Genomic DNA, 72,089 nt, shown 5'->3' with positions numbered 1-72,089 from the left:
CTGGACTTCATTAAAATGGAAAACTTTTGCTTTGTGAAAGATAATGTCAAGAGAAGGAGAAGACAAGTCATGGATGGTGAGAAAATATTTGCAAAAGAAATATCTGATAAAGGACTGTTATCCAAAATATATGAAGAATTCTTAAAACTCAACAATAAGAAAACAAACAATGTTATTAAAAAATGGACCAAAGACCTTTACAGACACCTTACCAAAAAAGAGATACAGATGTCAAATAAATATATGAAAGGATGACCCACATCAAATGTTATGAGTAAAATGCAAATTAAAATATCAATGAGATACCATTACACACCTTATAGAATTGCCAAAATTCATAACATCGTCAATTCCACACACTGGCAAGGCTGTGGAGTAACAGAAGCTCACATCTATTGCATATAGGAATTCAAAATGGTACAGTCATCTTGGAGAATAGTTTGGCAATTTCTTACAAAATGAAACATACTCTTGCCATATAATCCAGCACTCATGCTCCTTGGTATTCACCCAAAGGAGGTGAAAATTTATGTCCACACAGAAACTTTCACACAAATATTTATAGAGACTTTACTCATAATTGCCAAGACTTGGAAGCAAGCAAGATGCCTTTTAGTAGATGAATGAACAAACACTGTAAACAGTGTATCCTGACAATGGACTATTATTTAGTGCCAAAAAGAAATGAACTATCAGCCATGACAAGACCTGCAGGAAACTTGAATGCATATTACTAGGTGAAAGAAGTCAACTTTAAAAGACTGCATACTGTGATTACAACTATACTGACCTTCTGGAAATGGCAAACATATAGACACAATAAAATGATCAGTGGTAGCTCAAGAGGGTGGAGAATGGGAGATAAATAGACAAAGCACAGAGGATTTTTAGGGCAGTGAAAATACTCAGTACAATACCATAATAGTGGACATATGTCATTATACATTTATCCCAATCCATGGAGTTTACAACACCAAGAGTGAGTGCTTAAGTAAATGATGGACTGTGATTATGATGTGTCCGCATAGGTTTGTCCTTGGTAACAAATGTACCATTTATGGATAGGGGCAGAGTGTGTATGGGAAATTTCTGTATCTTCCTCTCAATTATGATTTAAAATCTTGTTTATAACAAAATGATAAAACTAAGAGAGACATGCAACACTTTTAATAATGGTGTGCAACAGTTTAATTATTTTGCAGTCTTCCATTTTAGAACACTTGAGAAGAGAGTATGTTAGTAATTTTGGGTTCAAGTTATCTATTATGCAGTAGCACACTAATCCAAAATTTAATGGCTTAAAATAATTTATCGCTCACAATCTGTGAATTGACTGGGCTCATCAGCAGGGTGGTTCTTTTTGGGGTCTTTTATGGGATTGCAATTGGATAATGGCTGGGCTAGTCTGGAATCATCTGAAGGCTAGGCTGAGCAGGACTCCAAGTTGACCTCTCCCACTCATGTTTGATTCTACCTACAATTTCTCTAGTCTCTGTCTCCAGTAGGGTAGCTGGCACTTCCTTAAAAGAAATGGGCAAAAGACTGAAACAGACATTTCACAAAATGTATCATTAGCCATCAGAGACCTGCAAATTAAAATCACAATGAGTATCATTTCACAATATCTAGAACGGCTAAAATTTAAAAGACTGACACCAAATGCTGGCAAGGATTGGCAAACAACAGCTGGCATGCTCACCACCTGTTTTTGTATATAAAATTATATTGGAATACAACCACACTCTTAAGTTTATAAATTGTCTGTGGCTTTCACATTACAGTAGCAGAGCTGGGTATTTGCAACAAAGACCACATAGCTCACAAAGCCTAAAATCTTTATTCTCTGGCCATTAACAGAAAAAGTTTGCCAATCCACAATGTAAATCAACTATCATGCACTTATTGAAGAATTGTAAAATGGTACATCCATTTTAGGAAACAGTTTGGCAATATCTTATAAAGTTAAAAATATATACCTATCTTTGACCTAGCAATTCCATTCCTAGGTATTTACCCAAAAGAAATAAAAACATAAGGATTTAGACAGAATTTTCCTAGTGGCTTTATTTATAATAGCCAAAAACTGGACACAGTCCAGGTGTTCATCAGTAGGAAAACAGATAAACTGTCACATATTCATAAAATGGAATACTATTCAGTATTATGATATAAAGGAATGAACTATTGTTACACCCAACAATATGGCCGAGTCTTAAAAATATAATGCAGAGTGGAAAAAGCCTGACACAAAGAGCATATATCATATAAATTCATTTACACAAAATTCTAGAACAGGGAAGACTGATACAGTGCAAAAAATTCAGAACTCTGGTTGACTTTGGTGGGGGCGGGGCTAGAAGAGTTTGATTGGGAACAGCATAAAACAACTCCCTGGGCCTGATGGTGCTGTCCAATATCCTGAAAGAGGGTTGGGTTACACAGGTGCATAAACTGTCCAAGTCAGCAAATCTGTACTTTAGATTTACCAAGATTAATTTTCGCTTCGTATATTTTACATCAAGAGAAAATACTGCAAACAAATGCTGAACTCTACTTAATATTATGCAAGCTGAAATATACAGAGAAGCCTACTGATGTCTGCAATTTACTCTGCATGCAATAAAGAAAAAATGAATTGATAGATGGAGAGAGGGATAAGTAGATGAATAGACACATGATATAGTTAAACGTTAAAAGAAGGCTCTAGGTGGAGGGTGTACAGGTGTTCTCTGTTGAAGTCTCTCAGCTATGTTGTAGCTTGAAATTTTTCCTAGTAAAATGCTGGAAATTTTTAAAAAGAAGCCAAAAAAGTTATTCAGAAAAAAAGCAGGGGGCATGTGGGCATGCCATGAGTAGTTAGGGAGTTGCTCCTTCTTTGCTGTGATTCTTGCTTTACAGATAGAAGAAAAGTTTTTATAAAAACTGACTACACAGAGATCCCAGTAGAATAGAATTTTACAGGATATCTATATTAAGTGGTTTTCAAATCCTTCCAGAATAGGTCGGAAACGTCCAGGTTCCTGAAGTTGTAGGACATTTCCTTGCCTGAATTTTCCATGGCCTATTCAAAGTTGGTGGCTGGTTTGGGATTGAGTTAGAGAGTCTCAAATTCAGCAAGCATTTGCTTCAAAAACACTCAGTCTGAGAAATCTACTAGGAAGATAAGATCTATAAATGGATGTCTTGTTATTCTAATACAGCCCCCCAAATGTTTCCTAATGGTCCTAAAAAAGACACAAGGGGAAGTTTTTCTCTGTTTTATAAACCTTTAGAAATGGGAATGTATCTTTCTTGCTCACCATTTTATTTCCAGTGCTTAGTACAGTGTTCAGTGCAAAGTAAAGCCCTGTGAAATACCTGGAGAACAAATAAATGAATGATTAGGATCCTTCCTGTTGGAAATCTTGGGGTAACTTTCAAAATAAATGATTTGCACATTTCAACTGCCCTCTGTACTTAGCACCAGTGGAAACAACTTCCCAGCAAGATCTTGATTAAATATATAATTTTATATCTTTGTCTAAATGGTTAATATGTTTTCCGAGTAAGAGAACAACCAAAACAACAATTACTACTGCTACTACCACTTATTGAGGAAGTATTATAAAGCTAGGGGTAACGTTAAGCACCTTACCTTATTGACAACCTTTGCAATAACCCTGAATGGTAGAATGAGATGAGAAAACCAGTGTTTAGCTAAAATAATTTAGCAAGAATATACTGCTAAGAAGACCCAAAGCATTTAAATACAAGCTGCCTGACTCCAAATCTTATTAACTGCAATACCTAGCGTAGTAGAACATAAAAGTGTTCTGTGCAATACAACACAAAAATAAATTTAGAAAGGCTAGGATCTAGTGAATTGTTTTTCCTCGTGTGCATATATGGAGAATTTACTCTTGGCAAACACCTGCTATAGACCACGGTTCTATGTGTGTGGAGCAACTGCTGAAATAATTAAAAGGAGGAAGGAAGCACATCCTCTCTGGCCTTTGGCCTCTCTCTTCCTTACCCTCCAGAAAATCCAGGCCTATCTAAACCAGAAAACTCCACCTACCTCTAGTAGAAATAGTTGCCTCAACACAGTTGGATGTTGTTGGGTTTTTTTGGTTTTTTAAATATCTGTCCTCAGGAGAAGACTGCTCCTGGAGCTTGGAGTTTCTCCATGTCCTTTATGAACACTCCAGAGTCCTGTTTCTCTTCCCACTGAACGTCTGTTTGAACACTGGACATGTATAAATGTTCCTGCCCTATCACGACCATCTGTAAACAAGCACAAGAGTAGTACCCATGCGAAGACACAGGAACCGTAGACCCAACAAAGAAGCCCATCCTTCTGAGAATCAGTAATACCTAAAATTTGTCTTTCAGGTGATCCACCATTTGCCATCAGCGTCCCTCTTCGTGCTGAAAACCTTCCTATCCAGCTGGCCTCTTGTTCAGAAATGATACCTGCTAAAACATGCACCTGAGTTAGGACAACTAATTTCTGGGCCAAGTCAAAACATCAAGCTCTTACAAGTAGACTCTCATGGTATAAAGTTTCAATAATATAAATTATAGTTCTATTCCTGAAACACATATCACTAGATATGAAAACTGATCAAAAACTGAAAATAAAATTTCTATATATTTACTTTTTAACATGAGGTATATCATATCTAGAATATATATACAGTTAAAATAATAATTACAAAGTTAAGACTCATATTAATACCCAAATGCTACAAGAGATCCACTTTTGAGAACAATTACCTAATTCAAGAAATTGAATATAGCGAGCCTCTTAGAAGTCCCCACATGACATTCCCCAATCACATACATTTCTCTGCTTCTTTATCAGAGGTAATCACTATTTCAATCTTTAGTGATAAAACATTTCAGGATATATATATATATATATATATATATATATATATATATATATATATCAAAACAACATAAATTGAGTTTGCCTATTTTTGAACTTCATATAAATGGGCTTCAACTATAAGAATTCTAACTATAGGCATCTTTGTGTCACTTGCATCTATCTCTCAACATGATGTCTATAGTTGCAGCTCAAGTTAATGCTTTAAGACATTTATTTTGAGTTATTTTATAAATGTTCATCTTTATGAATATTTCCTCATATATTGTAATAGATCGACTGAAGACCTCATCTTCCTCCTGGGTAAATCTCCAAATAGCATGAATATTCACCATGACTACATGCTGTCTTGAAATTTTTGTGACACTTTTGACTTACAGTAATATATTTTAAAAGAAAATGTTAGGGATGATAACTTCATTTTCTCTCCCTTCTCCTTTTTTCCCTCTTTTTTACCCTTCATCTCCTTCTCCTTCCTTCCTCCTTAAAGATCACTAGAGACCCTTTGTGAGGCTGCCTGACACAACTCATTTCACCCTTGCACAAACCCATGATATATGAGAACTATTTAGTCTACAAGTCACAGATGAGGAAACTAAAGCACAGCAATGTTAATTACCTTGATGCAATACAGAAAGTCAAAAGATGAGAGATGTGAAAGAAAAATCAAGGAAACCTGGAAAAGAGAATGAAATCTCCAGCCCTTCTAGTTAGAAATTCCAGAGAGAATAGAGAGAGAAGAGATTATAGCTGAATACTTTCTGGAAATGAAGAAATAAATGATACCTCATGGTGAAAGGGCACACTAGGTCCTGAACAGTATAAATAAAAATAAATTCATACTTAGGCTCATTGTAATAAAACTATAAACATGAAATTCAAAAAGAAAAATATTAAAGCTGCAAAGGAACAAAAAACCAATTCTCTCTAACAAAGTAGCAATTAGATAGCAAACTTCTCATCAACAACAAGTACAAAACAATAATAGTTGTAAAAACACTGTTAGGAAAGAATTGCATAATTGCATAACTGACTAAACTATCACTCATGAATGAAGATGAAATAAAGGCATCTTTAGTCTGTCAAAGGTTAAGGACATTTTTAATGCATAAATCCTCATAGAAAGGAATGTATACAAGAAGAAGTTGAAAACAGAAGAAATAAAAGCATAAACTACAGTGAATCAAAAAATGGTAAGTATGTTATTAAACTAAATAGAAATTCATTTTTTGCACAGTACTACTTATTTTAGAGAATTTTAATTTTAGTTAACATGGAAGATAGAGACAGGAACAGTTTAAAGCAAATGCTTTTTAAATTCTTGTGTTGCAAGTGTTGGCGAGGTTGTGGAGAAAGGGGAACACTTTTGCACTGTTGTTGGGAATGCAGACTCATGCAGCCACTGTGGAAAACAGTGTGGAGGTTCTTCAAAAAATTAAAAATGGAATTATATTATGACCCAGTGATTCTGCTTATGGGTATATATCTGAAGAAATCCAAAACACTAATTCGAAAGAGTATATGCACCCCTATGTTCATTGAAGTGTTATTTGCAATAGCCAAGATATGGAAGCAGCCTATCACTAGCTGAGTGGTTAGAAAAACTATGGTACATATTTATAATGGAATATTATTTGGCTATTATAAAGAATGAAATCTTACCATTTGCAACAACGTAGATAGACTTAGAGGGTATTATGCTAAGTAAAATAAGTCAGAGAAAGATAAATACCATATGATTTCACTTATATGTGGAACCTAAAGGACAGTATAAACAAACAAAACAGAAATAGATTCATAGATAAAGAGAATAGACTGATGGTTGCCAGAGGGGAGGGGATGGGGGAACTGTATGAAAAAGATGGAGAGTTTGAGGAGTACAGGCTGGAAGTTACAAAATAGTCACAGGGACGTAAAGTACAGCATAGGAAATATAGTCGTTAATATTGTAATAACTTTGCATGGTGCCATTGTATACTGAAAATATAGGAGGAACACTTTGTAAAGTATATAATTGTTTAACCACTATGCTATACAGTTGACATTAATACAAATTAATATTGAATGTAAACTGTAATTTAAATTTTTTTAATAAAAATTTTTTAAATTTCTATATGGCTTGAGAGGAAGCTAGCAATAGTGATTAATGGTTTACTTTGTTCAGAACAGGTAGATTTTCTTGTAGAGCATTGTTTTTTAAGTATTTTTTATATAAAATATTTTTATTTTCTAATTTTGAAAATAATAGTATCATGTAGGCATTGTGTAACAAAGCTCAGATAAGATATATAAGTTTTCAATGCTTTAATATCTGATAAGATTTAACATATATAATATTCATATATTTTTAATTTCATACTTCTGCCAGGAGATCTAAACTTTATTTTGAAAACTCTCTTTATTACCCTTAAAAGAGATTAAGACATCAAGAGTTGAATATTCATGATGCCCATGGTTATAACACTTTGAGAGGAATCAGTTAAACTTTTAGAAGTAGCCTGCTAGTCTGGGATGAGAGTCAGAACAATTAAATTTGCTGTGTGATCCTGGGGAAGTCACTTTAACTCTGGATGTTAGTTTTCTACATCTGAAAAGTAAGTTAGATGATCTCCAAGAACCTTTCCAGTAAGGTGTTTCTAAAGTATTTAAATTGTTCCCCAAACTTTACTGTTTACAAAGGATACTACCCCACACTGGTCAGAATGGCCATCATCAACAAATCAACAAACAACAAGCGCTGGCGAGGATGTAGAGAAAAGGGAACCCTAGTGCACTGTTGGTGGGAATGCAGACCGGTACAGACACTATGGAAAACAGTATGGACTTTCCTCAAAAAACTAAAAATGAATCTGCCTTTTGATCCAGCAATTCCATTGCTAGGATTATACCCAAAGAATCCTGAAACCCCAAATCAAAAGAACTTATGCACCCCTATGTTCACAGCAGCGTTATTTACAATAGCCAAGTGCTGGAAACAGCCTAAGTGCCCCTCAGTAGATGAGTGGATCAAAAAACTGGTACATTTACACAATGGAATACTATGCAGCAGAAAGAAAGAAGAAACTTCTACCTTTTGCAACAACGTGGATGGAACTAGAGAGAATTATGCTTGGTGAAGTAAGCCAGGCAGTGAAAGACAAATAGCATATGATCTCACCTAATACAGGAAACTGATGAACAACACAAACAAATGAGCAAAATAGAACCAGAAACATGTAAACCAGGAACAGACTGACAGTGACCAGGGGGAAGGGAGAGGGTAAAAAAGGGGTAAAGAAGAGAAAGGATCTAGTCAAGCAACTGGTATGAATGACCTATGGACATGGACAGCAGGGTAGGGACTGAATGTGGGAGTGGGGGTAGTGGGGAGCAATGGGGACAAAAAGGGACTGTAATAGAAAAACAATTTTTTTTGAAAAACGGATGTTGCAGTGCCATCTTTGTATAGAGAGCCATCTTCTACACTTGTTTAATTTAGATTAATTCCTCAGTATAAATTCCCAGAAACAGGATTAGCAGGTATAAATATTTTTAAGGCTTTCAATAAAACTGGCCAAATATGTTCCCTAAATTGCTTTCCTAAGGCATTGCATCACTCATATCGATTGATAAATTTACAATAGTTATTAAAATCTTTAAAAATGTTCTTAACCTTAAGTCTTCCACTCCACCTCTATGAACAGGTCTCCTAACGAAAGAAAAGAATGACACAGTAATGTTTACTAGATTACTACTAAAAAAAACATAAAAAAGAAACTCACGTAAACAACAGAGACGGGCTGTTATGGTACAGAATACTATGTGAACAACAAAAGTGAGAATTTAGGTACTTCTGGCCAAGATGGAGGTGTAGACAGACACGCTGCATCTCCCTCCACAACTAACAAGGAATACAACTACCTCAAAACTATAAACAACCAGAAGTTCCAGAATATCAAACTGCGTGGAAGTTCAGCAAACAAAGATATAAAGAAGAAATACTCATCCAGACAGGTAGGAGGGGCGGAGCCAGGGCAGAGAGGATGTGGTGTGGTGACAGCAGCAGCGGCAGCAGCGGCAGACCGGCAGAAAGCACAGTCACACATTTTAAAGTCAGGAGGGACACCTGGGGAGCATTCCCAGCTCCTCACCATACCTCCAGCTCAAGGTCCCAGTACCAGAGAAAATCAAGCCTCATTGCTTCTGACTGTGCAGAGCAGTGGGGTTTGGGGTGGAGGCAGAAACTTCCACTCTCTCAGCAGAGTCTGCTAGTTTAAAGGGCTCTCGTGGGTCCTAGAACATCCACAGACCCACCCACTCTGGGAACAATGGCCAGGGCAGCAGCTAGAGGGGTGCCAGTCCAATGCAGAAGTAAGAGAGGTGCCTGGAAAAGGGGCGAGTGCTGGCCAGGCGGCATTGTTTCCTCTTGGACCCCTCTCCCACATACAGCACCACAACTTGGTGAAACAGGTCACTCTGTACTGTCAAATCCATAAGGCTCCACCCCTTACAATGTAACAGGAGTGACAGCTCTTCCTGGGATGTGGAGGCAAACAAACACAGGAGCCTGTCAAAATGAGGAGACAGAGAAGTATGACCCAAAAGGGGGAATGAATCAAGGTTCCAGTGGGAGAACTAAGCAAAGAGGAGGTAGCCAACCTCACAGATGAGGATATAGACAACCTAACAGATGCAGAATTCAAAACACTGGTGATAAAGACACTCACAGGCTTGACAGATATGCTTGAGTATGGCAGATGCATAAGAGAAGAAGTGAAGGCTATGCTAAGTGAAATGAAGGATAATCCACACAAAACCAGTAATGATGGGAAGAAAATCAGGGTTCAAATCAATGATTTGGAAGATAGGGAAGGAAAAACCAATCAACCATTGCGGAAGGAGGAAGCAAGAATTGAAAAAAATGAGGAAAACTTCCCAAATTTTGTGAAGGAGATGGACATACAGGTCTGGGAAGCACGGAGGGTCCAGGGCGAGCTGGACCCAGAGGGGACCACACCAGGATGCATCATGATTGAGATGCCAAAGGTGTAAGATAAAGAGAGAGTCCTGGTGTCAACAAGAGAGAGACAGAGAGTTGCCTACAGGGAGGTGCCTATAGGACTATCAGCTGATTTCTCAGAGGACACTTTGCAGGCAGGAAGGGACTGGCAAGCAGTATTCAATGTGATGAAAGGCAGCCTGCAACCATTCTATTCAGCAAGGCTATCATTTGGAGTGGAAGGGTAGATGAAGTGCTTTCCAGACAACGTAAAGCTAAAGGAGCTCATCATCACCAAGCCATTATTATATGAAATGTCAAAGGGACTTACTTAAGAAAAAGAAGATCAAAACTATGAACACTAAAATGATAACTAACTCACAACTATCAACAACTGAATCTAAAAAATAAAAACAAAATTCAACTAAGCAAACCAGAATAGGAACAGAATTATGGGTATGGGTATCATTTGGAGGGTTATCAGCTGGGAGGGGGGTGGGTAAGAAATGGGGATATGGTGCAGGGATTAAGAAGCATAATCGATTGGTTCAAAATAGACAGCGGGAAGTTAAGAATAATATAGGAAAGGGTGAAGCCAAAGAACTTATATGCACGACCCATGGACATGAAGTAGGGGGTGTGGGATTGCTGGAAGGAAGAGGGGTACTGGGCAGAGGGGAGCAAAGGGGAAAAAAATTGGAACTACTGTAACAACATAATCAATAAAATATACTTTTTAAAAAAGTGAGAATTTAGAAAAGTAATTAATAACATTGGGAAATGCTCACAGTATATTTGCCCTGAAAAAGCAGATTTACAAAACACCATGCATATTATAATCCTATTATATCTTCATATATCTATGTATAATATGTATGTATATAATATATCCATATACACATTATATATATGTGTGTTATTAATATTAACATTTGGCTACTAACCTATACATATATGCTAAATATGTATGGTTATATTCTAAGTATATAAGGGAGTAAACCCCGACAGAAAATCCGGAGCCCGAGTCCCTAAGGCGGTTTGACGTTGTAGTCAACACCGGCAACTCCTGCGGCGCACCTGAAGCCAAGCTGTATTGACTCCGTCTTTCCCTTGGACCCTTCAGCTGCGAAGAGAGGGGGGGTCTGCTGCATGGGCAACAGCAGACCCTCCATATCACCCTGCCCAGGCTCTGTAGCTTCAGCTTCACTGGAGAGGACACTCCAGCGACATCGCAAGATGTCGATTCAACACGGGAGGAGACAGATACCGTGTCACTCCCGAGTTGGACTGCACAGCCATTCTCGGCGGTGCAGATAGACTCTTAAGAAGCTACACCATCGTCTCTCGAGACGGACGGCTGCCGACGACGACGATTCTAAGTATATATGTGTGTATACATAGGAAACTTAAATCACTTATTACTTCCTACCTGATAACATTATCACTTTGTTTTAACTATATGTATACTATTAGAATATATATTCACTTATTATTTGATTATTATTTGGTTTTAACTATATCTATATTCTAAATACACATATAATAATTTTTTTCACTCAAGAATATCTAACCACGTGCTCTGAAGAAAACTAGTCTGAGGAGAGACAACTGTGCCCCTTTCATGGAGACGACTGTGCAATTAACACAAGCTGCTGGCTGCCAATAAAACATAATAAGCCAGGCCCCCAAGATGGCGGGATCACTGTGGGAACCACTCAGGCCCACCACACTGCTGATGGTTTTTGTGCCATTAAACAGCAAGGAAACTAATAATTGCAGTGGTTTATCTCAACACTCCCTGCTGCTTTTAGCCCTTAACTCAAATGTGATGTTCATCAGCTTCTGCCAGTATGCAAGAGGGAGAGCTTTATCAGAAAATGTAAAGATCGTCTTGTGATTATTATTTTGTCTTTGGGCAAGGCTACCCTAAGTGCCCCCACACAGCTGCTGGTGGGACATTATCTCCTGGAGACTCTGGAAATGAGTACCACGACATTTACATTTCCGTCCATGCCTGCCCTACTCCACCCACACACACTTATAAAAAAAAAATGTCTTAAATCACACAGGATGGCAATTGATAAGATATGGGTAAGCTGTGTTTTTGTCTCGGCATAACCTGGCTGACCTGGTCGCTCTTTTCTCCAGTCCCACCTGCTCTTTGCTGGCCACAGAGACACTTACTTTCCTGCCATCCTAAGTCTGTTGCACAAACCCTGTCCTCTGCTGCACTAAATGCTCATGACAGTCGTACTGTTCCCTTCAACACTTTCCAGTGGAGGGTCCCAGAAAGACTGTGGAATAAGAACGCCAGCAGGTTGCTGAGGTCAGTAGTTGCCTGAGACTAACTTTGGATTAAGTTGTTGGTGGGAGAATCTCTTGTTATTTACAAGAAATCATTAAAGCTTCCACTTAGCATGATCCAGTCTCTAGAAATGTCCCATCACAAGTCAGCAGATCAAAGATCCAACTGGCATCTGAAAGAGAGCAGTTACATCACTGATGAGTCACATCACAATTTGCCTCTGCAGTGAATGCAAATTTGAATCTCAGATTGGACATTTTACGTGTTCGAATGTTTCTGATTGGAAGAGGCATAGAGGAAACCAGAAAAGAAAAAGAATGTCAGCTCCCACAAAGGTACTATGCTGACCACTCACCCTCAAGCATTTTATCCCACCTGGGCATACAAACTCCAGAGAGACTGACTATTGGTGTGCTAGCTGGCCAATCTCAAAGGAGAAAGACTTTCTCTAGATTTTGCTCTCAAACCCCAAGTTTGAACACAGGGGTGCATATATCTTTTCAAATAGTGTTTTGTATTTCTTCCAAAATACAACCCAGAAATAGAATTGCAGGGTCATGAAGTACTTCTATTTTTAGTTTTTTGAGAAACCTCCATACTATTTTCCACAGTGGCTGCACCAGTCTGCATTCCCACCAACAGTGCAGTAGGGTTACCATTTCTCCACATCCTCGCCAGCACTTGTTGTTTGTTGAATTATTGATGATGGCCATTCCGACAGGTGTGAGGTGATTTCTCATTGTGGTCTTAATTTGCATTTCTCTGATGATTAGCGACATTGAGCATATTTTCATTTGTTGATTGCCCATCTACATGTTCTCTTTGGAGAAGTGTCTATTCAGTTTCTTTGCTCATTTTTTAATTGGATTATTTTTTTGATGTTAAGTTATACTAGTTACTTACATGTCCATTGCAGCATTTTTTGCACTGGCCAAGGTATGGAAACAATCTAAGTGTTTATCAATAGATGACTGGGTAAAGAAGATGTGGTACATATACACATATATATAATGGAATATTACTCGGCCATAAGAAATAAAATCTTGCCATTTGTGACAACACAGATGAAGCTGGAGGGTATTAAGCTCAGTGAAATCAGTCAGACATAAAAACAAATACCGTATGATTCCACATATATGTGGAACAAAATAAATGAACAAACAAAACATAAACAGATTCATAAAGAGACAAACTGATGGTTGCCAGATTGGAGGGGTGTTGGGTGGCGGGCTGGGTGAAAAAGTTGAAAGGATTACGAAGTACAAATTGGTAATTGCAAAATAATCATGGGGATGTAAAGTAGAGCAAAGGGAATACAGTCAGTAACAGCAAATATGCATGGTGCCATGTGGGTACTAGACTTATTGAGGGATCATTTCATGAATTATATAAATATTTAACCACTCTGCTATCCACCTGAAACTAACATAAAATAATATTGAATTTCATCTCTAATTAAAAAAGAGAAAATAAAAAATAACAGCTAAAGTCCCTTAAAAAAAATAAAAACCCTAATTTTAATTTGCAGCAGTTTTCCCAGCATCCCACTCTAACTGTTGGTTATTTGCCTGAAAAGCCCCGTCTCAATAAAATTTGAAGACACTCAAAGGCATGATCACAAATGCTGTTCACTGATTGCTTTGTTCTTTCACCATCTCACAAAGCTCCCAAACAACGTAGAGTCAGCTATGACAGAAAAGCCCCAAACGAATCTCCGAAGATCAGGAAAGAGGACATAAAAGAGCATATTGTTATAGGCTTTATCAGCATATTCATCTAATACATTTTACTTTGGGTTGATCTTAATACCAACTGGAATCAGGAATGGCAGATTTCTCCACAAAGTTTATGGAGAGATGTTTCTAAATACCTGTTATGAGTTTAAGCTCTTGAATCAGCTTCTGGGATTAAAATCTGGATCTACTATTTATTAACTGCATAATTTTGTACAAATAAATTAAACTGCCTAAACTTCAATCTTCTCATTTTTAAATTGGTGATAATATTAATACCTAGCTTGGAGACATATATTAGGTAATAGACATATTACTGTAGTACCATGCCTAGCAAAGAATAAGCTCTTAATTATCAATTGTTATTGTTGTTGATGTTATTATTTATATTAAATCAGTGAAAGGAAATATGGAGATGCCACTGGCACATAAGGTGAGGGCCATTTAGCAGTTACTTGGCCAGAAGTGAGGCTTAGAGTCCCCTCCCTTCTGCAGCTCAGTGGCCTTGCCAGGCACCTACCCAGCAGTTTTGGGGGGCACTCAGCCTTCACCAAGATCACCTGGCCACTTATCAAAGCCTCAAACCCTGTATTAGCAGAGAACACTAATAAGTGAGCTGGCTAGTCTATTGAGCCTTGCTGTGACTTCTTCAAAGCCTCTCTCAGAGGCCACTCTCTTGCTGTTTCCCTTACATTAGGGAAACAAAAAGCCCGAGGGCCTTCGGTCATTTACGGCTGAGGCTCCCCGCTGGGCCCTTCTTCCTTTGGAGCTAGGGGTTGCTAAAACTACCATAAGCTCAGCCTCTTGATCCATCCTCAGTGGCCATTTTAATGATCTGGCAGGAAAAGATACCTGCCCAAAGTTCCTCTGGGGCAAATTCACATTAATTTATGAACTGGCAGAGCACCCCTTCCTCACAACTTAATATGCTTAACAGCTAATTACATCTGTGTAGGGATTACACTTTACATTGTCCAGCTTGATGGAAACAAAATCCTGGCTTCCTCAGATTCCCTTAAACAGCTCCTTATCTCTGGGAGGGAGATCCTTATCAGGGCCATATGTTAGAGGGCCTGTGCAGTTTCCAAATGACCCCAGGAAAGTCTGGGGCCTAATCAGTCTGCAGGCTCAAGCGGGGGCCTGAACAGAGCTCCAACCTGAGCCAGCCAGGAGGCCAAAGCCAAGGGAGGTTTCTCCCTGCCTTCCATCCTCCATAAACCTGTCAAAGGCTGAGTCTGGAAAGGGATGACCCACGTCATCTCCTCTTCCCAGGTGACCAGGGCTTCCTATGTTGACCTCCATGCAATAGTAGGGCTTGAGTGTGCAAATCCCAGGGGATTATGGGGCCCCTTATCCAAAGTCAAAGTGAAGTCTTTGCCCTTGCCAGGGGTGCTGAGAAGGATTATTTGGGTAGTAACACTTGGCTTTTTAACTCACAAGTCAGCCATGCCCGAGGAAAGGAGTCGGCCCTACTGGCTCCCTTTTGCTGAGGTGGGAGAGCACGCCCCAGCAGGAGAAGCCCTTGCCTCACACACAGCTTCCCCAAGGCTTGGGAGGTTCTCGGTTTTGGCAGACACTAAAAGCACTCCTTCCCTTGGCTTATAACAGTTCAGTGGAAGACTCTATCTTGAGGAACTCCTGGGGGTAGGGGAGGGGGCCGCAGATAGTAGGGGGAAGGGGAGGGGGGTTGCAAAGAGCAGGAAATGTCTCCCAGTGTGAGGATCCGCAGAGCCTGAGGGGCCCTGATGGAGCTTCCCAGCTCCTGACTCACAAAGAAACTTCCCCGCTTAATCCAGCCTGGACTCCAGCTCCTGGGCCGCTGCGTCTCAGCGCCTCTTCCTGTCTCCATTCCGCCCAGACCCCTGAACAAAGCAGCAGTCTGGAGTCTACGGCAAAGACTGAGTGTTGTGTATATATTTGGGTGTCATCTGGGGAAGCAGCTATTTTGAAAACAAAACAAAACAAAAAATAACTTCCCTGCCCTCAGAAGAACTTGGTGAACTCTTGGAAATGCCTACTTTAACCATTTGAGACTGAAACCTTGGTTATTGCTTCTTGAAAAAAGAAAAGTAGACATAGTACATTCCTTTTAATTGATTCATAATAATAATAGGTAACGCAATTGTTGAGTGCACTGTCCAGGCATTATACTAAGTGATTTACATCCATTGCTTTATTTAATATTTGCAATGACCTTATGAAGTGTGTATTGTTATTACCCCCATTTTATGAATGAAGAAACTGAGGTTCAGAGAGGTCAGGTAACTTGTACATGATCACACAGCTCCAAACATGAATCCAGATATGGGTATATCTTACTCACTTGATTTCTATCATGCTGGCCTGAAAGTGAACTTGGAAAACACCTGATCCAACCAGTGCTCTGATTCCTTAACTCCTTACAACTTCTTAACTTCTCTCCAACAATTTTACAGAACAATCTATACTTACTCTATGGAAGGGGGAACCCATGAATCACAAAGAAAAGAGCATGTGATTAGAAATCAGTTGATCCAGGGTCTGCCACTCTCATGGTTTCTATCCATTGACCATTGACCTAATTTACCCTTTGGGAAAACAAAAGAGTCAACGTAGTTTCCATGTAAACCTCTTCGTTTATGAAGAGTCCCTGCATATGCCTTAAATCTTCTCTAGTCTATTTCCAGTTTCCCTACCATTCTTTATGTAAGACCATCTGGTCACCCTTCTCTGGTTCTGCAGCAGTTTGTCAAGTTATGTCTTAAATGTGGTTACAAGAAGGGAGTGACAGAATTCCAGTGGGTCTGACCAGCTTGGAGAGAGTGGAACATCTCCTTCCCTTGATCTCCACATATTTATCTAGTTACACAGCTTAAAATATTCATTACCTCTTTGGAAACATCAAAATACCCTGAAAACACAGTCAACAAAAGCTCCTGAATTTTTTTGTGCTCTTGCTGGTGTCCAGGAGAGCAAGCTAAAATGCCAGAAGTCAATTTGCCGAGAGTCAATTGGCTGAAATTCTATTTGCCAAATGACTGATTTTATTGTTGCCTTCTGCAGATATTGAGCGCCTACTATTGTCTGGCACTGTTCTAGGCACTGGAGATAAAGAGTAAACAAAACAGACAAAAATTCCTGTCCTGATGGAGCTGGCATTCTTAGTATAATGGAATTTCTCCTGGCACTTTTGAGTTCTGAATCCTTTGACTGTAATTGTAACATGCCTCAAATATCATATAAGCTTTAATTTTACACTTCTAATGGTAAGAAAATTTCAACATTTCATATTGATGTGATTAATTTGGATCCCTTTGCAGAATTTTGAAATTAATGACAAATATATAATATAATATTGTATTATGCTGAAATTGATGAATTTGAATGAAATTTGAATTGGAAGTGATTAAAGATTTCCATGAGATATTTAAGCCTTTTGAAAAATTGAGCATTCCAGCCCTGGCCGGTGTGGCTCACTTGCCTGGAGCACTGTCCTGTAACTGAAATGTTGTGGGTTCAATTCCCAGTCAGGGCACATACCTAAGTTTTGGGTTGATCCCCATTCCCGGCGCATACAACCCCCACCACCCCCATCCAGGCACACATGGGAGGCAACCTATTGATGCTTCTTTCTTGCATCAATGTTTCTCTCTCTCTCTCTAAAAGCAATGAAAAAAATCTCTCAGGTGAGGATATTCCATAAAATTCTGCTTGAAAGGTGGAGTAAGAAACAGTTCATTACAGTTTCACAAAAAATTTCAATATCAACTGTGGTAAAGTTTATAAATAATTCTTAAAGGCTTAGATATGCAAATATTGATGAATTTAATTTGATGAGTTAACCATTGTGCAAACTGATCATTTGACAAAACTGATTTTTAGCAAATTGGTCATTGTCTAATTGACTTTGGTCAACTGATATTTGTTAATTTCAAGCCATTGAAAAAGCCATGATGTCCCATCCCAAAACTTGTGCAGAGAAATCAAATTGATTTGAGTCAGCCTTTGAATCCTGACCAGTGATCTCTTCCTTTTTTTTTTTTACTAGAGTATAATTGACATACAATGTTATGAGTGTCAGGTGTAGAGCAGTTATTCAACATTTATGTACCCTGCAAAATAATCATAGTGATAAATCTAATAACCATCTGTCATCAAAATTATTATAATACTATTAATATATTTCCTGTGCTGTGTATTCCATCCCTGTGACAGATTTATTTTATAACTGGAAGTCTATACTTCTTATTTCCCTTTATCTTGTCACCCATCCTCTCACCTCCCACCGCCACTTCTCTCTGGCAACCATCAGTTCATTATCTGTATCTATGAGTCTATTTCTGTTTTGCTTTGTTTGGTTGTTTGTTTTGGCTTTTACATTTCACATGTAAGTGAAATCATACAGTATTTATCCTTCTCTGTCTGACTTATTTCACTTAGCATAATGCCCTTTAGGCCTATATATACTGTTAAAAGTGGAAAGATTTCATTCTTTTTTATGGCTAAGTAATATTCTAGTGTGTGTGTGTGTGTGTGTGTGTGTGTGTGTGTGACATATTCTTTTCCAGTCATCTATTGATAGACACAGGTTGCTTGGTTATTGTGAATATGCTACAATGAATGTGGAGGTGCATGTATCTTTTCAAATTAGAGGTTTTGTTTTCTTCAGATAGCTACTCAGAAGTAGGACTACAGTGTCATATGGTAAGTCTATTTTTAGTTTTTTGGGGAAACTCCATATTGTTTTCCATAGTGGCTGCACCAGTTCACAATCCTACCAGCAATACACAAGTGAGCTCTTTCTGAATCCTGACTCTCTCACACTACAGTCTTCCCAGGCACCTGTCATCCTGCACTTTGTTTGTCACGTAAGATAATCCTTATGCAAGTGATCAAACTTAATGAACTAGGGAGAGCAGTAAGTTTAGGAATGAACTATGTAGTCCTCAAATATTATTTCCAACTTAAGGAGATAGTATGTGAGGAGTGCACAGCTCAATGCCTGGCATATGGAGATGATCATTAGTTCTCTGCCCTTCAAGCTGCTCCAGTCTCATTGATTACAGAGGTACTTGCAATGTGTATCACCATGAAATATAGAAACATAATGAAAGTTAAATTCATAACATATATTGATCTAAAAATTCTATTATGTTGTGATTAAGCCTGCTCCAATATATGTCATCCAACATTAATACTCATTTGTACTTCGGTAAGGTGAAAATTATTAACTAACTCTGTAAGATCTGACTCAGGAATGGTTTCTGGCATGATATACTTTTGTCTTACATTTAGGTAAAGAAGCAATAAGCTCTCCTCTAGTACAAAAGACCACAAGAATGAAAGCTGGGCAGGACACTGAAATTCACTGATGGGTAGGGTGATAAGAGAACAATGTGGATCTTTTCTCTCTTCGCGACAGGTCCTCAAGGCAATTTGCCGACCATATTGGGCAAGGGAGGGGAAAAAAAGGTGCAGCAATATATCATGATTTATCTATGATGATTGAACTAAAAGAATTCACTTCTATTGATTTGAAATACAGGCTGCTTGAAAGATTCTCAAGGTGGTTTACACAGGATCACACTTTGCTTTGTGAGACAAATGTACCGAAGAAATGTTGCATGGTACATGATAATACAATACTTTATAATGACCACGAAGTCATTATATAAACCAATCCCTACAGAAAATTTCTAGTAAAACTAAGGACCATGTTGGGATTTACTTTTTCTGTACTTTGCATTTGCAGCCACTGGAAAAGTTTTAAATGTAGAATAGTAATAAAAAGACACCACAATGTTACTTACAATGAAATCAAAGATTCCTTCTGTTTTCCTATACAATGTCTGCCAACACCGCATTCTTCCGGGGCACTATCAGAACCTCATCTTGCTTTACAGGTGAAACACAAGTTGTGCAACATGAGGCAAGCCAGACAATAATAAGCCTGATTTCCTCAACCTGCTTTAAGATGGCTTCTTACTTGGTTGTCCCCATGTGCACCCTGACTCTGAAGTTAGGCTAAGTGTCCCCATGGTGGAATCTATGTATTACAATATCTAGAACAGTTCTTGAACTCAGATCTTTATTCAAGATGGCTGAACAAAGAATGAGTGTATAATGAGAACTATGCTCAATTTGTTAAGGTGAGACCATAATAACACCCTAAGTCCTGAAATAAGATTGATTTCCTCTTCTCTATAGTTCTGTTGCTACCCTTAACCCATGCAGCTAAGGAAATGCTCATAGTTTTGACCACTGCCTGTGAAGGTGTCTGGCATATAGTAAATGCTTAACAAACATGTGTGAAAACCATCAGTGAGGATCTTTTTATGACTCCTACTCTGGCTTGCCATCTGTGCTGCCTACATCTTGCTTTAGGGTCCCTATTAATTAACTGAGTTAATGTTAGTAAACTTGTTAAAGAAGTATCTGGCACATTGTAAGCATTTTATAAGTACAGTTAAATATAAACAAACAACAAACAAATACATAGACGATGACTCACTTAAAGTTTACTATTAAGAGTTAAATCTTTGGTACTTGATTCTAAGGAAGGCCTTTCTTCCCCTCAATATGTACTGCAGGATACCATCTGCTAATTTTCTTGTTAACCTGGGGAATGAATGTGGGATGTTTTTTTGGTCACTGTATACCTAGACTGAATTCTCTACTTTGCATCTGGGTTTTCATTTCCATTTACATTCTTTCTGTGGCAATGAATGGAATGTTTTCAATCCCCTTGGTCAGAATAAGTCATTTCAGCTTAAAGAGATCACCCGCAGCATAGCACCAGCCTCCTATTAAACCTCCCCTGGTAACAGTAGTCCGGGGGCTTCTGAGGAATCATTGCACTTCCCATAGCCTGTGAGCTGCACAGGGGCTGAGAGCCAGGCAATGAGGGTACCTTTAACACTGAAGAGCCCAACCTGCTTTCCTGAATTTATTCCCGCAAAAGTCACTTCCTGAAAAGAATGGATTGAAACCAGAGCAAAGTCCAGTTGTCCTATTCCTTGCCATTTTTCTATTGCATTGCATCTAAAGGTTGAGAGCATCAAATAATTAAGGTATGAGGGTCCAGTCTCACCACTTATAGGTAAGTACACCGAGCATAGGTTCTAAAGTACTTGGAATAAATGACAGGTGAAGCTAAAATAAACAACTAAAGCATATATTTCCATTTTTTCATTTTTAAACAAACAAACAAAAAATGAGTGAAGCTACTGAATTTAATGTTGTTTCACAGACATCTAAACATTATATTAAAAGGTCATGTGTTGTTTTGTAAAGAAAGGTACAAGTAGAGGTCTTCTCACTAACATTTACTTGATATCAATCACAGTTTACTGTAACCCTTTTCTTATCAGTAGTCTTCCTTTTTTTTTTAGGAAACGTTTTTTCCCAAACTCAGAATCCTTATCTCTGAGTCAGACCTCTGCTAGGACTGGTATGTTCTAAGATTTTGGCTCCAGAATGTCAGGCCAACTTGGCTGTTAAATTTCTTTCTGGGTTGCTTCTCCCAGATTTGTATACTTGTCTGCATTCAAAACAGAGTAAATTATTTTTACCTTTTTAATCTCTTTATCACCTAAGGTCATTCTGTAACACGCCTCCCACCCCCACCCCCCAAAAAAGGACTTAAAATTGCTTTTATAAAGACTGTCCAGATTTGCACTTATGTCTAAGCCCTTACATGGAAGAGATTCATGTGGAAGATGCAATTTTCTAAGAACAGATTAGAACCCCCTTTGAGCCAGTCACTACTTACCCAGGAAGGTGTGAGCATGGAAGGCATGAGCACGCTGTGGCCACTGTGACTAAGAGAGAAGGGCCTGCAACTGTGGAGAGATGTATACAGAATGTGACTTTCTCAAAGGCTTTAGCTTCCTGGGTTTGCCTACGTTTTATCATCTTGGTGAAACATATCTAAGTAAAAGGCAGAAAGAAAGACATGCTAAGAGAGACAGAAAAATTGGGTTTCATTATCTACAAAGTTGTGGGTTGGAGATTTTTACTTTTCTTCTTTCACTTCATTGAAGAGGACAAAGAAATGTGCATGAATAGGAAACCTAGTCCCAGGGTAGTGACCTTAAACCTCCCACAACTCTCAGCCTCCCACCAATGTGGTTGAGGAGGAGGAGGAGGAGGGCTACTGGGGGTGTGGGTGGCAGAGACAGAAACAGAAGGGGAAGTTGACAGAGGAGTTTGAGAGGAGGGAAAGGAACAAGGCGAGGGGAGGGAGGGCAGGAGCCAAGGGGAGACAGCGTGGCTTCCTCTAAAACACAGCAAATGCCTCCAATTAAAGCTTTGAAAATAAGACTATGCAAGAGGCACTTTTTAAAAAGCCACAAAGTTCTTTTCAATATAGGGGCGAATGAGGAGAGAAAAGTAGCTAAGAACAAGGGACTTGGAAGACAGAGGAGAGAGAGGGCCAAACCTCACCTCCTAATCAGTCTGCCTGAGGTGCTGAAAGCATTTCTTTATAAAGTGGGAAGTTTTAACTGAATCCAAATTCCTGGCATTGGAAACAGTGCCAGGGGCGGCTCATGAGAAACAAAATCTTTTTTTTTCCTAAAATGAAGAAAATTATGTTTTTCTGTGAAGTCTTCTCTATTCTGAATAAACTACACTCTTCTCCTATTCATTTACTGCACAACATTGTAATTAATGGGAAAGACAAAGCCAGGCTTGAGCTATAGCTTAACAACATCTGTCAGAAGACCCCAATCCTCTAATCCCAGACAATGGTCCAATTTGTAAGTGCTGTCCCCAGAAACCACACACATCCATAGCCACGCTCTTCCTCATAAACTTGTGCGGAATGTCTCAAAAAGATGATGGGGTTTGAAAAATGATACAATATATTTTACCCACCACACGGGAGGGAGGGGGAAGCGGTATATTTAATAAATGGTGCTGCCATGATTGACAACTGCTTGAAGAAAACAAAACTAGACCCCTACCTCATTCCATATACAAAATAAATCATAAATAAATTTGAATGTAAAGAAAGAAGAAAATTTAGAATTTGGTGTTATTTTAAAATTAGGAAGACTTTCCTCAATAAGATTCAAAAACCTAGAAGCCACTAAACAAAAGTAAGCATGTTTGACTATATAAACATTTCAAACTCTTGAATAAAAAATATTTCAAAGAATAGGGCCACTCATTGGTATCACCAATTTGTTAGTCAATTATTTTTTAGATAATTCTACTCACTGAGTTCAGGCAAAAGTAATCACTAAAAATGGCATCATTGGATCTGATGTCCTGACACTGTAAGTACACAGTAAAATATTATGGAAAACTGCTAATATGCTTCACGTTTCCCTGCACTACCTGGGTCTGGCCACTTATCTCTGGAACTCTCAGCTCTGATTTTCACAGTTGGCTATTCTAACAGGCATGGGGTTTACTGGAGGCCACAAGTACCTTAGAGAACTTATCACATATCTCTCAGTCCATGTTTCAAGACCCCCCCAAAAAGCTTGGACTATAATGACAGTGCACATGTGTGTGAATTATTTGTGTCCTGAAGAAGAGAAGGGAGACAGGTAATTCTACCCCAAGTCAGAAGTATGTACCCTCAAAATAGGTAGGATAATAGTATACCATTGTATATTTTTTTAACTAAGAATACATTTATTGGTTTATAAAGTATATAAACATTTTATGAAAATATTCTTTATAAGAAGAATAAGAAAACAAGTAAAAATGAAAAACCACCACATGGAAATTATGTGTGATTCCTCTCCTTCATTTTAGAAGTGAGAGAAATGACAGATACAGTCACGAAAACTTACAAAAGGATTCCTTCAAGTTTTTCAGTTTTTTTTAATAAAATGGCGTCAATTGCTGAAAGCATTATGACCTTTGTTATGCTACATAACGTGATACAAAATGTGAATAGTACAAAGTTCATTATATATAATATAAGGTTTTAATATATTACATTTGTTTCTACATAAACAGACTATAAATATATGTGCCATAGCATGTTTTATAGTCATGGTTTCCAGCATTTCACACTATGGTACCAAATGAAAAATACATTTTGTTTTTTTAAAAAGGAAAGAACAAGGGCAAAAATCAGTAGAAATAGCTTTACATGTTAGAAGTCTACACAATACAATAGACGTTGTTATAACTTTGGCTATAAAATAATTTCAAAATCTGACTCAATTATCCAGAGAGTGGACAAACCAAATCAGCTGTTACTAGGGTGGAGAGGCCAGATGACTAAAACGCTGACTAGTTGGGGGTGAAAGGGAGGGGGCGGCACAGGGAGGAGAGAAGGAAGCAAAGCGGAAACTCCTTCCTGGAGCCTCGACACCACAGCTTGACACCAAACCTACTGCATTCAGGCTCAGACATATCACTTCCAGACAGATATGTGGGTATTCATCCACAAGAAACCAGAAGCTGGTTTGTACAGTCAGAATTCTTCAACACAACAGGGAGCCTCTGTCTGAATGTCCTTTCTTTGTGATGTCTGAATAAAGGATCAGCCTGGGAGACAAGGAGCCAGAGCTGCATCATTTCCTTCCTGGGGCTTGGCCAGGAGACACGTAAGAGTCCGGAAGGAACTCTCATTAGGAGTCGGAAACAGCACAAGGAACTCTCATTTAGCCCAACGGGGAAGAGCACGCAACCTTCTAACACCAATACCCTTGTCCGAAGCCTTTACACTGCCGCACAGACCCCATGCCCACCTCCACCAGAGCCAACACAACTCATTTGCAGGCTCCAGAACATTCTCAAAGGAAGCCGACACCTTCCTATCAGTCCAAACGCCACACATAAGACTTGGCTCAGGATCCACATCCTAAACAAAGCTTCTTAGATGGACTCAGTCCTAAACGTCTTTCTCATCTTCAATACCAAAAGCACTTGCATTGCCTGGATCACCTAGTTTTACAGAGGTGTCAACTCCCCAGGTATTGCTGCTTCATGGAGGATGAAGCCATTTCTTGAACTTCTTTTGTTATAACCCGTGGGGACACCCACAATAGGGAGCATCATACATGTTTTTCAAATAAATGAAAAAGAGAATAAGGTCAACACTGGGAGAAGACACAGACACATTCTTGGGTCACAAGCATCTTGTCAGGAAATGCCTAGGGGACTGGCTCCCTGCAGTCTGAGGTCCTTTTTTCTTTTCTTCTTTTTCTTTTTTTCTTTTTACATATGAAAATCAAATGCGGCTACTTCCTGGTGGTGGAAAGAACAACACTTGAAAATCTGAGCAGCACCTCTCATGTGATATCCAGAAGAGGGGGGACTTGGGTGCCTCCTTTTAAATAGGAGGGAAGCTCAATGTGGTCCCAGATTCAGGCTGGAGAATCTGGGCTTTGCTGCCAGCCTGTGGCCCAGTCTCCATCAGCTTTAAAAGTTCTGCCTCCTCGCTGGAGTACACAGTGGCATCCGTGTCATCGGAGTGATACCCAGACTGGTAGCCACTGGTCTGATTGGAGCCTTCAGATGCCACAGACTCTTTGCTTTTGCTGGGCATCAGTCCACTGTGGAAAAAAAAAATGCAACCACAGGAGTTGGTGGAGAGAAGGCAGTTCTTTTGCTTCTTCCCTAACTCCCTTCCCAGCCCCATGTGGGCTATAATCTCCCTGGAAACACCAGCCCCTATCTCTCCCACTTGTTAATCAACGTATCAGGTTTACTCAGACAATGTCTATTTTCAGGTACTAGCATGAATTTGTCCTTTCAGATAAGTCCTCTTATTCGGGTCCAAGTCTTTCAAGCCTGAGATGAGATGAAAGGCAGCTCTCCTGAGCTATGCAAAGGCTCCAACCAATGGAACCCTTTTATGGCCTTGTGGATTGACAAGTTTGTATACAATGATAGAAGCCAAAGGGACTCTTTCAGGATATGAAAGGAAATTGGGATGTTCTGAAAGTCCACTTATGCTTTCCCCACACTGTCAATTAGGGGATTGCAAGGAATGTGTATGGTGTCAATAAAGTTCTCAAGCAATGTTAAACTTTAATAAATTGAAGCATGTGTGTGCAATCAAACCAGACACATCAGAAACTGCTTTTTTCCTCATCAAAATCACATTCTTTGCAAAGACTGAGGACCTGGATCTCTCAGCAACAAGAAGAGAATGGTTTCAATGGTGTGGAATCATGACAGGCGGTAATCAAGTCAAAGCTTAGTAGTGTAGGCTGTGCTGATCTAAAACTTCAGGATTTACACTTCTCAAATGATTCTGACATGTGGGATTTCCCCCCTTAATAAGTGCTTTACCAAACTATTCATATTAAAAACTGCAAAAAGGATTTTATTAACTCTGTGCTCATACATGGTTTAAAAGTTATTTCAAATCACTAGAAGTGCAATTTTTCTTTCAATCCAACCCCAATAAAAATAAGTTTAGTATCTCAAGCAATGGCATGATAACTGGTACATAGTCATTGCTGAGTAACTTTGAGTGTGTGAATAAACATGATTGGCTCTCACAATTTCTTACCTTGGGATTAAGACAAACAAAATAGCACAAGAGCACATTTTAGTGTTTATTTTTCCAACATAAACATCACTCAATAACCCATAGGTTAAAGTGTAAGTAAATCAAAATTTTCTCTATTCTTTCTCAGAGTAAACCCACTAGCAAATAAATACTTATTCTGCATCCTATTATTCTTTTTTTTTTAATTTTTAAATATTTTATTGTTATTCTGTTACAGTTGTCTCAATTTTTCCCCCTTTGCCCTTCTCTGTCCAGCCCACCCCCTGCTCCCACAGTCATGCATCCTATTATTTTTATAAATACAGATTTTCATTTACTTGTTAAGTCAAAAGCAGGTACATCTATTTAAAACAACTATAAATTCTCATTGGACCTCATGGAGAAAATGATATTCAAAACAAAAATTCAGTATTTTTCCTACAATTAAATAAGGTGAACTCAGCCAATACTATTTAAATATTTAAACAAATAGATATTGGCTTATTTATATATTATACTTCTCAAGGACAGATTTGAAGATTCTCCAGGGATCACATCCAATGACCTCTTTGTTATTTAGCCAGTACTAGACAAATCTCATAAAAATCCTCTGATTCATTTCAAATTCTTTTTTAGACTTACCACTTAATTTAACTGTTTGATTTGCTTAAGTTATTTGTTAGTTTGATGCAAATTTTCTCAGCCAATAATAACATAAAACACTAGAACTCTGCACCTACACTGAAAATCCTAAGTTCCTTCCAAAAATTCCCCTTGAAATTAGTTTTTTCTATTTGGCTGAGCCTTACCTAAAAGACGGAGATAATTTGGTTCTGTCTTCCAAGGTTTTCAGCTCTTCTGATGCAAGAACCATACCACTGTCCGTCTGGTTGTCCTTTTTAAGAGACAATGAGATGGCACAGTTGATTGAGTGTGTGTACCCAGACCAACTACTTAATTAAACTGATTTCTTCACCCATCTATCAGACAACACATTCCAATGACCTGCAGAGGGAGGTCAAGGTATCAGAGCCAGGAACTGTGCAAGCTGCAAGACAGTGCAACTGCTTCCTAGAAGTAGACCCAGGCCAGGAAGAAGAGAGGAATTTAGGAAGAAGAAGCTGAGGGACCCATTTTCATCCCTCTTTTCCCTTGATAATATTTACACTTGGGCAGAACTGAACATGAAGGTGGAGTTTCTTGAACCTTGAACAGGGGCTTTCCTTATGGAAAAAAGTGAGGGGGCCTGATAAGATTCATTTCAGTAGTGACCCCATGACACAGACTCTCAAGGAAAACCTTATAATGAGCCTCCAAGACTCTAATGCTTAGGCTAATATTTATCTAGCTAAAGTTTCGTCCTTTGTATAATTTTTAGGACTATTTTTAAAAGATGTACTTACATCTGGGATTACTTTTACTTCTGGTTCTTCCAACGGGATATCTTCAAATGTTTTTACACTCACAGGCCGGCTCTTTCGCTTACTATTCTGCAGATACTGACTGCAAAAGAAAAAATATTTATATTTTAGTGGTGGTATATTTGGCTGCAGATACCACAAGTGATACCTAAGTTCATTATCTTTCAACCACAAGTTTAATAGTGACCTTCAAAACATCCTTTGGAAAAAGAAAAACAGAACAAAAATCTTTCTCTGCTAGCACACACTGAAGGCTTAATTTCCTGTGAAAGTCCATTTAAAAGTAAAATATAAATGAGGGGGCCTAGATGAGCCCCTCTTCCTTTGAATTGTACTTCTGAGGTCCAGGGCTGGACTAAAGACAACAACAGCAAACTAAGTGGACAACCACCTTCTGTCTGGCTTCCTGATTGCATGAAACTGTTCCACTGAGTTCTCGACATATTACTCAGGGTTTCCCATCTGTCTGGCCACCTCCTAGGAAAGATTTTCTAGGTAATGTTCCCAGAGCAAACATCCAATGGAAGATAGGTGAAGGAAATACCTGTAGATCTCACTGAATCTCACTCTAGGATGCTGAACTTGGCAGGATCTGAAGGCAATCTCCTCTGTCTACGTGTAATAAAGGCCTAGTGTGTCGACGGGAGAGCGGCTGAGTCTTGCTGTCCCCTATTTTCAGCCCACAGAGTTGTTGGTCTTAGAAATGAGCAGTGATTCAAGAATCATATTTTGTCAATTTCAGAGTCTACACAAACTTGGGAAAGTCATAAATATTTCTATGCCTCTGGTGCCTCATCTTTGAAATGTATTGGCCATAGCTTTCCCTCCCTCAGTCAGAAGGATGAATGAGGGCAATGAAAGAGTGGTAAATAAATGGTATGTGGTAAGTGTCCTTAGAAAGAGTGATCTGTCAACCAAAGCTTGTTTTCCTCCTTTGTATTCAAAGGGGCTCCAGTTTCCCTCAGGAGTTCGAAGAATACAGCTTGAGAGACAACATATCACCTGTGTCCAGGAGGTGCTCCTTCCCTGTCGAGTGGCCTTGGGAGAGTCTGAGTGATCTGGTTAAAATCACTGACAGCCCAAATGGAGAGCAGGAAAGTCTTTTTCACAGGAAGGGGCAGAAAATCCACTTTTCACTCTTTTCCCAGCGTACTTCTCACCATAGGCAGCCTTCTGGACATGCTAACTTGTGTTTCCTTGTGTTTTCTGTGACTGAGTAGAATGAGGACTCACTAGGGCCAAAGGAAGAGAATGGAAACTGAGTCTCCCACCCCTGCCCCAGAAGGCTGGTTCCTCCTCCTACAGAGAGGAGCCAAGAAAGTTCACCAGTGACATCCTCACTCAGGAAACTCCACAAGAAACAAGACATGATACACAAGGGGAGAGAAAAAGCCTTCTTCTCCTAAATTCAGTCTGTAAAACTGGCAGTTGCTAAAAGCTAGTGGTAGCATAGTTAATCATTCATTCACTCACTCTTTCAGAAATCCCTTCCTGTGCTAAATGTTCAACTGAGGCACAAAAAAGTTAAGGAACTTGTCCAAAATTGAATAACTGAAATATTTAGATTATAATTTTGAGAGTAATGAACAGCCACTGAAGAATTTTAAGTATGAGATAGACCAGCTCAGATATGTCCTTTTGAAAGACGACTCTGTGTTGAGAAGGGTAAGACCAGAGCCAGTGAGACCAATGAGGGGGCAATCCCACTTATCCGAGATAAAGGGCAGCCTGACTAAAGAAAGGTGATGCTCACAGGGTTTGGAGAGGTGGACAGATTCAAGAGATATTCAGGATGTAGAATCAACTGAAGTTGGTAATCTTGGGCAATAATGCAGCTACCATAGAAAGGACAGCTCCTTGACTTCTGAGCCCAATAACTCCAAAAGTTGCATGGCCCATCGCAGTTAAAAAGGCATTTTCGTGTTGTTGATGCTCCTCACAAAACTACAAAATGGGTTTTGTGTGCATGTGCGCATGTTTTACTTCTCATTTGAAGATGAGGAAGCTAAGCTTTAGGGAGGAAATGGCTAGAACAGAGACTCAAACTTTGATCTTAGACACTAAAACCCATGCAGGTGATTTTGTTGCTGTTAGGAATTTTTGTTTTGCTTTGTCTTATTTTGTTTTACCCTACTCTCCACTGACTCCCTTGGAAAAGTACCAGGAGGGAAAAAGAAGAGAACAGTGGGTATGCTTGCTCAAGTTTTTGTTAAGCACCTAGTGTGTGCACAGCACCATTCTTTTCCATGTGTGACCTGACTGTGTGATGACAGGTTGTGGGGAGAAGAGGGTAGGTGGGGTGTGAGAGAGACAGAAGATGGAGAAAGGACAGTTTCACTTCCAAATATCTAACATTAGAGCCAAATTCAGGGACCTCTAGCCCAAAGCATCACTCTTCAAGGAGCGTTTAGTCATGATTAACAATTAACCAAAAGGAATAAAATGCAACGTGCCAAAACATTTTTCTGGGAGAGAATTGAAAAGAAATCTTTGATAAGTTGCTTGGAGTGGGACATGAAATTCCCAGGGGAAATGATGGAACAACCGCAGATGGTCCCCAAACTGCCTTCAAAGAAAGATGAGTGCAATTTATGTGTTTTCTTGCAAGAAGCCTGCAAACTTGGGGCCAGAGCTGATCCACAGGGGAAATGAGAGACAAAGCTAAGTCTAGACACCGGTGGTCCTTCCTCCCCACCCTTCCCCCACACACCTCTCAGCCTCTCTCGAAATAAATGCTGAACACGTATTTTTTTAACCAGGCAACCAATCATCAGGTTGGCTCTCACAGTGATGCCTCTGTCCAGCTCTATTTATAAAGCAATGAGACTGAAAATTAGAAGAAGGAAGCAAGTGAGAAAGACTCCTCGGCTTTTCTACTGGACTGGCAATGTGGAAGAGGAGAAAACAAGTCTGCCGAGCACACCCCAGTCTCGTCTCTCGCCCCCCAGGGAAGCAGAACCACAGAGAGTATCAAAATGAAGTGTGCCACGTGCAGATGCCTGGATTCTGCCTTTCTTTTAACTCAGATGATTTAAATGTGACCGTGGAGTCTTATTTTTATAAACGGAGAAAAGGTGGAGGCGGTTGGGAGGGGATGAAGACAAAAGATTCCAATTTCCATTTTATTTTTCAAATTATGGTTGGATAAAAGAGAAACTGAACTGGAAAGACCAATTCAAAAATCACAGGCAGAAAATAGAAGCCAGGCCTGTGTTCGGAGTGTGGTGTCACATTTGTCCACGCTTCTGGGGATAAATGTTAGCAGCCCTGTCTTAGATCCAGCACCGCCTTTGGTGCTTCCATTACACAAACGTGACTTCATTGACTCTCAGCACCATGTGCAAAGTGCCCAACTGAGCCAAGACACTGCTGACTCGGGTCCTCGTTCCACCTGGTCACTGAAAACCCAAGGAATAGAGTTCATGATCAAACGGCTTTCTGATAAACAAGAAGGCAGTAGTGTTGTGGGCATAATTACCACAGCAGAAGGCTGGCTGAACTTGAACTAAGACTTTTTAACATGGGAGTGGAACTGCAGGCTCTCATTCCTTGACACTTTCTCTCTGATAGGCCCTCCTTGCTGTGGGAGAAAATGGCACTGAGTTCAATATCAGAGAAAATGGAATCATTCTGGGGATGTGATTTTAACAGCTCACTTATTGAGAGCTCCCTGAATGCTAGGCATTTAGAAATACATTATATCAGTGATTCTCACAACAATTATTTCCAAACAACACCAGTGAAGGTCTGCCCCAGGTCACCCAGCTGCTAAGAGGCTTACCTGGGAGTACAAGCCACTTCTATCTGACTCAAAACCTGGATCTTGAATCAGAATATTGTATTCCCCCCGGTAAACACTCTGAGCCTCACATTCAACATCAGCATCAAAAAAGATCATACTTTTTTAACTTTCCTAACACTGAGAGTTATCATGTGGGCAAATCTGATAATATCAGGAAAAGCTCTTTGAAAAATGCCAAAAGTTCTTGACAACATAGAATAGGCAGTTCACATGTTTCCTCTAACCACTCTGAGCTTTCTTCTTGCTCCTAGCAGAGTTCCTGCTGCCCTGCGTGGTTGGTTCCATGGCGCCAACTGTACACGGCGCCTCCTCACCTGCTACGTGGCCACCTGGCCAAGTACTCAAAGGCCTATGCCCCTCGCTGCAGCCACAGCACACTCAACGAGGGCAGCTGGGGCCCATGCTGTCAGGGGTCCAGTTGTAGGAGGAAAACTTCCAAAAGGGTAGGAAAGGAAACAAAGCAAAGGGAAGTAGTCCCAGGCTTAGTAAAAAGGAATTTTAATATCATAATGTAGAAAACCATATCAACCTTTTCCTTATGCACAGGTGCTGGGAGAGAGAAAAAACAAAGCTGCCTTCAGAACCCCTTTAGAAATCAGGGAAGGGCTGCAGTGCAGATGTTTTAAATAAGCCCAGAAGCCTCATTATGCAAATAAAATCCTGAAAATCAGACTTGGGAGGGGCTTCTGAAGATGTGCTGTCCAGTCTAATTCGGGGCACATCCCCATGGCCTACTGTCTCCTAGCCCCAGAGGCATAAGAGTGTTTTCATATATGCCTAGAACTCTTTCTTCCTGAATCTTTCCTAAGCCATTTAATTCACATTAATAAAAGAGTACATGGGGATAATTTAAATACAGATGCCTTTGTAAAATTGGTCTCTTTTCCTAGAGATTAACAAACTGTGGCATTCCAGCTATTTGCAGCTGCAGGGCTTAAAATTCTGAAGGCAAGAGCTATGGCAGCAATGTGGGCTACAGATGGGAGGAAACACACCTACCCAGTCCCTCTTCAAGGAGCACTTCTCTTTATATTAGTCTCAGGGCTATGGCTTCATGTGCAAGTGGCATGCAGCAGCTTTATAGAATGTCTTCCTCCTGCCTGCTCCCCAAGATGACCTTGAAGTGCAACCCCCAGGGACTGTTGGCCATGTACAGTACCTGATTCCTGCTGTGTTGTCATAATGGAATTTGGGGTCACACACTTCCTCTTCCTCCATACAGGAAACAGGTGAGGTGGGCAGAGAGAGTCCCGAATCCTCTTCCACGCTCAAAGTCTCGGATATGGGAAGAACAATGTAGTCTTTGCCATCCTGGAACAATAAACACAGAGTGCTATTGTTATGGCTTCAGTCCTTCAAGGGCCTTTTCATGAAAGACAAAGGCCAAGGGGGGTTCTTGGTTAGGGAGTGTGTTGCCTTCAGAGCTGAAATGTAAAACTTATAGACAATATTAAAAATGGCTTGTCAAAAACAAAAGGGCACTTGAAAGGGATGTGTACCTGAAAGTATACTAAAGGAGCTCATGAATAAGGAGATGGGCAAGGGACACAGAGCACCCAGGCCACAATGAAGAGCAAGCAGGCTTGGTCACAGACACCACAACAGAGCACACAGAGCTCCGCAGAGCTGAGAAACCATCCACACACGGCAGGTCCTTTAATGGTCATGCCATCCAATCTTAGCTTGTACATGTCAAGGCCATGGAAAAACTGATGACAGTCTAGAGAAACGCAATAAATGTGCAGGAAAAAATTGGTCTTCTAAAAAAAAAGGGCTGCACAACTTGACATTATTTCATTAAAAGAAAGACATAAAGGGCAAGATGATACCTTTAAATGTTTGGAAGGTTTATGATCAAAACAGATTTGACCCATTGTCCCCCAGCTGTTCAAAAGAAAAGCAGGAGGAAATTGGCTTCCATTCCCTGTAGTTAGACGTGTTGACTGGACATTAAATAACTTTCTAATGGTAAAGACTACAAGTCTAAAATCCTCCTATGGAAGTTATGGGGGCCTGGGATTTTATTGGGGAAAAATAAAGCCATCATCTATTTTGCAGGGCTCAGATGTGTTTTTGCCTGCAGAATATATTAAAAATTCCTTGAAATTCCATCTATTGTTGCTATTCTTTGGACCAACTAGTTTGCCATTGTCGTTTTTAACTTTAGAAGAGCATCTGAAAAGTTAACAGAAAGATGCGTCGGTAGGATGAAGAGTGGTCTGCTCCCAAGTTGTGAATTAGGATCTCATCTGTCTAAAAGAGTAATTATAGCTTTCAAAAAAATCATTACTGCTCAGATCTGGAAGAATATATAGCCTCTTATTCAGCTGCTGAGAATGTAGCACTGTGGCCATGACAAAGTCTAGGCAGTAGAGCAGTCCTCGATACCTAAGGACACTTGTTTGTTTGTTTGTTTAATCTTTATTGTATTTTTTCCATTACCATTTAGTCCCCTATACTTTCCTTCCCCCAGCAATCACCACACTGTTGTCCATATCTATGAGTCCTTTTTCCTTTTTGTTCAATCCCTCCATTCCCTAAGCACTCTTTAAGACGCTTCTTGGGTGAAGGTCACAAACCTGCTGAGCATTAGCTTGTAACAGATTTCCCAAATGTTCCACCAGCTCTGAAAATGTGGGTCTCTGACTGGGTTCCCCATGCCAGCAGTCAAGCATGGTCTGGTACCTAGAGAAGTAAAATATTGATGTCAATAACTGCCTCTTTCTTCCTGATCTGATGCTGAAAATAAGCACTCGAATGAGTAAACATTCCAAGGAGTCTATCAGGAGCCAAGATATTAAACAGGGATACATAAAATGCTTGATGCTCCCCTATACTTGGAGCATCATGTGTGTACAGAAAGGAAAATTATAGATCAATATTTAATAAAAATGAATTGGATCATACAGATGAAAGACTGTTATTTTAAGAAGAAGAGATGGCACTGTGCTTGAGATTATCAAGGAAGGACTGCAAGAAAGAAGTGGGGCACAAACTGCGCCATGAGGGAGGCATTTATAATGGCAATTCTTATAGAAAAGGAGAATTTTGTGAGCAAAGAAAGAGAATAAAAGGATACTTTTAAAGTCTCACATTTCTGGTGTGGTGTAATCAGGGGCTCTCATTCTAGTTCCTTCTTTCAATCGCCTACAAAATTCCTCATCAATCTTTACTCCAGGATAAGGAGAAGCGCCTAGAATAAAACAGGAATGGGATGTCTGTTATTGGATTTGATTTTCTTTTCTAGGAAGCCCTGAATCTGATTCTTGAAAATATTGATCACCTATATCTATCTTTCTTTCTCTTTCTTTCTTTCTTTCTTTCTTTCTTTCTTTCTTTCTTTCTTTCTTTCTTTCTTTCTTCTTTCTTTCTTTCCTTCTTTCTTCTTTCTTTCTTTCTTTCTTTCTTTCTTTCTTTCTTTCTTTCTTTCTTTCTCTTTCTTTCTTTCTTTCTTTCTTTTTCTTTTTGTTCTCTCTCTCTTTCTTTTTTAGATTTTACAATATAAAGCTTGCAAGTAAGTTTCACCCAATAAAGGCCTAATACAAGACAGGGAAAGGTGTATTGGGGGCCACTGACTTTTATCATTCTATTTGGAGTCTGGATGGAAGGATCAAGAGAAGTGACTTACCCAAGGAAAATATTTCCCAGAGCAAGACACCAAAAGACCACACGTCACTCTGAATGGTGTACACTCTGTCAAAAATTGTTTCTGGGGCCATCCATTTCAAAGGGAGGCGTGCCTAAGAGGGTAGGAGACAAGAAATCAGATTCCAACTTAGCAAGTTTCTAAAGAAAAATTTCCTTTACTCTTGAATACAGGTCCTGTAGTTTGCTAAGAGGAACTTGAATTCTGCAACTTAACAGGTCACTGGGTTCATTTTTGAAACTTACATCTCCTTTTCTGACATAATCTGGGTCTTTATAAATATCCCGGGCCAAGCCAAAGTCACAGATTTTAACCACATTCTTCTCCGACAAGAGGATATTCCGTGCCGCCAGGTCCCTGTGGATACACTGCAAAAAGAATTGTGTGTGTGTTAGGTCTCAGCACAGCTGATCTTTCCTACATCTGTTGTGACCTCATGCTTAAAAAAAAAAAATCAGAAAACCAACTGATTAACAAGCACTAGGTTGATATCTTTTATCAACACTTAAGGGAAAAAGTCTGAGTTTCATTGAGACGCACATCTGCTTATTCCATAAGCAGCTCCAGACTTTGGAGTTAAATAAGTTATAGTATGATGAGGGAGTCATAAATAGACTTCTCTTGGACACAATTAAGAATGTGTTTCTGGTCACATCCACACATCCCTTTTGCCTGGCTCCATATACAGTTGAAACATGTTATTCTAAGGGACGCCCCAGAATGGGATTTATTTTGAATGAATGCACGGAAACCAGAAACAAGGGCTCTCACTGGTTTGTTGGTTTCCCCATTCCATATGTAACTGAAGCTGGACTGGCTCTGATAAACAGTTCCCGGTGGGGTTCATCCTGTTTTCAAAGTGGAGGATTATCCTTAAAGTCTACTAAAGCCATTTCAGCTTCTCACTAGCCAGGTTGGCTCTCTGGGGCACGACAAAGGAAACCAGCTCTTCTTGGCTTTCCTTCTATTCTTTTCGGTTCCAGTGTCTCCCTTCTCTCTGTCTCCCAACTCATCAACTTCCTACTACTAAGCAGCTTTAGCTCCACCTGGTAGATTTGGGATAGAGTAAGAGCCAAGGGGAACATTTTTAAATGAATGAAAGGCTTAGATGAGAATTCTCAAGTCAGTGTGGAAGTGATCACGTGAGCCAAGCCTCACTGGCCACCTGCACCTCACATCTGGGTAACACTTTCTTCTGAAGGAGGCATATTTAAAAGCAATTTAAAAGCACATTGTCTAGCATGAATGAGCAAGACAGGAGATTCCAAAAGAGAGACAGCCCTTCCTACTTTTTTTCCAATCTAAAAGCTTCCTTTTTTAGCAACCAGGTGGTATTCAATAAAGAAAGGGAAGCTAAAGGATCTCCCCCTTCCCCATTCCCCTCCCAGTCACTGAAAGGGACCCTGACTAAATGGCAGGCTGTGGCCTTAAAATAAAAAAATAATTAAAAAAATCAGAACCTCCAAGAAGGGCAAAGAGCCTTTCTCTTTGGGAAAATCCTGTAAGACTCCTGAAACTCTGAAACCTGGAATGAGCTTTAACCCTCAGGAAAATGGTGGGTTAGGGATGTTATTCTAATTTACAAACAGACAGGAAAAAAAAATACCAAACTCTGAGTCTTTCTTCCTTCAGCAGGCTGCAACAAATGCATTTTGTCCAACAACAATTTTTCTTGAAATTTAATTTGAAATTTTCTTATTTAATGTCAAGCTATCTACTGTACCCTTTTCCAGAATGGTGGCTTGAACCAGCTTTGCTCCCTCCAGAGTGTTTACAACCTTTGGAATATTTGTAACTTGTCACGTCCCCACCTCAGTCTTTGTTTGGCCTACTTTTCTAATTTTAGCTCTTTAGTCTCCCTCATCTGAAGCCTGTCCTTCCTGGTTTCTAATTATACTACTAACACGTGTTTTTTGATGGACGGTGATAAATGTGAAAATAAATTAAAAATAGACTTATACCAACATATCTTCAAGGCTCAGTCCCTCACCTCTTCTGGGTCATTGCTCAAATGTCACATTCTTACAAGGCCTTCCTTGTCCACTTTGTTTAAAACTGACGTACACAAACATAAGAGCAGGTGCATACACACACACGCATACTACTCCTATATACTCCATGACCTTTCCTGCTAATTTTCACCCATACCACTTACTCCCGTCTAACCTATGTAGTTTTACATGCTGATATTTACCGTTTGCTCCACCCACTAGAATGTAACTTCCATGAAGCCAGACAGTTATGCCTGTTTGTTCACATAGTATCCTTAGTGCTTAGAAGGCTGCCTGCACTCAGGGATTCTCAGTAATCAAAGGCTCAAACATCACAGACATTAATTTCATGAAATACTTATACCCGCTTAAAGAGCAGAAATGGGGACCTTCCCTATGGAGTTCTTTCAATTGTCCCAAGAGTGGTGAATGAATTACAGTCCCAAGAAAACACCAGTGCCTGGCTCTGGAGATCTTCTTTCCAAAATTGTGATGTGAAAAGATACTTCATTTTCTCTTGAGCTCTTACCTTCCGAGATGCCAAAAACTCCATGCCCTTAGCCACTTGGAAGCTGTAACAGATGAGATGCTCCAAGGTCAAGAAGTTCTTGTAAAGATCTTCAGAAACTGTCAGAAGATGAAGGAGTACAGAGATCAGTACTTCCACCAGAAAATATTTGTTTAGATGTTTGTTAGAGTAATCTTCATCTTACAACATGGGAGTTAAATTTCAGGAAATACAAGCAGAAAGAAAATGCCTCTATCTTCTGCAAATTTGCTGAATACCAGTATTACTAGCCTTCACAGTATCCCTTAGCAAAATTATTCGTTTTTCCATTTCAGCCAGATCAAACCAGCAAATCCAGGAGACAGAATAGAAGTAAAACTGGCACAGATAACAGGGTGAAAGAGAACTTGTTCAAATTTACTGTTTTCAGCTGTTGTTTTTTTCATGTACCCAGAGGGATAAACAATAGTTTCATATCAAAAACTCTAAAAATAAAACAACAATATTCAGGGTCACTGAATCTTTTCTCTCCAGGCTTTGTCCTGGGATGAATGACAAAGGTCAAATTATAATCTACAACGGATAACTAAAAATACCAGAAATATATTTACTTCTCTCACTTTAAGTTGGGAAAGTGCTGTAAACACAATAAATCTGGCCTAGGAGGATGCTTTTTTCCTTCAAGGACATGTATGAGAGATGACAGGAACATGAAGAGAAATGATAAATTTTATAAACTGATGCCATTTACTTCCATGCAACTGGTACAAATAACCACTAAGACATTAATGGGTGTTTCAACACAATCCCTTAATTTTCGTCAGATAAGACATGGCTTATTTCCTGGAGACAAATACCATAGAACAATAAATGAAAACTCAGTTGTGATAATCTTGTGTGTATTAAAAAAGACTTCGAACCGTTTTCTCGGTGACTTTTTATGCTTAGGGCTACAGGGCTCTTGGTGAATAATGAGTGATATCCTTTCATTTTCCAAATGAAGAAATGGAGGCAAAATTCTAGGCCAGCACTCCGTCTACTCGGACTTATGAGCCCAGTTCTTAGATGTCCAGCTCACTGGCCACAGTTTCATGAGAGAGAAGTATAGGGCTGAGATGGCTCCATTCAGAATGGGTCCAGTTCATGAGGTCTAGACAACCTCCCCACGCTCTTCTAGACCGTGTTCCAGCCTCACACTGCCCACTAGGCTTCTAAGGGAAAGAAGTCAGATTTCAGTACTATCTATGGCCTCACCTCCAAGAAAAGAGAAGCAAGTTTCTTCCACTATTTCACGACTGGACTTCTTTTTTTAAATTATTTTTTTATTTTTTTATTTATTTTTAGAGAGAGGGGGAAGGAGAAAGAGAGGGAGAGAAACATCACTGTGTGGTTGCCTCTCACTCACATCCCCAACTGGGGACCTGACGTGCAACCTAGTCACGTGCCCTGACTGGGAATCGAACCAGCGACACTTGGCTCGCAGGCTGATGCTCAATCCACTGAGACACAGCTCATGACTGTATTATTTTAAGCTCATGCCTCAAGAGAAGCCAGATATCAGGAAGCCCTAGCTCTACATCCAAGGAGCACTGTCTGCTCCTTCAGAGGGAAGCAGATATATAGTGTATCCTGGAGTTGGACGAAGTCCTGGAACTTAGGCTGGGTACATAGCACCACTCAGAGAGAACCCTAAAATATCAATGGAAACACGACTGGGTAAAGAAAAGTGTATTTCCCAAGATACCTCTGAGGGAGTATGGCTGGAAGGAAGACTGGATCAGCCACCTAGGGTAGGGAAGAAATAACGGATGGCCCCCACACTGCCTTGGAGAAGGTTGGGTATGATTTGCTGAATGCCTTCCGTTGGGCTGGTGAAGTAAGCAAATGTGGGGCAAACTGCCTGGGGCAACGAAGAAGCTAATCAGCCACCAGAGAGCCTTCTTTGCCCTTCTGGAACATAGCACTGAGCCTCTCCTGCTAATAAATGCTGAACTAACATTTTTTGTTGTTGTTGTATTTCTTCACTCCTTTCCTTTTTCACCCAGCCCCCCATGCTCCCTTCCATCTAACCTTCAAAATGTTTCCTATTTATGAATTTGTTTCTGTTTTGTTTGTTTATTGGTTTTTAAAATTTTTTGATTTATTCGTTGTTTTTCTATTACAGTTGTCCCACTTTTCCCCCAATTTCTCCCCTACCCACCCAGCCCACCCCTTCTCCCACAGTCCATCCCCACCTCATTGTACATATCCATGGGTCATTTATACTAGTTCTTTTACTAAAGGCTTCCCCTACTTACCCCTCTTCTCCCCCACCCCCTCACAACCTGGTGAACTAACATTTTAAGAGCATTGGTTTGATAGTTGCCAACTGCTTAGTTCTCCTGGGGTTCGAGATTCTCAGGCTAGCCAGGCTTTGTCTTACAGCCTCGCCCACTGTTATGTAGAGCTTCCGTACTTCCCCTTTGGGGAGACTAAAGGCAGCCAGTCTAGAAATTCAGGTCTCCTTCAAGTATTAGGTGGTATCGGACTTTTCTCATGGCAGAATTGCTTGTAACACCCTGTCACCTTGTCTGTTCCTACAAGAGCATGTATGAAGTGTGGAGAAAGCAATGGCAGATACCTTCCTCCTCTTCCACATCACTGAGGGATTTCTCCTCAACAAACCCAGAGCTGGCTGAGCTCTGGCTACTGGTGATGCTGTCCAGACGGCGTTTAAGATCCATGGTGATTTCCCCAACGTACTCTTTCCCCTGCCGGAATCGCGCCCCTTTGGTCTATAAAAAAGCACATGAATAAACAAACTCCTTACTACAAAATGGATCTTTAAAATGTAGCAAACTTTGGAAACAGTTGTAACTATTTAAAAACAGACCAGAAGGACATCAATGTCAGAATTACGGAGTCTCTGGGCTAAAATTTTGGACAAGCGTTTTACATAATAGATTTTATTCTGTAAAGCCTGGTTCCTTCTTTAGCTCACAGAGATAAATGCCTTGTTTCAAGTTTCACTCAGACACACTTCCAACATTAGGGTGCCCTTTACAGAGGGATTTCTACTCTAGGGGACAGAGACTAGGCTACTCTGGAGATGCCCTTCCTTTCCTTAACCACAACCATCTTCTCCCCTCTCCAGGCACCATCTATAATCTGTCCATAGATGAAGTCGCAAAAATAAAACATGAGAAGCTTACATCTTGCCCTCTCCAAGAAGGTAAAAGAAGAAGTTCCAACACCCAAGAAGTACTGTGAGAAGATCCCTCACAAGTTTTTCACAGAATTTTAACAAAAAAATTAACCTATGCCACTTTGAATTTTCCTCCATTTCACAGGGTGGCCAGCGTTGAGTTAGGAAATGATATACCTTGTAGGGGACAAACTCATGTCTCTTGCTTCTTAAGTAAGTTGATAGGTTTCCAAACTTGCAGAATTCCACAATCACCATGAGCGGGCCTGCAGACAGTACAACATGTCAGGAAAGGAAAACGTGTTTCACTCATGTTTCTCACTAAGTGTTTAATATATTTTTGAATCAGAAAATATCATAAAAATGGTACAACCTTTCACTGGGGACAGGGTCATGGAAATCAGCTGGTCATAATCCCCTTATATTGTAGCCTGACTTTTTCCAAAAGGTGATTCCATAAGATTGACTAACATTTAAAAAGAAAACACACCCACTTGCTTTTCAACACAATCACCTACTATGACTCCATTTCAGGGGGACCTACTATTAAGGTTCTTCGTTTTCAAGTTTTTTTGGAAGTTTACTTTTCTCATCTGAACTCCTCTTACACAAGTAGCAGGCTGTGTGGTAGTGATGTGACTTTTTTATTTAATTCACATAAAGATCTAGAATAATTATAGTGCCCAGTTAACCTCTATGAAATATATTTATAAGATGGAGCAAAAGTAGGTTTATAATTGGGAGTAGACAAAACACAGAGTTGATTTTTGTATTCTTATTTATGAATTATTGTATTATTTTCCATACCAACAACTGTAAACATACTTTTGCCCCACCCTGTATCTGGAAATCTGGCAAAGCATCATCAGTTAAGGAAATCAAGGCTGTGGGAGTTGAGCGGTTTCCCTCAAACAGCAGCAGAGATGCATATGCCCGAATCAGGGAACCAGAACCGTCCACAGATACTGACCTCCTGGCTTGGTACAGGCACCTAGGAGATTGACCACATTGAGATGATGGCCAATATGAATGAGGATCTTGAGTTCAGACATGAGGGCTCGGTGTTCACTGTGTGTTGCTCCTTCTACAAATGCAGACAAAAAGAGTAATCATATATGTGGGCATTCCCTTAGGAAGACATGCATCTTTGCAACCTTCCCTCCAGGGGTAAATCAACTGTAGCCCACTTTAGAGACGAGGTGCATTCCCCTAAAACTCAAGTATAAATTCTGTTTTCTAATTCCAAATTGAATTCTTCCTTTAAGTGCACTCAGAATGTTTGATATTTAAAGGAATTCATAGTGAAGTCTTTTGGAAAGTGGAGAATACATCAGCAAATGGAATCATGCCCAGATTTTCTTATTTTACAAAATTGGATTTTCATATACCAGGTTTACTATGCTTCCTGGGGCCTGATGACTTCAGTGCTTCCTCGTAAGGAAGCAATACCATGTATTAAATATCCTCATGTGTTTGGGGCTATGCTGAAGTTCCCGCCAATCTGTGCCGAGCCAGAAACTTAACAAGGGCCAGCTGGCAAGGCCAGTTGGCATATGAGGCTGATGAGGCTAAGACTGTGAGTTTGATCCAGTGCTGACTGGTACACTTCCCTGTAATTCACAGACATTGTCTGCACCTCAGGTCCTAATGAACCACCTCAAAATTACACATGCTCTTGGCCACAAAAGAGTATAGGCAAAAGGAGAAAGATGACTTTGCAATGTACAAGACCTATTAGCAAAATGTAGGAAGCATCATGTCCATCAATAAAAGCACATACAATTGGAGCAAAAAGGTTTATATGTCTCACCGCCCCAAATTAAAATGGCAAGACCAGAATTCCATTACTATTGAGATTGGCAATTGTTCACAAAGGTTTTAATCTTTTAAATATCACCCACAATCCTTTGTTCCTGGCACAACCATTCTCATTTTGCATACTATCTTTTATATGTGAAACAATTACATATTCCAGTTCTAGGGAACATAGTGTTTGTGTACTCTACTATTTTTACTTATATCAAATTTCTTTTCATGTTTTTGGATGGTCTATAATTACCTTACCAATGCACCATAATATAGTAAGAAACAATTTGTATATAACTAAGGTGTTTTGTTTTGTTTTTTTTCTCCCTATAGCCAGACCACTCAGTATAGTTGTGTAAGCTGTGTCCTGTATAAGGACTCCCAGACAAAGTGGGGAAGTGGGGGCGGGTAACCGAAACCCACCCCCAATTTTGCCTGCCTGGCCATGCGCCCTGGCGTGATGCTATAAGAGAAGAACTTATTTTTTTCCAGTTTGCACAAAGGCATGTAAGTTAACTATATGCTTGGCTAGTGGGCCCACCTAACCACAGAGCCACTGATACAAGCCTTTCATCATGTGTAAAAAGACTAGATGGAACAGAGAGAGGGTGACATCACCATACAATTTTGCTTTTACCTTTCAGCATTTTGACGGCCACTGTCTTGCAAGTTGCTGTCTTGTCGATTCCAAAGGCATCTGCTTCAATCACTTGGCCAAAGGCACCACGTCCGAGAGGCTTACCTACAGTCAACAATGACAGCAGGAACAAAACAGACTTGGAATATTATATCTCCAAAGTGATACACAGAGACTCCAACTAGGGAGGGTGACTACACATCCCAGTTTAACATGGACAGTCCAGTTTACCCCTGTTCTGGCTTAATTATTTAGTACCTCCTTCCACCCTCCAGATGTCCTGCTTTGGATGATTATAAGGGACCCTACTTCTAAGTGACTAAAAGGATGATTATTCAAATTCAAGAAATAAAATGAATATTTCTGAACTAGAATCCAACCTTTGCATAGACTAGATTTGTCATCATCCTAAAGAAAGAAGAGATGGCCTGATAAACCCAATATCAAATTAATATCACTTGAAAGCACACCTAGTTTCAACCGGTCCCTGGGGAATTCCCATTTGCTGGCATCATAAGGCAGGCGTTCACAGTGTTCGTCCAAAGGGAGTTCATCTGGATCCATGACAATGGACAAGTAGCCTGTCTTCAGTTCCCCTCCATTGGCCTGGAAAGCATTACTCCATTAAGTGACATGCACTCCGTTGTTTGGCTGTTGTTTTGTGTGCTTGTTATTGTTTTGATAGAAGTCCCATTCCTGATGTCTCATTTTTAAATAAAACTCATCAAGTTTGAGAGTAGTCTTATTATAATCCTGTTTCCAGTGTCCCCTCAACTCCCAAATGAGCTCAGAATTAAGTTCTCAAATCTTAATTACACTAGACAGTCCAAGCCCTTTTCTCCTCTAGTGGCATCTATCAATTAAAGCCAAGTGGTCCAGCCAAAAGAAAGTGAGAAAGAATGTTATTTATTGAAATAAACTGTGCTCACTGAGCCAATGACAATGGGAAGAAACAACTCAAAGAGCCCCAGTCAGCTTTCATTAATCATGAAAACCAAAGTGCATGTAATGGAAGAGAAATTATTATGTTACCCGCTTCACAGTCCGTAGAACAATGACAAGAAGTAGCCAGAAGAACATGGCAATCACTGCAGTGCCTACTAGAATAATGACTTCCAAGTTTGTCTTTTCCTGGGCACCTGGAAAGACACAAGTGAATGAACATCAACATCTGGAAACTCATACCTTCTGATATAAGATGACAAAGTTCAAGCTTACCAACATGAAAAAATCTTAGATAAAAAGTCACATACCTCTAACTTGGATGGAGTCTATAATAATCATAATGGGTAATTTAAAGTTTGCAAAACTTTGATCATGAAAACTTCCAACAATAAAATTCTAAAGTAATTAAGGCTAGAAATGTTAATGTCTTCAAAGGCAACCATAGAAAATGTTTGATGAAAATTTTGATGGAAAGAACACAGGTCATGTTCTATAGAGAAGAAAAGTATTTCTAACCAGGGAAAATAAATGTCCAGTTTCAGTCTGATAATCTATATTTTGATCTGTATAGTGTCTGAGAAAGACTAACAATGAACAAACAAAATAGAAACAAACTCATAAAGAACATTTTGATGTTTCCCAGATGGGAAGGGTTTTGGCAAAAATAGATGAAAGGGTGTGAACGGATTAAGATGTAAAAATTGTCAGCTATAAAAACAGTCACAGGCTGTAAGTACAGCAAAGGGAATATAGTCAATAACGTTGTAGTTGTAATAACTATGTGTGGTGTCAGACAGGGACTAGACTTAATGAGGTGATCACTTCCTAAGTTACATCAATGTCTAATCACTGTGTTGTACACCTGAAACTAATACAAAATTGTATGTCAACTGTAATTGAAAAAGAAAAAAGAAAAATCTCTCAGGAAAGGAAAGAGAAGGGAAAAAGCTGCAGAAGCTCAGGGTTCCAGAGGACTGCTGAGTGGGTGAAATTAAGGCCAGAGAGTGCTTTCTACTAACAGTGATTAGCAAAGAGGTGATAAGGAAGCAGTTATCACTTAGGGTGCCCAGTGGCTGAGGGCACTGTGAATCAAACCAGCCACCAGCTGTGAGCGGCCCAGGGCAACCTCAAGAAGGCAGAAAGACAAGTAATTAATTTGTAAGCAAAATAAGAGTTAACAGTTGACAGACAAGCACCAAAGATGCTTGAAAGCAGATTTTGTTTCTCTGGTGGCCGTGCTGAAGTAATTCTCTATTTATACATAGAGATTGAAAAGTAAATTTATATGCGGTAAAAAGTCCAGAGATTCAAATGTCTATGTAAGTTTGTGTATTAGTATTCTCATAATAACATTTGGGAACCCAGCAGAAAAAGTAAACATTTACCTTTTCCTTTCTTAGTATTTTCTTCAGGTGAGAAGTAAACCTAATCCCTGTGCCAAAGTTACCTAATTGACTATTGGTAACCAGGAGCAGTTAATGAAGGTGAGGCAGAGCAAGGAAGAAAAAAGGACATTTCTCTTAGGGTTTGCCCTAATTTTGAAGCACTGTGGAAGTGACAAAACCACCATGTCACTTGAAATCTTTATTTCATGTACTTGGAATCTTTATTTGCAAGTGCAGTTTATGAAATGGTAATAAGCCTACCCAGATTTGAAAACAAGTCAAAGTATCAAGATGTAATACTTGGCCACAGAGATTTGACAGATTAAAGGGACTACACTTTACACTTTGAGAGAAAAGTTAGGATGAATTCATAGAACTCCGTCAGTTCTTCCATCTGTCACCACCCTTCTTTCTTTCCTTTGCATACCACTCCTTCACCCGCATAATGCACTGTCATTGTCCCCTGATGGGTTATTAACCAAAAAAAGACACAGGAATACACTCATGAAGATAAAATATCCTGTCACAGATTACCTTTCCCACCTGAGAAAATGCCAGATTTCACATCATTCCTGCATACACATACAAGTATCCTTTCACGTTTAGATAAGAACTTCCAGTTTTTCATTTCAGAGAAGCAATGGTCTATTGTTCACAAATGAATCTTAATTATATTTAGTACCATGAAAACATTGTGACTCTCTAGATAGCATTGATTTTCATGACTAGGCAGCAATCTTAATGACTTTCCAAATAAAGATAGAGGTATAATTCTACATAACAAGTTCACTGAGCCATTGAAATAAAGAAAGAATCAGGGAAAGGCAGAAATTCAGCCTGCTTGGCTAAGAATTTTTCCACAATGAGAACTGCAGGGATAGAAATGTGATGCAAACAAAATTAAAATAACAGTAACTAGGTTCTCTGGTTAAAATAATATATATTTCTAATAGAAAATTTACAAAATACAAGGAATATTTTAAAAATCAACTATAATCTTCCCATGCGAAGTGTGTGAGTGTCTGTAAGACACAAGCTAGTGTTTAAAAAGCACCTGATGTGCCTATCAAGTCCCACTGACCTTCTACTATGAAAAATGCCTCCACTTTTGCACATCCGAGAACACTGCATGCCTGGCAGGTGTAGAGGCCTTCATCCTCCTTCCTCACCCTGCGGATAGTTAGGTTCCGGTTCCCATCTTTCAGTACAATGCCTAAGAGAGGAGGAAAATGATGACTTTTATTGATGATGTGGCCTGGTGGAGTTTTGCAGAAAAAAAATTTTAAACTATAAATGTCACCCTTTATCTTGGGTTACTAACTCCAAAGAGTCTTATAGAATCAACTTCTGTCTCATCAACCCCAGCTTCCATGAGAATTCAACAAGATTCTGAATTCTCTCATTCCATGTCTGTGAAAAGACCATGGACCTTTAGACAGTTATTTTTTTTCTCTTTCAAACAAGTCAAAAAATAATATGGAGTTTAGGCAACAACTCCAGGAAAATTCTGCCACCAGAGCAAGATAGACATGTTCTAGTCACCTGAGTCTTCCACGAGTGTCTCATTATCTTTAAACCAGGAAATGTGTGGAGAGGGATTCCCAAATGCTGTGCACGAAACTTCGATGGTTTCCCCAATACTTGCTGTCTGATTCTCTAGGTTTGCCATCATCATGGGTGCCATGCGTTCTATGCACACAGAAAGGAAAGACAATATTTAGATGTAACTTTTAAAATGGCTTGAGTATCAGTAAATTATTAAACCATTTAAACTTAGTAAATAGTACACTGTTGATTTACTAAGCTGAAAACACTTAGAGGCTGATAACAGTACCATGGGTCACTGAGTAAACTGAAATAAAATCAATAGGTCAGGACAGTTCAAACAGGTCACTGCCTCTCTCTGAACATTCATATTAATGATTCAAGCTGGTAATCACATCACAAAATAAAGGTTGTCACATTTATGGATTTTTTCTCTAAATAGACATGGCTTCCCTCCCATGAAAATTCTACCTGGTGACACCCTAGAGTTCTGCCATGTTTCACTTAGAAAGTGCAAAACTTCAGTGTAATTCAACAAAGAATGCCTTATATTTATTTGGTACTTTTTACAAAACTCATTTATACTACTTCTGTTGTTCGTTATTGGTCCTTTGATTGATAGGACAGGAGTATTAGCTTTATTTTACAAATGAAATAACTACAATTCATGGGGTTAAACAACTTGCCCAAGTCTTTACAGTTAAGAAAACAGGTGAACTAATAGAATCTGGTGAATATAAAAGTTTAGACCAATGTTATTTCCACTAAACCACAAACAAAACAATACTCTAAGGAAAGTCAAAGATCTAAAGAAAAGTAAGCTGATGGGTATTTGCTTACACAAACAGCAAAACTTAGTTTACCCTTATTCTATAAATCAACAAAGTGCTATGAAAATATCTTGTCCAAACCAATTGGACATCAAAAAGAATCTTGCTGAAATCATCTATTTTAACATTTGGCAAAATGAGATTATCTTGACAGTAAACTACATTGGTGTTTAAGCAAATGTTCTGGATGCTAGTCAATTTCTACAAATAATTTTTGGGAAACAACTTGGGAGACCTTAGGGAAGCATACCAGCTCATTGTGAGCACATACTTCCTGGGCATGGCAAGGCCAGGTGCCTCCTTCCCATCTCTTTCTGAATTCTTCCAGCAGTTTAAAACCAGTCCAGCCACCAAGATGAACATAAAACATGATATGTGGTGGTTTTAACAGACCCAGAGATTTCACCTAAAAATTTTTCTTCTTTTGACACCTGAGTCTTAACATTAGCAAAACCCATCCTATGATCTGTCTAAAGATACTTCTCAAAATATGCCAAGGCCTCTGAAGATATTATTCCTCTAAAACTTTGGTATAGATAGGTTTACCTAGGAAGTTTGCCTTCCAAAAAAAAAAGAAAAAAGAAAACAGGACACATGCATCTTAGAAACTTGGAAGAGACCCTAAGGATAAGAGAAAATTCGCCTGCTCTCCCTAGAGACAGAGCCATGGCTGCATGGACTTTGTGCAAGGCCCTAGGTTAGATGAGGTATAGACAGGCTTCACGGGGAATTCACAAAGTTATCTACACCCTAAAATTATCATATCAAGGTAATCCCTTGCAGATACTAGTGAGTTATTCCACCATCAGGGTTGGAAAGAACCAAGCTATTTTCTCCTTTTAATGCATGACTTCTCCATTTTTAGCTTCTTTCTGCCTCCAGGACTCTCAGTGCATAAGATAAGTGTGCACCATTGACTTTATAAGCTCCTGGAGGGCAGTAATCTTTACTTGCCCCCTAAAAACACATTTCAGGCATTCCAATGGCCTTCGGATGATCCAGAGTTGCCTCCCTACCTAGGATTGTGAGCTGCCTGACCACACAATGCCTTTTCTTGGTCTTCCTGTCCTGAGCAAGGCAGACGTAGTCTCCTTGATCCTGCAAGGATGCATTTTGGAGCTCCATGATCAAAATGTCATTTGTGCTATTAGAGAACATGGTGGCATTCATTTTCCAAAGAGCATCCAAGTTCTTGCAAACACGTGCGGGCAGAGCCTGTGGGCCAAGTTTGTACCATGTGAGGTTCTCAAATGTAGTTCTGTCTGCGCTGCACCACAGAGACACGCTCTCCTGCTCAGTTGGCTGGGTGCTGGGTTGCAGAGTGATTTCAAGACCCTCTGAAAGGTAAAACTCATGGTTAAAAGATAGTCGTTCAACTTGGGCAGCCCACTATTGTGTTCCTGTTGCCTGCAGACTGCTATAAAGCACAAAGAGAAGTGAAGTTCTAGCAATCCCAGACAAAGTAATACAAGAAGACAACTGAACTGGACAACTCAGGTCCCCCAAACTATCATTGTACCACAATATATTATTTGAAAATGAAAATAAATTTTTATAAATTTTTACAAATAGTTATCAACTATCAGTTAAAGCTTATCCACACAACTATAATGAACAGACAAAATCAACAGCATTTGGAGGGCATTGCTCCCATGTCATTTTAATTGTCTCCAGGAAACCCAATCTTGTAAACTGGTCAGCGGCAAGCCCTCCAATATTGACTGAACCCCGATAAACTGAGCATTGTGCTAGACTCTGATGATGGAGACATAAGTATGATCTGGGATTTGTGATTTAAAAGCCTGTGTGAAACCATTATTTCTCTAGTGAAGTTGGATGTACCTACGGCACATGAGCTGAGGAGCTACTTGAGGAGTTTCAATTTATAAACAAAAGCATCAATTATCAGCCCAAGTCCTCTTTCTAAACACCCTGCCACTCACAGGAATAGCAAGGGCTACAGAGTATCAGAGAGCTTAGCACCCACTTGGTGAGAGATTCAGCCCACCCTTTGGAGAGCAGTACTTACTGGTCACGTGAAAGGAGATAACCCTCTCTCCTCTCCCAGCTTTGTTGACTGCTTCACATTTGTACAAAGCTGACACATTTGCTGCCTGGATAACAAGCGTACTCACAGTCTGTGAAAAAAACAAATCCCAGGCCATGAACAATGGAGGCTGTGTTTATGCACATGCATTCAGACTAAAATTCAGCCATCCCCACAACTGCTGTGGCCTGCCTGCTGCATTCACACACTACACTGACCACTATCCAATTCATGGAAGTGTAATTATGTGGGTTTACCTCACATGTTACATAAAATGGGCTTTAGAAACCATCTGTTTTAATATAACATATTTTCTCATGTTCATACTTGTAAAATCAGAATCACCTTACAACAGATGTATAGATTTAATGACATTTGTGTTTTATCTTACTCTAAGCTAGTAATAAGTTAATGGTGCATCTAAAAGTCAATGGTATTTTCAAACCGACTAATATGTTAATATTTTATCATCCAATTTATTTGGTTAATCAATCTCCAATATTCCTCTTGTATAATTATACCCTGCTTCCATGCCATCCTCCCATCCTTCCATAAAAGAGAGAAAAAGAGAGACAGATTTTCATATTAAAAAACTTCAAACTCACTTTGTTTTTTCCTTCAATTAGGGCAAATTGATTTTTGTTGACTTCAATTTTATTTCCCCCCCCGAAGTCCTCCACATTTCTCCATTCCTTACAGGTATATGGGTTGGTCATTAAGATGGCTTGCCTATAAGAAAGAGATAACAGATCATATGATGATTAAATTTTTCTTTAATTCACATTTATAGTAAGGAAAGGAGTCAGACTTTGGTTATTATGTTCTTAGAAGGCCAGGTCCCCCACTGGGGGCATGTGAGAGGCAACCAACTGACATTTCTCTTGTACATTGCTGTTTCTCTAACACATTGATGTTTTCCTCCTTATTTTTCTCCCTCCCTTCCCCTCTCTCTTAAAAATAAATGAAAATAAAATCATTTTTTAAAAAGGAATAACTTTCACCGAATCCTACCCTGTTATAAGACTTGGTGCCAACTAAAAATAGGCCTCAGCAATGAGGGAAAAAGTTCTAGGTAGATTCATTCAGGATACAGGAGGGAAGCAAATATTCTGGCAACAAATCTCCATTCATAAATTGGATCGACAAGACAATTCAAGTTAATTTAGTTCAGAGGAAGGCAAGGAAGCTACGAAACCATTGGGCTTCTTAAAGTAATCTCTGTGGGGCTGTGGCCTCTCTGTAGGAAATGGTCAGCATTGGAGGAGGGATCTAGTAGTGGCCATCTCAAAAACAACAACAGGAAGTGAACTGCTTAGGGTGGTGTAGGTGGCTTGTTGTTGGTTTTTTTTCCCCTGAGGATGTCTGTATTTGTGTTAGGACCTGATAAGCTGGGCCTGAGCTTCTGAGGCCCGGCTGTGGCTAGGTCTATTGCTCCCTTGAATCCAGCAGCACTTCCTTGAGGTGAACCTTCTCACAGATAAGGAGAGATGAGGCCTTCGCCAGTTAATTGGTATAAGGAGAAAACCCGAAGACTGGCAATTAGCAAAGTGAGCATTTAGAGAGGTGTACATCGGGGCTAACCTATGACGAGAGAGCTAGCTAACCTCAGAGCAGGATACCCCAAGGAAAGACATCTAAAACGTAGGACAGAGCAAGACGGAAGGGGATTAAGAGCCCCACCTGAGGGATAACTCTCTTATTAGAGACAGTCTTCTCAGTTTAAGAGTGGAGTCATAGCAGAGCCTGGCTATAAGAAATACAAGACGGCAACCAAAAAAAGGGTGTGGCCCTACTTACGTGGGGTTGTAGGTGCACTCTTCCTCCAGCTGCCAATACCAGAGGATGTAACTCGGGGGAGGAACTGCGTACACTGTGCACGTCAAGGTTTGGGTGGTGCCATACTTGTAGGAGTCCACAGGAGAGATCAAAGATTTCTCACCAATCTGGGGTGGGACTGGAGATGGGAAAAACAATTTTTGAATGGAAAGTAGAAGTTTTCAGCAATGAAAGCCCACATTTTTCTAAGCAGGTAATTTTGCCCCTATTTGGTTTTTCTAAAACCATCTAGACTTAGAAACAGGAGACCTGACTTCTAGTGATACTACTCCTAATACATCAACTACAAAATCAAACCAGAAGCATCCACAAAATTCAAGAAGAGTCTTACACATTTGCAATGCCAGGGGCATGATTCTATGAGACAGGCACAAAAAGTGGTGCAGCTTAGGCTTGTCAGCTGTCCCCACAGGCATTCTCAGCATTTAGTCACCAAGGGTTCCTTCTATTTTAACCTTGCATTTGACGACCAAACAGTTCATGTGCATGGCCTTTAAGCAAACATGTCTAGAGCACACTCTCCTACACCTCGTTTCAATTCTGCTGCTCTGGACCATTTTTATACACAGGAGCGCACTCATGATGTGAGTGAAGTAGCAGGCCACAAAAGAATGCTGGCCTGGCTGTTTAGGAAAACATAGTCATACTTTTTATAATAAATGTTGGGCAGAGGAGGAAAACTTGCGGACTCACCATTCACAATCAGAGATACCACATGGCTCTGTTTCTCCTTTGAAATGGGATTGGTAAGAATGACAGTGTAATTCCCTGTATCCTTTTCACTCACTTCCATAATAGTCAGTACATGCCCCACTTTAACTGTGTGATTGGACTCAATGGGTCTTCCATTTTTATACCTGTGGGGACAAAAACCCAGGAATTATACAATCGAAAGATTTGCTTTCATGTAGAACAATGCTTTGCATTTATTTCCAAGAGTTACCATTTTATTTCTGGAGGAGGATAACCAAGGCACTTCACAGGGATTCGGACATGGCCTCCCACGGTGGCTTCCACCAAAGAGTCCATGCCACTACCAAAAGCAACAAAAGGTTTTTCTGAAAGAAAATAAAAATAGTTATTCTCATATGTGTCAACTTATTGTAAGTGGTCGTTTGGTTTATTATTTCATTTCAAGTGAAGATTCAAAGGCCTTGGGGGTCTCACCTCGGAGATTACCCAACTACTTTGCTATAGGTCACCTTCCAGCTTCTCCCACACTACTGGGCTTTGGGTTTGCTTTCTCTCTCCCCAGGTGCACTCCCCAAGGCTACCAACTGCTCAAGTCTCAATTCAAGCAATTTTTCCTCTGTGAAGCTTTCTCTAAGTCCCCCTGAGACACTTGGGTGCTTCTCCTCTGCTTTCATGGCACTCTATACATACCCTCACCCTGTGCCCCAGGACTCAGTGCCCAGACCACTTCTCTTTACCTACACTATCCTCTAGTCTGAGGCAGAAGGTGCCATTTACATGATCCTAAGTTTATGTCTCCGGCCACCACTTTTCGGGGTTCCACATTTATATATTGCATATCTCCCTTGGGATGTTTAATGGCCATCTCCAAACAAACACACCCAATCCTGCTTCCCCTAATCTTACCCTTCTCTCAATCTTCCATATCTCAGTAAGTAAAATCACCATTCACTCAGTTACTAATGATAAAAATCCAAAGGTCATCTTCCATTATTTTTCTCTTACACTCCACTGCCAATGAATTAAAAGGCAGATTCTAGTGGCTCTAACTTCAAAATTATATTCAAAATCAAATCACTTCTCATCACTTCTACCTCTACCACTTCCGTTCAAGCCTCCCACCGTCTGTCATCTGGATTATTGCAGTTAGCCTCCGAACTGGTCTCCCTGCTTCCACCTTTGACTCCCTAAAGTATACCATATTAAAAAACAAAACAAAACAGTAATCCTATAAAAACATAATCTGGAGCATGTCTCTGTCTCTGCTTAAAACCCTTCTATGCATTCCTACATTATAAAACCTAAAATCCTTACCAAGGCTCATAAATTGGGCGCCACATAAATTATCATCTAAACTGAGACATTTATATGAGTGAAAGAGAATAAAGGAGTAATTAAGTTATTTGCTTAAAGCCCCACAGAAAGTAATTCGATCCAGGTTTTTCCAACTGCAAAGCCCATACTTACTCATGGAGGGTCCTCAGCCTTGCAATAAAATGAAAATTTAAAAACTACCTTAGATAATAACACTCTGCTCATTATAGCAATAACAGCAGCAACAATAGCTACAAGTCCTATTTAGTAAGGGGTGAGTGATACATTGGCTCATCTCATCATTACAGTTGGGACTTGAACCCAAGCTATGCTCTTGACCTCTATGTTATATAGCCTGATTAACAGAAATTCAAAAATACCTTCTGAATGAACAAAATAGGAATCACTAGCTGACTTGAATTTATTTAGATCACCACACTTTCCAAAGCACAGTCTAATCCCAAAGGAGATCATAACTTACCGTGGACCATGACAAACGTGCTGTTCCTCTTGGTCATTAGCCCACTGGAAGCCTCACAGGTGTACCACCCTTGGTCACTCCGGGTTATGCCATCTATAGTCAAGGTGCTCAAAAACTTTTTCATGTCACTCCCAGATGGAGTTTTGAGATCCCGGTTTACAAGTTTCGTATGCTGATGCTGAAAAACAGTTTACTGAACTTTCAAAGTCCAGCACCACATTACCCAGTAGCTTCTAGATACCCAGAGTATCAAATCTTGGCCCTTGGTGAACACTATTCAATGCTAATTATAGAGACTTCATAACTTCTAACATATGTAGACAACAAATATATTTGGTTTCAGGAGCAATAAATAGAATCAAGAGAATTAGGATTTTTTAAACCTCAGACAGTGGTAATGAGATGGGTATGAATTGCAGAAACACAGGCAAATTGGACCATTGTTTAAGAAGAATTGTGTCTCATGCCACTTTTAAAGAGAAATTCCCTTAAAGAGAAAATAGATCAAGGACTTTGCAGAACAGAGAAATAATGCAAACTGGGAAGATGTAATCACCCAGAGAAACAAATCTTCACAACCTGATTGTAGCAGAGTGGGACAGAGTTCTTGACACTGCATCTTCTTTTCCATTAATGCTGTCTATTCTGCAGTTTTCTTAAAATGCATGCGTGTGTGTGTGTGTGTGTGTGTGTGTTAGGGCACTTATATTTTATCTGGCTAGAGGGGTCCCTATCTCTCTCAAGAAAACTATTGCAGCTGATTATCAAAGTATTTAGAGATCTGGTTTTAAATTGTTAGTGTTACCTTCAAAGAAGGGTAGTCCCAGTTGAAGTCAATCCCCACATTTAGTTCAGTCCTTGCTGTGCAATTTAAAACAAGCTTCTCTCCAACGGACAGCTCAATACTGTGAGGGGGGCTCAGAACTACATCATAAATCTTGGACCCTGGAGTAAGTTGAAAAAACCAAAAGTGAGAAGGAAAACTAATCTATGACTTGGCACAAGGTTTTCCAAAAATGATGCAACTTTAAAGTGTCACATCTTTTTTCCCTGAGGGTTTCACTGGTACTTGGGAACTCCCAGAAAAATGGCCTATAGAGATTCACAAAGCAGACCTGCAGGGATCTCAAAGATGTTGTAGCCTAGTGGATAGAAAAGTAGTAAAATTTGAGTAGTCAATAGCCAATAGAGCCAGCTTTAGTAAACTGCTGAACTTTCCATAAAATAGGTATAATTAAAATAATCAATGCCAAGCAATACTCTGAACATTAAATTTTCTATAAAATAGTATTCTTTTTCATCCTTAGTCTTGGCAAGAGAAGAGAAAACCTTGAGGGCACATAGGTTCATCTGACTTTATTATTATTATTATTATTAATACGTAGATATAATGAGTTGCTCAACACCAAGTCTTGAGCTCACATATTTTTCAAATCCTTTGTCCTTCACCCTATACTTTAATCTTCAGGATCTTAATATAGGAGACCAACCTTTTTTGTGTGATAATAACAAATTAGAAAGGAACTGTCCTCTTACCTACAACCACAACTATGTACATAATAGACTGGTAACTTTCATCATTAATTTTTGCTTCACAGAAGACCATGCCGGCATAGCTGATCATGTAGCTGGGAATAGTAAAGCCTTTCTGGCTGTCCCAGAAAATTCTGTTACCATCGGGAACAAACCTCTTTTCTGGATATCTCTGGGTAGAAAAAGAAACATCAGGTATTTAATCAAATGCTATCCAGAAGTGAAACAATGTGAAATGATCACTAAAAAAAATGGACATTTTTAAGAATACAAATTAGTTTTACTTATTGCCATTCTGACCATTCCTAAATCTCATTCTTGATGTTATATTATAAACAAGGTAACCATCTTAATATTAGCTTAAATTATGAAAAGGTAAGAGTTGACTGAAGATGTAACTTACTGCACAAAGTGATACATTGAGGTTTGAAATGGACCCACGGCACGGAATCACCACAGTTTTGTTTTTGTTCTCCATGATGTACACAACTCCATGTTGGTCACTAACTGAAGCAATAAATGGAGATCTGTAATCTAAAAGAAAATTTCATTTCATTTAGTTAATGGCCTTTCCTAGAAAAGGTGGTTATCTTTCAGGTTCATAGACTCTGACCCGAGAAGTGAAGGACTAAGGACGACATTTCACGCTAGGCAAAGGAATCCATATGTCAATCTGCTGGTAGATACCTGGCTCCAAGGGTGTCCTGCAGTAAGGGTGTGTGTGTGTGTGTGTGTGTGTGTGTGTGTGTGAAAGATCTGAAAGAAAACTCCCAGAATGGGATTGACTCCTTTCATAAGGGTCATCAAAAAGTGCAGTATATTTTATAGGTTACACATTTAAACAGATCAATCATTATAATTTTTGACAACAGAGGAGCATACTTCTTCATTTTTCCTATACACATACATTTTTATATGCATTATATTATTCATATATAAATTTAAAGTCAAATATTTACACTTTACCTACTGAGTTTTATTGATGTTAAAATAATTCATGCTGTCTTTCTTTAGGCAAATAATGTGAATGCCATGAAAATAAATTAATGAATCCCAAAAGACCTTTAGAATAAACAAGAAATAACTAACAATTTTGAAATCTTTCATGTGGGTATTTTAAGATTGTGAAGACTGCACATGAGATTTTTTACAAAATAATGTTTAATAGTTATTGCACTTAGCTTAAGATTCAGCAGTCATTAATATCTTCAATGACAAAAACTTGAAAAACTACCATGGGAAAGAGTGAGAAGAAAACAAAAGAGATTTTAATATCATTCAAACATTGTTCATACAGTGTTAATATGCTCCTGGGATACTCTTCCATTCCCCAGGGATAGAGTTTATGTGGTGTGAAGACCTACTTCAAACCTCAGAGATATAATGGTTCAAGTTGCTACGCCCAACACACCTGACTTAGCATTTTCAGAGCTCTTCAAGATGGCTGATCCAAGTGAAAGAAGAGTTAATTAAACCAAAGGGGACAAAGTAATGAATTCTTTGCAATAGCAGAAGTTTGATTTCCTTTCTAGCTGGAAGGAACAGAAAGGCAACCAGTCCAGCCCACCACATGCCACAGCCATTATCTTGTAAAGCCAGGACCCCCTTCCTGGCTCCATCCATTGCAGGAAGGAGTGGGGTCAGAAAACTAGGAAAGTAAGGTGGGGAGTAGAGGAGCCATTAAAAAGGCTGTCCATAGGGAATACTTAAGTGTTTTCTTTCCCATTGTTAAGTTTCATGACCAAAATCTTGAAGAGCTACCCCCTTAGACAGGAAGCAGAATTTGATGGTATACGAAAGATGGGCAGTATACAAGTAAACAGTGCTAGAGCTGGCTACTTCTTAATACTACTATCTTTTATCTATATGCTAGGAAATGTTACATAGCTTACTACAGAGCGAATCTTTTGCTTGCTTTACAGAAACCTTTGGAAACTGAATTAACCCCTTGACGTAAGAGTAAAGCTATTCAGTAAATCAATTCTATTTCAGTATCCCATGAAAAGGAAATAAACAAAAGAAACACAAACAACCACCCATCCTCTCAAAATAAAATATTTACTGAAACTCATGAAATGAATTTTCACATGTCTCCAGGTTTCCTGACTCCAGGGAGAAGGAAATAAGGAGATATTATGAGAGAGGTTCATCTTGTAGTCTATTTCCAGACAGGCTGAAAGCAGGAAATCCTTGCAATCTTCTGAGAAAGCCTGGGCTCCCAAGACTGCCAGATCAAAAGGAGCCAGAAATGCTCGAAGATCTGAGTCTTGTCTCTTTCAAATTCTGCAGAGGAGAGGAGGGCATAGAATTCTATCTTGCATTGTGCTTACCCTGAACAAATGTAATTGTCAAATATTTTACAATTCAGGAGTGACATATTATTTCGATGTAGTTTCCACTTTTCCATTACACTGATTATACTGCATTTGAAATGTAAGTGGAAATATGCAAGTGTGTTTTCCAAAGCTCATGAAATTATTGTTCTGTAAAAGATGCTTCTGGAAATAAGTCGAAGCCCTCTTCACCTACCTCGAATCCTCTGATATTTAAAGAGGTATATGCATGTACAAATAATATGTCTAAAAAACTCATCTTCACTGAAAAAAAGTATTTAGTACATCCAAGCAAAATAATATACAACACTTACATTCCTTTAAGTTATATAATAGGTATCTTGTTAGTTAAGTCAGGTTTCATAGGGAAATTTGGGTAGTAGAAGAGTTTTGAAATACAAAAGCAAGAATGATTCATATTACAAATACTGAATACATATAACATTGAATTTTTATCCTACATGGATGTTAAGTTAGTCTCCCTGGTGGCAATCCCAAACTGTCTCCATTAGGAAGATGTGGCATTTAATCCAATATCTCAGACCACACAAACAAAGGAAAGAAACACTCTCCTCAAAAGCCCTTTGAGGCAGCATCTTCATTTGCACCAGATTATGGAATTGTTTATTATAAAGTATAAGAGGGAAGAGAAAAGTTCCTATGTACAAAAAAGGTCCAGAGTCCTTGGCTGTTTCCCTGTGCATTCTTGAGAAAATCTCTTACCACTGCAGATAACCTATCTTTCCACAGAAACCTCTCCATAATTCATGCTGAACCTTCCTTTTTAAATGTTTTCCTTCAAGCACCAGAAGACTTTTTATAAATCCCCATAGCCAACTGTGAACACAGATTTCCCTTAGAAACAGAGATCAGAACAAAACTAATTGGGCAAGGGCAAAAGATATGTAACAGAGCCCCAGCTCCAGAACAAATCAGTAAGTCTTACATTCAGAGGAAGACTTGAGAGAAAAGAATTCTTTATATTCCTGGTGCCCAAGAGCCTTTAGAATGAGCCCTTTGTTGTATCTATTGTATTTTATAATGGGTATTTTAATGTAGGAAATGAATTCCTTTTAACCACTTACCTTGAACGTAGACATAAACAACCGAGGCCAAGTCAGTGTCCTGGTAGAAGCACTTGTAGGCCCCAGTATCATTTCCGATCACTTTCGGAATTGTCAGTGTCTTACAGAAGAAGCTGCCACTGCAGTCTGTCACCTCCACTCTTTTCTCAGAGCCACTCTGATCATTGGGACAGACCCAGTCCAAGTCCCTCTGTCCCCTGAAAAATTAATTCCAGGAAAGTATTAATGTGAAATGCCACACTACGAGGCTGTTTCTAAAAAAAACAAAAGCAAAACAAAAAACTCCAGAAAGTTCTGTTCTCAAATGTATAGACTCAGAGTAACACAGGCTTCTACCAACAATGACAGGTTATATCGACACATGACAAAAAGCCATAGAAATCGCTTATAGAGACTCCTGAGTTTTATTAATTTACTCATTTATTTATTCAACAAATATTTATTAAGTATGTGCTATGTGCCCAACATTATTAAAGACAGGAGATACAGATACTGGAGCAAATCAGAAAAAAATCAATGCCTTTATGGAATCTCAATCTAGTTGGAGGAGACAGGCAATTAAAAAGTAAATAAACTGCAATAAAGCAGACGTTAAAAAAATAATTAAAATGTATTCTCTAAATAGCAGTGACAAGTACTATGGACAAAATACAGATAACGCAAAGAAAAGAGTGAAGAGTTCTGGAGGGAGGGGGCTCGATGAAGTGGGCCATGTGAGTATCGGAAGGAAAGAACTCCAGGCAGAGGGAACACAAATGTAAATGCCTTGGGTGGGTACATATCTAGAGTATCAGGGGAATGGCAAGGAAGCCAGAGTGGGCAGGTAAGAGAGAGCAAACAGGAGAGTAAGAAGCAAGGTTAGGAACGAAGGGGCTGCAACTGTCTAAGAGCCTCGCACGACCTTGTAAGGAGCACATTAAAACATAGATCATTTTCATCACAGCATTTCTCTACCAAGGGAGGAAAGGAGTCAATGTCAAGGGGTAGGTAACATCATTGACCCTTCTTTCAAAGAACCTGAAATTTTCATGAAGTTGCAGCTACATTCATGGAACTTCATAGCTTTTTTAGAACATAAGATATATTTATTCAGAGTTTAAAAAGGGAGTATGAAATCTTTGAGGACTTTAAATATTCTTTGTTGCTGAGGGTAAAAGGAAAGGCTACTGAAAAATGTGTCTTGAAATAGCAAAGCTATAGAAACAGCACCTGTTAGTGTGCTTTTCTCCCTGGGCTGGGTATCAGTGACCTACCCTTGATAAAGGACCAGGGTATCCTTTATCCTCTGCAATCTAAAATAGACCAGTGTCATTGTGCTGAACACTTGATATTTAATGATCATAGACAATGGCAATAAGCTTCCCAAGGTTCTTGGTGAACATCCAGCACTCTTCTCAGACAGCAACATTGCCTCTACCCATCATTCTGCCAAAAACAAAATGGTCCTGACAAGCTTCTACATAATCGCTACGTTAAACCCCAAGGCCTTCTACTTTTCTCCCTGGGATTGGGACTGAAAGGCAAAATTTAAAGGCTTCTTCTTCTTGTCATAAAGGCCTCTTTCCCTAGTTAGCAAAAATCAATGACAGCATTGCTTCTTGTTAGCAAGTGAGAAGGGAGGCATTCCAGAATATCAAGCCACGTTATGAAGTCATTACCTGTGCAGAAAAGGCACTTAGTAATATTATTGGCTGAACATTAAATTGCTACTATAGTCAGAATTTTATCAAGACATAAAGTCCTTGAAAAGAGCTAAACAGATGTGCAATGACCGACCACTCTGAGTATTTTAAAATATAGCTCCAAACTTCTTCAACTCTATCCCTTAAGATTATGTACTCAACTCAATGTATTCATTCAATATTTATTGAGTGTCTACTATACACTATAAGCCAGGTGCTATACTGGTCATTGGTGTGTGTGTGTGTGTGTGTGTGTGTGTGTGTGTGTGTGTGTTGGCAGAGGGCACTAGAAAAATAAGTGCTAGCAAAATTGTACAGAATATTTGGGAGAAGACCTTTCTTATTTTTTTTCATTTTTACATCATTTCTTAGAAACTCAGCTACTTATAAACAATTACTATAAATATATTATAACTATGTCATATGGAAATTATTTTTTACTCATAACAAGTTACTTAACATAGGAAATAAATATGTAAAATAAATCCTTACCTGCAAGTAATCTGAAGAGTTGTATTAGCCATAATTGTAAGGATGTCTTTTTCTATACTGAGCCGAGGTGGATCAAGAGAAACACTAGGCAAACCTAAAAACAAATTAAATAAATGAATATAGTTGCTACTGAGTCAGACCCAATAGGAAACACCTTCCATAAACAATGCACACTCCATAACTTTAAAAGACCTTTTCAGCAATTCATTGTATAAACCTGTGAATTTACTTTTCACCATTCCCAGTAAAAGTTCACAAGCTGTGTAATAACAGGAAGAATGGGCAGATGGTCATAAACCAGCACAACAGTTCTGCAATTCATGGAGGTAGGGTGGAGTTCCTGTTTTCTTGCATTGCCAACTTCAAGGTCTTACAAAAGGATATGGGACATTGAAACCAAATGAACCTTCATCTGATGATCTCACTCCCTTGGGAAAGAACCCAGTGACATTTCTTATAAAACATAGGATGCACACATTCAACTAAATTGCTGATTAATGAATACTACTTAGAGAGATTTCTACATAGTTCATATGTACCCTGAAGGGGGTAGGAGTATCCACAACCTTTTCTCATTTTCCTTTATCAATTTTCCAGTGCACCTCCTCTGATAACTTAACTGCCAAGGTTGAAAGACTACATTAAAATTGAGAGGAACTGAATAAAAGAAAATATTTTCTAATGTCGTATAATATGCCTATTAATATAATTTTCCTCAGAGAGTGGTACTGGAAAAAGTATAGTGCTAATAAATTACAGTTGGGGAATCTCAACTTAATAATCAAAGCTGAGTTCCTCCTGATACCAAGTTTGGAACACAAGAAATTTGATTTTACCTAAAAATACCATGGGACAGATTCCTCACCATGGGTTAGGTTACTCCGGAGCAGGAAAACTGAGTTCTCTGTCAACTAAATGCAACCAGCTACAAAGTGTTGAAAAGGCATCAGAGAAAGAAAAACTGCTCATGATGCTATAGCTTGAACTGATATCCAGATCTTCAAAATACCACCTTAAAAAGAGATTAATGCTTGATAAGCACCCAAGCTTAATATGATTATTAACTCATAACAACTCAGTACAAATGACTCTGTAGGCCTAAACTGGGTATTAACAAATATGAGAGAGTATGAGTAAACAGAGTATGAGCAAATATTCAGGGCAAATACCCAATGTATTGAATCTATGGATCCCAATGTGAACAAACTGCAGGCAAAATGAGCAACTGATCACACATGTTCTCACATCCTCACCCAGATGTATACAACAGGTTGCTGACATAACTATAGATTTGTTGGTAAGTAATATAGTAAAAATATATAATAAAAAATCTTTTAAAACCTGAAAATTAACTTATGTCAACAAATCTCAGAAACTAATTGGCATTGGTATTGACTTGTGTTTCAGTCAATGGTCCTTAGAATTTAGGATGTGTCAGAAAATCCATGTGCCCACAAATCTGCAACTTAACAAGCATTTCAGGTGACTCAATCATACACGGTCTATGGGTCACTCTTGGACAACTATTGGTCTTGGATGGTCATGTTCATTTAATTAGCACAGCACTTTTCGATATGAAGGAAATAAATACCTCCAAAGTATACAAACAATAAAGCAAAATGTTTAAAAGCAAAAGAAAAACCTTCCAATAATAGAGTCCCACTTTGTCTAAGAAAAGGAAAATGAAAACAATTCATTTGGATAAACACAGATACCAAACTTGACTGAAAAAACACTAGGTTGAGAAACATGTTGAAAACAGTAACTTAATATAATTTTCACAGTGATCCAAATGAGAAAGAACCCGTTATTTGGGCACATTCATGTGAGAAGTAAAAAAAAAAATGGTATAGTAAAGACTAAGCTCTGCCTACCCTACCACCAAAATAAGAGATTCTTGAAGACCTTTATAAATTATTGCAACAGATTATCTCACATTCTAGATGCACTTCCCTACATTAAAAAAATAATTTAAGGTATTTTGCATGGGAAGTCAAAACAGCACCATACTATTCTAAGGCCACATCAACAACAACAACAAAATATATGCAACAAGGCTAACAATGATGGCAATTTTCAACTTGTCTATATAGCCAACAGTCAATTTTTTTCTTTGTTCCGTTAAGCTTCATTCATTTTCACTGGCAAGTTTGAGTTCTACTCTTCAGAAAGTTCTAAAGAAATAATTATAAGAAGTACATATGCTACTGCTCAATAAAAAGCCCTTCTATGTTCAAATCCCATAACCAAAATTAATTAATTTGTGCACTGTTACCCTTCCAAAGACAGGAAGGAAAAACAACAGTGCCTCTGTCTCTAGAATTTGATGGCACCAATTATAGTCCAATCCAATTAACCAAGTCACACACTCCAAAAGGGCAACCTCATCATTATATTCAGGGCAACCCGATTAGTTTACTACTGCTGCGCTATGAAACACCCCAGGCTTAAAAGCAACTCACTTCTTTGTGGGATGCAGAACCACATGTTCCAGACCTTCATTCTCTCCCCATAAAGGGAAAAGAGAGAGGTCTTGTCAGGGACAAATGATCATCCACAGTGGAGCTGGCCCTGGTGAACCAAATAATTAAGAAAATTTAATAACTTTATGTGTTACTTTATGTGTGTGTCTTTTTTTAACGACCTGATTCTCTTCTTTTGATATAAGGAATTTCCTGAATTATTTGAACCCCCCCCTTTCTCCGCCCTCTCCCCTTTCTCATCCTTGAAAGAGTACAAACCTGGAAATCAGCAAAGTGGGGCTACAGAAAACAGATAAGGGCAGAGGGTGGAGGGAGGATGAAAATAAAGAAGAAAAGAGAATTTATTTCATCAAGAGCATATGTGTTCCTAATCTTGAAGGAGATAAATATTTGGTGACAAGGAGAGTCCGAGTGAGGCTAAATCTAGGTACTAAGCCCCTGGAAGTAAGTTTTCAGAACGTGAACTTCTGACCATGCATTTACCGCAAGGACCAAAGCGCTTCGAAAGATGTGAAACTGATTTTTACTAGGTGACTGTTAGTTGGAGACACTTTGCGAAGCTGTGAAAGTCCCGGGTCAAAGCCCCAATTTCCCCTTCTCTCTACGAGGAAAGTGGCATCTTGCACCAAGAAGGGTAGAATGTTTTCCTCCCCCTGGACCCCACCTCATACAGTGGGTGTGCATGTGAGTTTGAGCCAAAAGGGAAAAGCAGACCCAGGTCACCCCTCGCCTTCTACCGAGGCAGAATTAAGTGTACGGTGCGATCCCTGTGTACCGGCTGGGGCTCCCTGCAAGGTTTCCTTCCCTGCGTCCGATCGAGGAAAAGCGAGCAGCGGGACAACGTTCCACCGCCCGTTCCCGCCTGCGGGAGCACACCTCCTGTCTGCCGGCCCGGGGCGCAGTCCCACACCCGCTCCCCGAGAGCCTGAGGGTGGTTCGGGACCTCCAGACACGCTCCGGTACCAAAGTCGTGGAAAAGGAACTGGGCTCAGGGGACCATTAACTTGCTAGTAATCTTGGGCCAGTTGCTGAGCCTCAGTTTCCTCACTGGTAAATGAAAGAACACAGTGTCAGGTCACTTTCAATTCTCCAGCTCTCAGATTCCGAGTTAGATCCGGCCTCCAGGTTCTCTCAGCATCCCCATATCACCGCCCGCACCCAACCTCTCCGCCTTCTCTCTAGGGAGCGGGCTCCTTACCCACAGAGGCAGCCCGGGTCTCCACGCAGAGCCACAGAGCAATGGCCAGCAGCGCCTTTCTCTCCATCCTGCACCTCGCGGCGGGCGCAGTGCCCAGAAGTCGGGCACCGGTTCCTTCTCGCCGGGCCCGCCCCGCAAAGAAGGCGTGGAGGTGGAACGCGCGCCGCAGCGCAGGGGTGTCTGCGGGTGCCTGTAGGAGAGGATATCCTGGCTGCAGGGCAGCTTTGGACTTTTTGTAGTGCGCGAGTGATGCCCGGCACGGGCAGAGGAAACAAAACCACACACCGCCTGCTCTCCCGGGGTCCCAGGACTCAGTGCTGGGCGAGAGCCAGGGCCGAAACTCTAGAGCCCGGGGGCGGGGCAATGCGGGGCGGGACAGGGGGCGGGGCTCCCCACCCTGTGTACGGCCCCGCCTCTTAGGCATGGACCGGTCTGGATCCCGGGCTCCCAACTCTCCTTACATCTTCCTATCTCCCCACCGGGCCCAGAACCGCGCCTCACCCAGGTCGCCGGAGGGAGAACGTATCCGGTACAACAACCCTGTTTCTGGCAAAAATAAAATGTAGCCCTTAACAGGTTCTGAGCCATTCCAAGGTTTAGTCGGTTGCTGTACCACCGGGATATTGGGCAGCAGTACTGGGAGCTCAACCAGGGACGCTGAGCCCTCAGGATGTGCGCCAAAGTTTGGGACGGTCTTGGGCGTCACGCGAGCCTCAGGTGGCTGGGGGACAGGTTGAAGATTGGCAGCAGGTTGAAGCAGCTAGGGAAAAGCGGATGCTACGCAGAAGGGAACGCAGGATCGCAAACTGGCAGTGACTCCAGTAGCACGGGTGTAGATTAACAATCTGAATCTACGTGCCTTTAGACACAATACGCACTTGCCCAGTTCTCCAAAGTTCCCGCTATTTTCTCCTCTACCTGGAGGCCTCAAGTGTTTTTAAGTTACCTGTCTAGCCGCCAAAGGTATTTAATTTTGAGTCCCGTAACTCCCAACCTGGCTTTCTCCAAAAACCTACTTGAAGCTTCCAGAGATCTGGAGGTACCCAGGGTTCTGGAGCACCCGCAGCGGGCGAGAGGGTCACCCGTCCCGCCAGTGGGGCTTTCCTTGAGAAAGGACTTTTGTCCACCCTGTTACCTCACAATGAGCCCCTGGCGTGACTCTTCTTGGGCCTTAGATCAGGCTCCTTTTCAGAGCACAGCTTCCAGCCGAGATACCTTTAGGTGTAGGGAACGGAGGCCCAGCAGCCAGCTTTACTAAGAAAGCAATGAAACGAAAGCTCCCAAACCCTGCGCACCCAGGATACTCTGTACCACCCCTCACAACTCTGTCCGCATGTGTAGACTCCTTGTGGTGCTGTTAAGGAGAACTTGGATTCTTTTCTGACCACATTTGTTCCTTCTTTCCTCTCCATTTTTCCCCACATGTGGGGAATGACATTAGATGCCCCCTAAGTTAATTAAATAGAGACGTTCTGGGTCTCTGTCTCCTACTTCTCAGGTGCTTTGAATGACAATTTAAAGGACCATCCTTCAGGGAGATTAAGAGATAGGATTAATAATTTTACTGTATTTACTCTCCTACTTTACCAGGTTAACAATTGAAGTAATTTAACTCTTGAAATATAATGCACCTATATGATTAAAGTTTTTTTGTTTTTTTTTTTTAATATGAAAAGGTTTAGAATGAAAAGCCCTTCCTTTGGCAGAGGCAAGCATTTCTACATTTCCTTTGTCCTAGCAAATTCTAGGCACATGTGAGTATAGTGATATCACCCTCCTCAGTCCACAAAGAGTAGCCTTGGTATACATACAGTCTGAGTGTTGACTTTCTTCATTTAAAAATATAACTTGGAGATCATTCTACATCAACCCTCGGGGCTCCGTCTTGTTCTTTTCAATAGTGGCATGTAGTTCCACTGTATACACACACTAATATTTAATCTAGGACTTATTTATTTGTCAGGGGCAGGAGTATCCTTAAAGAAACTCCTCACTTCCTGCTAGTAAACTTAGCAAAGAAAACAGGATGGGCTCTGTCAAAGTGGGATAAGGGGGAGGGAGATGGAACCCGATTTGGAGAAGGCCATTTTTCTCCATCTCTATCTCCAAACAATTCTTCTCTCTCAGCCTTATTTACAATTCATGACACTTCCTTTTCCATTCCTCACTTTAGAAGATAGTGTCTCCTCTGAATGCAAACCAGAACCTGCAGGCCATGGTAATAGCCCCCTTCAGGAGTCCTGGAAGGAAATGATGCGTCTTTGATGGCCACAAGACCAGAATTTGGCAGGGGCTCAATGAAATTAGTCTACCACATTTTCTCCCACACAGCACTCAGAAGTACCTCGTGTTCATGAAAAATGACAGTCTGTGTTTTTTTTTTTAAGTCTGTTTCATCATTAGGCACCACTGCTAATAATTGATTTTATGAGTTAATCTGTGAGTATAGGTACAATCACCACTTATCAAAGTGCCCATATGTGTTCAGTGCTCTATAGATGGTGTTCAGACACATTTGAGGGTGAATCAACAAAGAGCAGTACAAGGTTCAGAGGCTCTGGAGCCGCACTAGCTGGGCTTGACTCTCAGATCTGCCCCTTACTATCCATGTGGTCATGAGTAACTTGCTAGTTACATATCTATAAAAAACATGATAATGGATAGTCCCTTTTCTGTAGGGTTTTTGCAACAATTAAATGAGTTATTGCACGTACGGCACTTAAACTAGGACCTACCATCTAGTAGCACCCGAGACACATCAGCACGTATTCCGCAGAGGTTAGTTACACTACAATGCATGGTCTCCACTATGCTGTCATGATCCAAACTGCAAATAAGGCTCATTCATTCAACAATAGTCTTTGAGCACCTACTATGTGCTAGGTTCTGAACTAAGGACTAAGGTTACAATGATGACAACAAAGGCAATAAGAGCATAAATGAGCAGTCTTCACAATATCAACAAAGCACACTGCAAAAGTTACACTCTGTAATTTAGTTCCATTTCCACCAGTATTTTGGACTTCACATCTTAAAAAGCAAAAGGTTAATAATTGTGGAATTTGGATGATGGGTACATAAGGGTTCATTTTGTTATTCTCTCTACTTTTACATGTTTTTCCATGATAAAAAAAAATGTGTGGTAAGAAACTAATCAAAGTGAAGCCTGGTCTGGTATAATACCACTAACTTTTGCACTGCAGTGTCTCAACGTTACCTCTGGGAAATGGTTGAAGCAGAGAGGCAGATGGATGGAAACTTGCACTTTTGACTTCATATATTTTTATAACATTTTGTCAAAATAAGAAAGTGTTACTTTTACAAGTAAAAGGTATAAATCAAGATCAACTTTGTCTTCTAGTGGCTGTTATATTTTCAAATATTGCCATTTGTTGATTATATATTTGCATGACACTTCCTCCTTTTTCATGTTTACTTCATTTAATTTGTTTTCAATATTTATTTATACTGTAACTTACCAGAGCCTGTGACTACCTTGCCAGATGTGGGCAAGGTGTGTACTCATGACTATCATGCATTAAGAGATTTATGAGCATACCCTGTCTCTATCATTACCCACCCTCCTTACATACCCACACTTGTTTCGTTCTTTGTGTGATTTATATTTTTCACTTAAACTTAAAATGTATTTGTAGGTTCAAGAAAAAGAAGGCTATGTCGCCACAAAGCTGGGCTTGCCTTGGATATGTACATCCAGTGTTTGGCTTTATTCATAAAGTCTTACAGTCTAATAAATATAAAACAAACTCCTCATCCTGTGTGTGAGACAGAACTTCACTACCTTCACCTGCAAAGGAAAAAAATCTCAGTTACTATAAACATGTATGCCTATGTGCCCTCCCGAGCGCTCCCATTTAGTCTCTTGTTATATTTCACATAAGGATAAACAGAACAAGTTTTAAATGTGAAAAACATGCAGGGAATTTAAATAATTAACTTGAAGTCCACTCACACAGCACTAGAAAAGGATGTTAAAAATAATGGAAGTAGCCAGTACTCATTGAGGTACTGTTCTGAACATTTCCCTTTCTCCCTCCTTCATTCCACAGCATCCAGTGAGGGCAATAAGCACTATTACCAATCCTTAGTAAAGAAGAGAGTAAGGACAGGAAATTATTTATTTTGAATTTAAGTAAATGTTCCTTTGCCTTCCTAAAACTCTTGCAAAAAAATAGTTGTTTTATCTGTTTTCAAACAATTAACGTATAGTTTTCTCATCACTAGTTAATGACATGATACTAATCAAGACACTCTTTGTTTTTTAAAAGAAGTAGATTTTATGTGCCAGGTACTTTCCTTGGATTATCTTACTTTCATGTTCTCAGTGATTCAATGGAGAAGATATTATAATTATTCTCATGGAGGGCTGGGGTGAGATAAGATTTAGAAAGTAAGAGGTGGAGCCAGGATTTAATAGAAGAGCGGTATGAAACGTACAAGACAGACCTCTCCAGCACTTACAGTGTCTTGCTGAGGACTAGTCTCTTTCAGGGAATGAGGCTGAGGGAATTGATGCCGCTGGCTTCCTCAACCTCCTCATGATAATAATTTTCCTAGGTGAGTGGAAGGCCAAAAGTCACTTAGGAGAATCGCTCCGGGATAAATGCCCAAGGAAGAGTGAAAGGCAGGTAATTAATCTCCCCTCCCCCGCCCCCACCCCAAGAATCCCAACCCAACTGGATCTTGACTTTCTACCCACCCACTGAACCACTGATCTTTTCCTCTAAAGAAGAACAGTTGCTCCTATACACGTAAGTACTTGTGCATTTGGGAGATTTCTCTTCTGCTAAGGGTTACTTTTTGTCCTTTACTCTCCTGAAAAACTTGTGTTCATCCTTCAATATCCAGCTCCACGCCCTTCCCAAGTGATGTGTTTTAGTTTTTTATTCAGCTATCTTCTTCAACTGAGACCCTTTTAGGAGAAACAGGCAGAGATTAAATCTTACCTGAACAGGTAATTGGGTTTGGAAGGATTGTTGTTAAGCTATAATAAGAATGGTAAAATACAAGCTAGTGATGCTTACTTAATGAAATGCATTTTGTACACTAGACACTTACTGTGATTATATCTAATTAAATAGAGCTATTGTCAAAAACACCATGGTATTGAAAAATATATGTGCTAGCTATGCATCATGTACTTTACATGATCATTTTTTAATTGACATTTAAGTAATAGTCATACATTTAATAAAGCTATCCAGTACTGTACTGAACTTATACTTTATTTTAGACAAATTAATATGTACTATTTTGTTATTCACAGAGCTAGGAAATTACTTTACTCTTTCTATATAAACAAAGCACTTATATGAGAGGATAGATGATAAGATAGTCATATATTTATATAAATGATTTTCCCTCAAAAGCAGGAATTAGGTCAAATTTATTTTGTTTTAGTGCCTAACACAGTCTCTGTGCTTACTCATTTCTCAATACATTGACGAATTTCAAATAATATTTGTCATTTCTCTTTCTTTTGCTCTTATTTTCTTCTTCACTTACCCTTCACCCTCAGAATCACATGCCTGTTGTGTATCCATCACAATTATCTTTACAGAGAGCAACTTTTTGGAATAAATGTGACTATACAATAGCAATGTAGATACAAACAGAGTGAAAAAGTTCTCCCTTTATTAAGCAGTGGGGATGGGAGTTTTGTTTTTGATTTTCAGTAATGAAGAAAAAGAACATTTATAAGATTTGCATGTGCTATATAAAAAATGTGTGACTTAAACTTCATGGTTGTGCCTTTTGAAGACTGTAACCACTTTCCAACAAATTAATGCCATTTTCCCTCTTAAACGTTTATGAAGTTTTCAAAAAAACAAATGATGAAAAAAGAAAATTGCTCTTGTTTCCAAGCAAATTGTTACAGGTCACTCATCCCTCACAGAAGGATATATGAGGGGAGATTTAAAAAACCCAGAATTTATTTACAAAAAATTATGTATTTATTCTTACATGTTTAAACTTCAGTCACCTTCCAAGTACTCTCCATTTGATGCAATATTCCTACCGAGATGTTTTTTTCCCCACTGAATTTTGATGCCTTTTAGTGCTTCTGCCATTCTTTGTTTTACCTGTTCCACATGGGCAAAATGTTTCCATAAGGGGTGAAATCAGGTGAATAGAGAGGGTGGAGCATGAGGGTCATCTTGTTTTTTGGTCAAAAACTGTTGAACACTCAACTCAATGTGAGCAGGTGTGCTTGTAAATCACCCATCATGAAGTGGGCAAATGTATTAGAAGAATCTTCAAAAAAAATTTTACTGGAGCTGAACGCAGCCTCTCACAACAATGCCAGCTGGTAAACTGATACTGACAGGTTCTTAGAACACTCACATAGTAGGGGAAGCCTGTACTACAAGGGGCCTGCCCTCCAGAAGATAATTCCGGGTTTTTGCATATATACACTTCCAGCTTAATTGCATTAGTTTGCAGTGTTGTTCACATTTTTACAGAATAAAGGTAGTGTTTCCCAGTAATATTACTTCACCAGCATTGCTAGTCAATGACAGCAGAAGAGTTTTATTTATTTACTTTTTTGTATATAAATTTAGTCTCAAGAGTTTCCAAAACATTGGTGAGTATTCCCCTGAGGCACAAATAAGAACTCTCTCCCTGGGAGTGTTTCTGAATGTTCACTTCACTACCTTGGTGCACATAATAAAACCAAATGAAACAACTCACTAAGGAACACCTCACACAGAAATTTATAAATAAATAAATTTATCACATGTAATTGATAATCATCCAAAAATTGGTCAGGCTGGTTATAGGCGGATGAAAAGCCAGAAGGGAGTCATTTCATGCATTTGACCACATAATATAAATAGAAGTTCCAGATGTGGAGAAAA

At 39.6% G+C, this 72,089-nt stretch overlaps 1 protein-coding gene across 1 annotated transcript; it reads right to left on the bottom strand.

Moving 5' to 3' along the window:
* Positions 1–23,584: 23,584 nt before the first annotated feature.
* Positions 23,585–65,509, bottom strand: KDR (kinase insert domain receptor). The gene is made up of 30 exons (XM_090266859.1): positions 65,209–65,509; positions 61,528–61,621; positions 59,354–59,550; positions 56,339–56,469; positions 55,939–56,107; positions 55,208–55,347; positions 54,403–54,580; positions 52,858–52,972; positions 52,608–52,771; positions 51,876–52,032; positions 50,684–50,807; positions 50,061–50,169; positions 49,048–49,368; positions 47,199–47,345; positions 46,738–46,869; positions 44,359–44,465; positions 43,797–43,932; positions 43,327–43,431; positions 41,854–41,967; positions 41,061–41,149; positions 40,320–40,473; positions 37,721–37,818; positions 35,446–35,568; positions 35,183–35,294; positions 34,648–34,747; positions 34,134–34,239; positions 32,714–32,865; positions 27,735–27,834; positions 27,141–27,226; positions 23,585–25,387 (listed from the first exon to the last, which is right to left on the bottom strand). Exons 1-30 carry the CDS (start codon positions 65,273–65,275, stop codon positions 25,165–25,167), a joined length of 4,050 nt encoding a protein of 1,349 aa, XP_090122985.1. The 5' UTR covers positions 65,276–65,509; the 3' UTR covers positions 23,585–25,164.
* Positions 65,510–72,089: the final 6,580 nt, after the last annotated feature.

This window comes from Furipterus horrens, unplaced genomic scaffold (genome assembly GCF_987537825.1).
Source record: "Furipterus horrens unplaced genomic scaffold, mFurHor1.1.pri manual_scaffold_2, whole genome shotgun sequence".
NCBI classification, from domain to species: domain Eukaryota; kingdom Metazoa; phylum Chordata; class Mammalia; order Chiroptera; family Furipteridae; genus Furipterus; species Furipterus horrens.
The sequence above is the reverse complement of the archived record's forward strand: the minus strand, read 5'-3'. Positions and strand labels throughout refer to the sequence as shown.

What these genes read in the sequence shown, in the direction of transcription:
- KDR (XM_090266859.1), bottom strand. Translation starts at nt 65,275, where the DNA reads ATGGAGAGAAAGGCGCTGCTGGCCATTGCTCTGTGGCTCTGCGTGGAG. An exon ending in TAATTGAAGGAAAAAACAAA is followed by an intron (nt 50,170 to 50,683) that starts GTGAGTTTGAAG and finishes TTTTTTTCACAG; the next exon opens with ACTGTGAGTACGCTTGTTAT. An exon ending in CAGGCAGCTCACAATCCTAG is followed by an intron (nt 47,346 to 49,047) that starts GTAGGGAGGCAA and finishes CTGTGTGCATAG; the next exon opens with AACGCATGGCACCCATGATG.